General features: G+C 48.5%; 4 protein-coding genes across 5 annotated transcripts in view; 3 read left to right on the forward strand and 1 right to left on the reverse strand.

Annotated features, from left to right (window-relative positions):
- LOC124484502 (WD repeat-containing protein 70) overlaps positions 1-12,265 on the forward strand; it is a 38,691-nt gene extending 26,426 nt beyond the window's left edge. The window contains exons 11-19 of one of the 2 annotated variants that reach the window (XM_047045428.1): positions 1-57; positions 954-1,038; positions 1,361-1,499; positions 6,852-6,952; positions 7,062-7,141; positions 9,237-9,353; positions 10,265-10,427; positions 11,718-11,825; positions 12,038-12,265. The exon at positions 1-57 is cut by the window's left edge and continues 43 nt beyond it. In XM_047045428.1, the coding sequence (XP_046901384.1) occupies positions 1-57; positions 954-1,038; positions 1,361-1,499; positions 6,852-6,952; positions 7,062-7,141; positions 9,237-9,353; positions 10,265-10,427; positions 11,718-11,805 (830 nt within the window). In that variant the 3' untranslated portion in view covers positions 11,806-11,825; positions 12,038-12,265. Of the gene's footprint in view, positions 58-953; positions 1,039-1,360; positions 1,500-6,851; positions 6,953-7,061; positions 7,142-9,236; positions 9,354-10,264; positions 10,428-11,717 lie in introns of both variants that reach the window. The other variant, XM_047045427.1, reaches the window with a different exon arrangement.
- Positions 12,266-14,951: 2,686 nt separating this feature from the next.
- On the reverse strand, positions 14,952-23,147 carry gdnfa (glial cell derived neurotrophic factor a). The gene is made up of 3 exons (XM_047045916.1): positions 22,258-23,147; positions 20,725-20,943; positions 14,952-18,755 (listed from the first exon to the last, which is right to left on the reverse strand). The coding sequence occupies exons 2-3, from the start codon at positions 20,915-20,917 to the stop codon at positions 18,199-18,201; spliced, it is 750 nt and encodes a 249-aa protein (XP_046901872.1). The 5' UTR covers positions 20,918-20,943; positions 22,258-23,147; the 3' UTR covers positions 14,952-18,198.
- A 16,227-nt stretch (positions 23,148-39,374) lies between these two features.
- Positions 39,375-51,278, forward strand: LOC124484294 (pikachurin). The gene is made up of 24 exons (XM_047045163.1): positions 39,375-39,595; positions 39,842-39,951; positions 41,949-42,035; positions 42,150-42,176; positions 42,356-42,473; positions 43,101-43,236; positions 44,316-44,482; positions 44,558-44,673; positions 44,755-45,172; positions 45,453-45,553; positions 45,687-45,932; positions 46,086-46,275; positions 46,389-46,514; positions 46,620-46,863; positions 47,163-47,274; positions 47,759-47,875; positions 48,322-48,502; positions 48,724-48,747; positions 49,028-49,103; positions 49,440-49,583; positions 49,662-49,745; positions 50,038-50,141; positions 50,244-50,433; positions 51,052-51,278. The coding sequence occupies exons 1-23, from the start codon at positions 39,490-39,492 to the stop codon at positions 50,393-50,395; spliced, it is 3,186 nt and encodes a 1,061-aa protein (XP_046901119.1). The 5' UTR covers positions 39,375-39,489; the 3' UTR covers positions 50,396-50,433; positions 51,052-51,278.
- A 9,392-nt stretch (positions 51,279-60,670) lies between these two features.
- The window catches only part of opn4xa (opsin 4xa), a 15,270-nt gene continuing 4,992 nt past the window's right edge, over positions 60,671-70,948 (forward strand). Inside the window, exons 1-2 of the mRNA XM_047045232.1 lie at positions 60,671-60,888; positions 67,360-67,501. Coding sequence (XP_046901188.1) covers positions 67,365-67,501 — 137 coding nt within the window. The 5' untranslated portion in view covers positions 60,671-60,888; positions 67,360-67,364. The remainder of the gene's footprint in view (positions 60,889-67,359; positions 67,502-70,948) is intronic.

Raw genomic sequence — 70,948 nt, forward strand, 5'->3', positions numbered from 1 at the left:
CGGACCCTTCCTGTCTGGCGTTCTCTTACGACGGGACAACGCTGGCTTCTCGTGGAGGTACGAACCACCTGACCCCCTGCTGGAAGCCTTCAGTCCTCTGTGTGTGTGTGTGTGTGTGTGTGTGTGTGTGTGTGTGTGTGTGTGTGTGTGTGTGTGTGTGTGTGTGTGTGTGTGTGTGTGTGTGTGTGTGTGTGTGTGTGTGTGTGTGTGTGTGTGTGTGTGTTGGAGCCGTTCCTCTGCACCCAGTCTGTCGCAGGCCTTCAGGGGACCTGTAACGTCTGAAGAATGATCCAGAACTTCTGTTGTTTCAGCGGGAAAAGAGCTCATCCCAACACACACACTTACACACACACACACACACACTTACTCCGAGCGCAAAGACAGCCACCATCAGCAAAAGCTGTGCAGTAGCATGCAGGCATCCACACTCTGGTTCCCAGAGGTCTCCCTCCCTGGGTGTTCCAGGCTGCCCCCTGAACTACTGGCAGGGTTCCTGTTACTGGCTGGCCCCCTGTTTGGCTTAAAGGCAGTCTTGTGCTCAGATCCTGGTGATGAATCACCCCTCTGGGCTCCACTATCCTCCAGCACGTTATATCTCCTGGACGGTTAATAACATGAAACTGTCTGTCTGAAACAGTCGTATGGAGTGATCTACAGTAGGGGATAACACAGGGGTAGAACATTTTACTGCAGAGGAAGAAGTTACAGGTTCAAATCCCCCCCTCCATACAGCACAGTTTTTTAATTAAAGATGATAACATTATTAAGATAATGGATACATAATGATGCATGTCGCTTGTCAATTGTAGGAGCATTATGTCTAAATGGATAAAATGTCCCCCCAAAAAAGGGCATATTATTGCCACTAAGCATGGGGTGGCAGAATAGGCTTCATGAAACTTGAATGAATCAAGGTTCCGGAACCTTGACCAGCCAACGTTCCTCCTCCACAGGCGATGACACCCTGAAGACCTGGGACATCCGCAGCTTCAAGAAGCCCCTGAACGTGGCCACCGGTCTGACCACCGCCTTCTCCATGTGAGTACCTCAGTTCTGGGCATTCGATCCCCCACGATGCAGGGTCCCTGGATGGCGGTTCAGATGGAGGTTGAAACCATGAAGGAACGTGTTGGTGGGGCACCCGGTAGCTTACTGGGAGAGGCTGTCTTCCGCACCCTCTCTCTCTCTCTCTCTCTCTCTCTCTCTCTCTCTCTCTCTCTCTCTCTCTCCTGCATTCCTGCCTCTTGAACTGACGCATCAATACATAGAGCCCCAAAAAATCACCCCAAAAACTGCCCCTCCCACCCCAAAAAATAGGTATCTCTCACACCAGTGTCGTTGTCTGGCCCCGCCCCCACAGGACAGACTGCTGCTTCAGCCCTGACGACAAGCTGCTGGTGACGGGGACGTCTGTAAGGAAGGATGAGGGCAACGGGATGCTGGTGTTCTTCGACAGGACCTCCTTCCAGAAGGTCTACGAGATCGAGGTGACCAACGCGGTGAGTAGCTCCCGGACGTTCACCTCACAGCAGGCCTCCTGTGCTCGCAGCCGTTGGGTTCAAACGGGTCCGGAATATTCTATCCGGCTGGGCGATCTGGAATATTCTAAACTGCTGAGAATATTTAAACCCCTCAGTTCTTTACGAATGTTACATTTCACCCAGAAGTATGTTCCAGAATATGAATATTCTCCTCAGCTATATGTTCTGGAATATTCTGTCCAGCTGTACGGCCAGGAATATTAATATTCTACCCAGCTGTACGGTCCGGAATATTCCAAACAACAATCTTTCATTCAAACACCTCATGACGCTGTAACCAGTGTGAATATGTCCTGGCCGACTCCATCTAAGTTTCCCTGCAGGAGCGAGGCTTTCTCTGATCTCTCCCGCAGGCAGGAAGTCTTGTCTGGTCAGATTTGACTCTGAGCTTTAGGGTAATTTCTTTAATCTTCAATTTAACCAGAGCTGGATTATCCCAAGGGATTAAAGTCACTATACCACTGTACCGGCAGGGGGGAGGTCGGCCCAAAGAATTTCAGATCTGAACTCAATTAGTAGGGTCTGATGCTGTGTGTACCGAATGCCAAACACAATCAGTGTTTCCTGGAGTCAAGCGGAGCTCAATTAGTCTGGGCTTGTGTAACAAAGGCCCACCACACTCCTCTGTAGTTCATATTTGAACCTGCTCTGTTTTGAAAGACGTTTGCTGACTAAGTGCAAGACCACACCACTCTTACGATAATGTGTGCTTGGAAATCCCACCTGATTACTAGCCCGGCCTAGCCAGGAAAACATGACTTGAGGCTTCACGAATATAATTCAAGCCATGTTTTTGCACTTAGACCCCAGTCGTGAGCCAGTATATGTAGCGTGTGATTTGATAGGGCCTAGTGACAGCCTGGAGGTTCCCGACAGAAGTGTGTGGTGTCTAGTGTGGCCACCTGTGCTGGTAGGGTTGGGTTTCTGAGGGGAGGAACGTAGCCCTGTGGTGCTGAGTAAACGCTGTGGTTTGGTAGCAGCCTGGGTTTGTTTCAGTGTCTGGAGAACCGGTAGACCCAGCCAGGAGGGGAGAAGCACAGAACTGGGGGAGGGACAGACAGACAGACAGATGGAACCAGGGGGAGAAACTCAGAGCTAGATAGAGAGAGAGCTAGAGAGAGAAAGAGAGAGAGAGAGGGAACCAGAGGGAGAGACTCAGAGCGATAGAGAAAGACAGATGGTGGGGGGGAGAGAGTTGGGGGGGGGGGGGGGGGAGAGGTAAAAAGGAAGTGAAAAGAGGGAGCTGGAGATGGAGAGAGAGTGCTGAAGAGAGAGATCTTTCACCAGGAGAGAGACCTCAGCCAAGACAGAGAGGAGAGAGAGACCTCAGTAAGGAGGACTGTACACACACACACACCATACACGTACACAAACACTGAACACACACACACACACATACAGCCGACACGTACACAAACACTGAACACACACACACACACCATACACGTACACAAACACTGAACACACACACACACACACCATACACGTACACAAACACTGAACACACACACACACACACCATACACGTACACAAACACTGAACACACACACACCATACACAAACACTGAACACACACACACACACCATACACGTACACAAACACTGAACACACACACCATACACGTACACAAACACTGAACACACACACACACACCATACACGTACACAAACACTGAACACACACACACACACCATACACGTACACAAACACTGTACACACACACACACACCATACACGTACACAAACACTGAACACACACACACACACACCATACACGTACACAAACACTGTACACACACACACACACCATACACGTACACAAACACTGAACACACACACACCATACACGTACACAAACACTGTACACACACACACACACCATACACGTACACAAACACTGAACACACACACACATACAGCCGACACGTACACAAACACTGAACACACACACACACACACACACCATACACGTACACAAACACTGAACACACACACACATACAGCCGACACGTACACAAACACTGAACACACACACACACATACAGCCGACACGTACACAAACACTGAACACACACACACATGAATGCTGCTCACACACACACGCTGGGCCGTCCTGCTGACTGGGAGACAGCTTAGTCCACCATCACTGGTAGAACATGCCATTAGCAGCTGGGTGCAGGACAGGTTGACCCTCTTCTTACTTTCTCTCTCTCCTTTCATCTTCAGCTCTCTCTCGCTCTCACCCTCTCGCTCTACCTCTCTGCATTTAGAGTGTATCTGTAGTCATAACAGTGAGATCTGACTGAGTTTAATAGCTTCTAACTCAGTCTCTCTCATCCAAGTCTGACAGTTTCTCATGAGAGATCCAGATCACGTGTGTGAGAATTAATGTGTGTATGACTGTGTAGATGTGTGTGTGTGTGTGTGTGTGTATATGTATAAGTGTATATTTGGATGAGGATGTGTGTGTGTGTGTGTGTGTGTGTGCATGTCTGTGTGTGTCGGCCTAGCTGGTGGTGGTGGTGGGGGGGGGGGGGAGGGTAGAGTGTAGGCTGTGTGTACCCCCTCACCCGGCCAGGTGGCTGCTGTCTCCCCATCAGCCTGCCTGCCTGGCACAGCCCGGGAGTCTAGTCTAAGTGCACATCCCTGTACACTCACCCCCCCCCCCCCCTTCCTCATCTGATAAGCCTGACTTTGAGCCGGTTTGTTTTCTATTCCAAGTGCTGGACGTGCACTCAGGAGACCTGACGAATGAGCTATTTACTGTGTTTACCTCTGCCGTCCCCCTTAAAGGTAGAGAATTTTAGTGCCGTCTTTATGAAGTGGTGGACCAGGACGGCTAGGGAAAGGAAGGCCCACTAATCATGTCTGACTAAACAGTCTTGTGTGACCCTGGACCTGGGGTTGAGGGCTGGGCTGGGCTGAGGAGGTGTACTAGCTGGCCCCATGTACTAGCTTGTCTTGTGTACTAGCTTGTCTTGTGTCCTAGCTGGTCTTGTGTACTAGCTTGTCTTGTGTACTAGCTTATCTTGTGTACTAGCTTGGTCTATGTCCTAGCTTGTCTTGTGTACTAGCTTGTCTTGTGTACTAGCTTGTCTTGTGTACTAGCTTGGTCTGTGTCCTAGCTGGCCTTGTGTACTAGCTTGGTCTGTGTCCTAGCTGGCCTTGTGTACTAGCTTGTCTTGTGTACTAGCTTGGTCTGTGTCCTAGCTGGCCTTGTGTACTAGCTTGTCTTGTGTACTAGCTTGTCTTGTGTACTAGCTTGGTCTGTGTACTAGCTTGTCTTGTGTACTAGCTTGGTCTGTGTACTAGCTTGTCTTGTGTACTAGCTTGGTCTGTGTCCTAGCTGGCCTTGTGTACTAGCTTGGTCTGTGTCCTAGCTGGCCTTGTGTACTAGGTTGTCTTGTGTACTAGCTTGGTCTGTGTCCTAGCTGGCCTTGTGTACTAGCCGCAGGCTCTATGTACTAGCTAGGTGGGCTGGAAGGGAACACCTGCATTAGATGGATGTCTTCTGTTGCTCTAGCAACCCGTGTGGGCTGTTTTGACACATTACTCACTGACAGGTTCATGGGCTGGCACGCACACACCACACACGCGTGTGCAGGGAGCACACACACTCTCGCTCCGCCCCACACCCATGTTGCAGAACACGGGACTTATGAAGGAAAGGCTTTTGCATGCTTTTTTGATGTTTGCGCGTTGGTACGTGTTTAAGTGAGATATGAAAAGCTGGATAATCCCCTTATCAGTTGGATAGAGTGATGGACAGTTGTTCCCAGGGCCCAGTCATCTTGTTTGCAGCGTTTTTCTAGATCTCTCTAAATCATCAATTACTCCACCACATGGTCATCAGGACAGATTAACCCTCGGCGGTCCTGTGCACTCAATCACCCTACAGAGCTGTGTGTGTGTGTGTGGTCATCCTCGCATACGCATTAGTGTACACTGTGTGTGTGTGTAGGGGTGTGTTTCCTTGTCTTTATGTGTGTGAGACCCACAGCCATGGGATGCTGAACAGCTGGGAGATAAGCAGCTTTCACCCCGAGTTACGTCCCCTCTCCATTCCAGCCCTGGTGCCCCAACCTCACCCCCCAGCCCTAGCCCCAGCCCCGACCCTAGCCTCAGCCCCTGTGGAGTCCCCGCAGCGCTGACCTGATCCACTTGCAGAGGCAGAGCACGCCATACTCTCTCCCTCTCTCCCTCTTTCTCTCTCTATTTCTCTCCCTCTCTCTCTGTCTCTCTGTCTGTCTCTCTCTCTCACACACACACACACACTTCTCACACTAACATTCATACTGGAGTTTTTGTGTAATCATGTGAAGCATCAATCACTTGTTATCTTGGGATCAGGTTATCCCTTCAGGATAGATGGTCAACTGGACCAGAAAGATCTCCAAATCCCCTCCTAGGTTTCAAACAGGATCACACGCAGACTCTCTCTTTGTCTCACACATACACACACACACAGTGGTGTGGGCCATAAGAGAGTTATGTGTCCTTATCCATTAGGGCTCTTTGTTAGAGAGGGGCCTTATAGAGGGAGAACCGTGTGTGTGTGTGTGTGTGTGCCCCATGCACGACACTTTGGCATCACAGCAGGTCTCTCTCACACACACACACACACACTTCTATATATATAGTGCCGCTCGTCGTACAGTGTCAGGGTATTGGTCACAGCCACACACGCGTGCACTAGTCAGGATGAGTGTGGTCATGTTCGGCCCTGGCAGAGGGCCAACTGTCACACACAGTCTGAGAGAAGCAGGCCACCACCTGACAACCAAATATGGTCAAGCACAGGAGAGAGAGAGAAGGAGAGAGACGTAGATGAATGAGAGAGAGAGAGAGAGAGAGAGAGAGAGAGAGAGAGAGAGAGAGAGAGAGAAAGAGAAAGAGAGAGAAAGAGAGAGAAAGAGAGAGAAAGAGAGAGAAAGAGAAAGAGAAGGGAAAAAAGAGGAGAGAGAGAGAAAGAGAAAGAGAAGGGAAAAAAGAGGAGAGAGAGAGACAGACAGACTTGGACTGTTAAAAACACATCCCAGGTTCTAGTGTCAGACTGAAAGGCAGGACTGACTGACTGACTGAAAGGCAGGACTGACTGACTGACTTACTGAAAGGCAGGACTGACTGACTAAAAGGCAGGACTGACTGACTGACTGAAAGGCAGGACTGACTGACTGACTGACTGAAAGGCAGGACTGACTGACTGACTGACTGAAAGGCAGGACTGACTGACTGACTGACTGACTGAAAGGCAGGACTGACTGACTGACTGAAAGGCAGGACTGACTGACTGTGTGTCTTCCTCCAGAGTGTGGTCCGCTGCCTGTGGCACCCCAAGCTGAACCAGATCATGGTGGGGACAGCAAACGGCCTGGCCAAGGTCTACTACGACCCTGTCAAGAGCCACAGGTGAGAGGTGGGGGGTGAGGAGTGTGAAGAGAGGGTGTGTGTGAGAGGAGTGTGTGTGTGTGTGTGCATGCGTGTGCGAGGAATGTCTAACTTCCTCCTCTGTGTGCAGGGGTGCTAAGCTGTGTGTGGTGAAGAGCCAGAGGAAGGAGAGGATAGCTGAGACACTGACGCAAGACTACATCATCACACGTAAGTGTCCGCACACACACACACACACACACACACACTGTCATCCCCCTGATGGAGGTCATAACTCACTTGGTAGCTGTCCTCCTGGCGAGTGTGTTATGAAGACACTAGATGTTCACCTTCCGAACTCACCTCCTCGTCCTGCTAGACTGACCGTTTCACACTTCCTCCAGTTATGGCAGCGGGCAATTACTGGAGCAATTTAGGTTAAGTGCCTCTCTCAAGAGCTCTCCAGCACTCTGTCCACCTTGAACCAGGAACCATCTGTCCAACGCAGCTACCATACACATGCTCCTGGAAATACACACACAGACTCTTTCACACACATATACTGAGACACTCTCTCTCTCACACACACAGCTTCACACACACACACACACACACACACACACACACACACACACACACACACACACACACACACACTGGACCCAAGCACACCCGAGCACCAGGGCTCTGTGTGATCAGGAGATGGGAGAGTGCCAGGCTATCAGAACTGTCTTTCAAACACACCCAGTTAAGTGGTCCCACACAGAATAAAGTGGTCACACATTCACACACACACACACACGTCAGGCTTTGTTTTGGATCGGGTAGTCACGCCTGCTTACACCCTCACTCTCACTCTCACACACACACACACACAGTGTATTCACTGCTGTCACGAGTCCATTAGCTGATGGTGTGGGATGAGGGGTGAAAAGATGGGCTGCCAGAGGGCAACACGCCACACACACTCTCTGACCCCCCCCCCACCCGACAGACACACACACTCTCTGACCCCCCCCCACCCGACAGACACACACACTCTTACCACAATCACACACTCTCTGACCCGCCACCCGACAGACACACACACTCTTACCGCAATCACACACTCTCTGACCCCCCGCCACCCGACAGACACACACACTCTTACCACACATACTATGTGACACGTCACACACACACAGCTGTCACGCCAGGAACAGCCACCTTTCCCGCCCTGCCGGCGTGCTGGACAGTGAAGACACACGCACACTTAACCCCTGTGTCTTTCTCTCCTCAGTTTATACAAACACACACACACACTTAACCCCCACTGCCCTCCGCACGGTGTTTACACTCACACGCGTGCTCACACACACACACACAGTAAACCCATCCACCTTCCTCACAGCCCACGAGTCCCTGCACAGTGTGCTCACACACACACACACACACGAGGTCCTCACCTCCTCCACGCGTGTCCACAGCACCAGCTTCCCTGGCCACCTGTCCTTGATTGGCCGATTCACACACCTTGGAACAGGACCCATTGTTCAGGGGCACGGCAGGCAATCAACGTGCATTATGGGATGTCATTGCCGTGTGACGCACGCTGGAAAGTCACAGAGGACAGGAAGCGGGGTAACGGGCCAGTAAGAGAGGAGAGGGAAGCTGTTAACAGTAACCTTTTTGCCTAATGCAGTGTGGAGGAGATGAAGGAACGGTGGATAGTGACAACACTGCAGCTGGATGGAAAATCACTCCATCGAGCTCGCCCCGTGCTAAGTGTGTGTGTGTGTGTCTCTTCTCTCGTTCTGTTCTCTCTCTCCTCTCCTGCCGTCTATAGACGTTTTCTCTCCTCTCTTTCTCTCCTTTCCTCCCTCTCCATTCTCTCTCCTTTCTCGTTCTCTCTGTCTGTCTTCTCTCACACGCAGATGCAGGTGTACCCCCCCCCCCCCCACACACACACACCCTTTCTCCCTCCCTTTATTCCTCTCTCTCTCTCTCTCTCTCTCTCTCTCTCTCTCTCTCTCTCTCTTCTCTCTCTCTCTCTCTCTCTCTCTCTCTCTCTCTCTCTCTCTCTCTCTCTCTCTCTCTCTCTCTCTCTCTCTCTCTCTCTCTCTCTCTCTCTCTCTCTCTCTCTCTCCTCTCTCTCTCTCTCTCTCTCTCTCTCTCTCTCTCTCTCGAGTGTGTGAGTGAGCAGGCGTACCTAAAAGGGTTTGTCATTTCAATGCTGTGTGTGTGCATGATTACCTAAAAGTGTCATTTCAATGGTGTGCGTGTGTGACTGTGCATGCATACCTAAACTTACTACAACGGCGTGTGTGTGCATGTGTTCCCCCTCCAGCCCACGCCCTGCCCATGTTCCGCGAGGCTCGCCAGCGCAGCACCAGGAAGCAGCTGGAGAAGGATCGCCTGGACCCCATGAAGTCCCACAAACCTGAGCCCCCTGTGTCTGGACCAGGTAACACACACACTACACACACACACACACCAGGTAACACACACACACACACACCAGGTAACACACACACTACACGCACACACACACCAGGTAACACACACACTACACACACATGCACACACATACATCAGGTAACACACACACTACACACACACACTACACACCAGGTAACACACACACACATCAGGTAACACACACACACTACACACCAGGTAACACACACACACATCAGGTAACACACCTCACATACCTGGTCTACCTGCTCTATTAGCCTTGGGACCAGCCTTGGTCTCGGGGTTCCTTCCATAGGGTTCCTACTGCTCCATGCCAGGCCATGGACGCTGCTGCCTAACAGAGACTGGACTGACCAGTCTGCTAGACTCACCATCTGGCTCCGTCACACACACACACAGTTAATAAGGCAAGGTGCTGGACAACATGTCCTGAAGGAATCCCAGCTGGTCGTTGTTAGACCTGTCTGTGTCTGACTATAACATCACGACTCAGTCACCTCTGCATAGATAACAGCATGATTACGACTATTACCTCCGGACTGTATACACTAGAGAAACAGAGAGAGAAGAAGAGAGATGATGAGAGAGGGCGGGGGAGAGAGAGGAAGAGAGATGAGGGCGGGGGGGAGAGAGCAAGAGAGATGATGAGAGAGGGCAGGAGAGGAAGAGAGATGATGAGAGAGAGAGAGAACTAGATAGGAAGAGACAGAAAGAGTAATAGAGAGTGTATGTCTGTGTGTATGTTTGTGTGAGTGAGAATGTGTGTAAGTGTGTTTAAGCGGAACATCAATACTCTCTCTCTCTACACCCTGTATGATGGTTTCCCTAACGTTCCTGTGTGTGTGTGTGTGTGTGTGTGTGTGTGTGTGTGTGGCTGACCCGTGTTCCCGTGCTCAGGTCGTGGCGGGAGGGTAGCAGCTCATGGAGGAACCCTGTCGTCCTTCATCGTGAAGAACATCGCTCTGGACAAGACGGATGACAGCAACCCCCGCGCCGCCATCCTGCGCCACGCCAAGGAGGCATCTGAGAACCCCTACTGGGTCGCCCCGGCCTACAAGGAGTAAGAACACACACTTATATATGCACACAATATATATATATATATATTACAGCTGTCAAACTATTAAAATATTTAATCGCGATTAATCGCATTAGTGTCATAGTTAACTCGCGATTAATCGCAATTAATCGCACATTTTTATCTATTCTAAATGTCCCTTGATTTCTTTTTCATCCATTATTTTTTCAAATTGTAATGCTCTTATCAACATGGAAAAGTGGTTCGGATTGCTTCGTGCAAATGTTTTTTTTAAATTGATAACAACATTGCAATCGCCTGGCTTTGACGAGCGGGCGGAGCATTTGCATCAGCTGTGTGCTTGGCCATCAAAATTGTATTTTACACTCCACGACATGCTGCGATGATAGCTCAGTTCACAACGACAGAACACACTGATCACTTTCGTATAGTAAATGGAACCATTTGGCAACCTTTTAAAAGTAAACTTTCTATTCAGAATCTTATTGGCATCCATTTCGGCGTCTGGCGCTGGCAATCAACTCAAAACGTAACGTTAGCCTACTACCAGAGAATGTTTAATATCCGTAAACGGGCTCTGCTCTTTAGCCGGCTCGCAAGCCCAAACAAGTGTGTGGCGTGCATGTTGTTTTGTTTCCGGTCTAGCTAGATCCGGTGCGGTATTGTAGTTTTTCTAACGTCCGTGGTTGTCGCAACAGAATGTGAAAAAAACTACAAAGTTTGCTAGGTCAAAAAGAGCGTTAATCGCGCAATAAAAAAATTGACGCCGTTAATTTGGGTTTGCGTTAACGCCGTTAATAACGCATTTAACTGACAGCACTAATATATATATATATATACACACACACACACGTATACATGAATGGACACACACAGTAAGGACACGGACAGTGTGCAGGCAAGTTTGTGGTGTCTCACACGCATGGTGTCATACACTCTGGGCTGGATAGAGAGAGTGTGGGAGAGTGAGAGGGAGGGGGGAGGGGGAGGGGAGAGAGAGAGAGAGTTATGTCCTCTCCTTGACTCACCCTAAGACAGATGTTGCATTGTAATCACTGCTCAGGACCAAGTGATGACAAATGGAGAAATGGTTTAATCTACTCCTTCCCTCTCTGTTTTATGTCTCTTCTATCATCCCTCTCTTTCTCTCTCATTTTCTCTCCCTCGTATTCTCTGTTCCTCTCCTACTTTCTCCCCCCTCTCTCCCCTCTCCCTCTCTCCTTCGTTGTTTTTTCCCTCTTTACTCCTCTGTCTGTCAGTAAAGACTTGAATTATTAAACTGTGTGTGTCTGTGTGTGTGTGTCCTATCAGGACCCAGCCTGAGCCAGTGTTTGCTGAGGAAGAGGAGGAGGATGAAGAGACAGAGAACGAACCAGAGTGGAAGAAACGCAAGATCTGAGAAAGACCGCAGCTAAGCCTGTGTGTGTGTGTGTGCGTGTGTGTTTGTGTATGCATATTTTAATGGCGTTTTCCATTATTATGTGTAAAAAAAAAAAAAACATTGGGGGGGGGGTTATGTTTAGTTTTTTTGTCTTTTCAAAATGATATAGCTTCTATATGAAAGCCCACATGTGACAAAGATTATCTTTGTGTTTTTTACTTTGATCCTTATGTTTTTATCTCTGGGGAAGCTTGTGGAGGTCAGATGATCCAAGCACAGGCTTGGGGCTGCTGGTCAGTGGCTGGTGAGTTGTGTGTCCAGCCAGCGTACTCGTCCCTGGGGGAACATGTTGTCAGACAAACTTCTCCAAGTAAACTACTTCTATTTTACAACGTAGCCTAGATCATTTTACATAAACTGGACAACATCTGTGCTCCTTGTAAATGTGCCCTGAATAAAAGATTTTTTTTGATGAAAATGCATTTTATTTTTATATTTTGTAGTTTCTCTAGTGTCGATTCTTACAACATCGTCCTCCGCTCTGTTAAGAAGCCTGCTGAGTCATGGTGATGAGTAAATATTTATTTAGATGTTTCTGTTTTTGCGCAGTTTCACTTGTAGGACTTTCTAAATATTGATGAGGAATGAGGAGATCTCGTGTGTGGATTTATGATTGTCACTGCTTCCAAACGGCGTATTTGACATTTGAGTCATTTGGTAGACTCTTGTACCATACCAGTGTCCATTGACACTGGTATGGTACAATTGAAGGATGAACAACAGACGCATTTCACAATGCTAAGTGGCAGAACAGAATAGGGCATAGCAAGGTAGAATATTCAAGAACAAAACATGTCATAATAGAATAGAGCATTGGTTAACTATCCACACAGGAAATGTTTTTGCCTTTGAAAGTTTGTTTGAGAGATCCTGCTGGTCTTAAATGTGATCGCAGAGAATCTGGAGGGAGTGATCGGATGTTCTGAGGCATGAACAAAAGTGTCTTGTTTTATGTATTTGAACTTTATCATTACTGTATTCAGGCAATGGTTTATAAAAAGTGAATGAGTTGATGCTATTTACTTCTCTATGATTGGAGGTTGTGTCACTTGGCAGTTCTTCACTCCCCAGTGTTGAAAACATTTGAGGCGTTCCATGAATATCAACCTTTTCCAGAAAACAAGCCTGACTTACATGAGTCAGCAACATTGAGAGAAGTCTCTGGTTTGACTTGTACAGTAGTGTCCTATAACCTTAGCGTGAGAGAGGGAAACGCAGCAGGCAGGTAAACAACATGGATCCTATGTTTATGCTTTTTATAATCCTTTATTATGATCCAACTGTAAATAGTTCAGTGTTGGAGCATTTGACTGCTGATCATCAGGTTCAAATCTCCCCCATATGTTTTGGATAAAAGTGTCAAAAAAATAAGCACATTATTATTATTATCGTAATTTATGCAGATCAAATGTGTCCAGAAATGTGTGGTCTTTGCCAAACCAATTACTGCCATTTTGCAGTTGTTTCAGACCAGGGTTTTCAAAAAGACAAACTCAACACATGTTGCCTTCAGTTGTGTTGTTGTCGTCATGCTAAGATGCCTTAGCATGCTATGTCATGCTAACATTTCTTAGCATGCTATGTCATGCTAACATTTCTTAGCATGCTACTTCGTGCTAAGGCCAGGTCTCTATTCTCAGTCATGTTGACATTGCTAACTCCTTTGTCTTATCCATAACGTACCTTAAAAAACGTTTTTTTAAATATATATATATATATATATATATAATCAACCTTTCAAAACCTAAATATGTTGTAAAACTTTTCTCACACAACCTGCCACTAAAAAAGTTTAGTTTATTAATTTTTTTGTACTTTTTTTTGTAAATGTATTTTACCGTGCAAACTTTTTTTTCTCACACAACCTGACACATTCAAGTTTAAAACAAACTTTCTTTCGTTTTTTTAATTAATTCTTTTAAACCTTTTGAGACTTTTTCAAAATATTTTTTTTTGTTGCCTTCTGCCTTGCTCCATAATAGCTGTGTAGACTGTTTTACATTTGTTGTGCGTGATAACCACAAAATGATAAAAGGCGTACAATAACAAGAAATAATCTGGGTTCTGACCACCAGTTTCAGGACCAAACTTCCAGCGCCCTGAAATCCTCCAATAAGAGGCTGCGTTACCATAGCCAGTCCCAGGCCCCCCCTGCCAAAATATTCCCAGTGGTCATGTCATCAGCCAGGCCAGCATAGTCTGTTTCCCAGACTGGAATGCCGGAATGTTGGAATGCCCGAGTGGGTGATGTCACAGTCCATCCGTGTTCAGAGTAGTCATCATCCTGTCCTGAAGGCGGGGGGGGGGTTGTGGTTTGTGTTGTACAATCCCCCTGTGTGGGGGCGGGGTCAAATATTTCCCAATTCCTTCGCCCACACCTCATCCCCACCCCTCAACCCCCACCCCCATACCACACTTCACCCCTTTCTCCCACCTCTACCCCAATGCCATACCCCTATCCCCCCCCATCCTCAGATACATTTACCCCAAGATCGAGCGCTCGATACCGGGTTCAGACCACGGTAATCTGCCAGCCGTATGGTCCCCTGGTCCAGTCCCCCCGAGATGGCCCTCTGAAATCATAGGGTTCCCCCTGTGTATCCCCTGAGAGAACCAGATCACACATGAACCTGCGTGTGTGTTTAGCAACAGGGCTCCCTACACCCCGATTGACTGACTCACCCTCCGCCCTTTTCTCATCTGCGTTTACATATCTGCTTAGCACGGTGGAAACATTCTGCTTGAGTGCCTGGATTTACAGCTCCGTGTCGCTTTTCATCCAGCTTTTGTTTAGCGTTCAGCCCTGGGCTGCTTTTCAGGAATGTACAACAAGAGGGAGTGGAGTTCTGGATAGACTCCTCTCTAATCCATACCTACCAGCCCTACACAAACCCAATGCATACGTACGCACACTTACACCTAACACACACCTACACACAGTTACTTACACAAAAGCAGACACATATGCACAGCTGCACTCACCTACATTAAGCACACCAACACATACACACCTACGCACATCTACACACTGATGAATACATACGCACACAGCTTACACACACACGTACAACCCTTAACACACACCTGCACGCCCACACACACCTATGTAACACCTACACACCCCTACAACCGCTAACACACACCTGCACACACCCCTGAAATTCCATCACCTGTTTTGTTGTCTGACAAGGTTGAGATCACGGCACAGCCACACGTGTTTAATAGAAACAAGTTTAATTCTGTAAAAAGTTTATAAAATGAATAATTGTACAAAAATAAAGTTTGTCGAGAGCTTTTGGTTCAGTAACACAAAACAAGTGAGACGACATGACAGTTATTTCACGGAGGCGGTGACACAACGCGGGCTGGCGATAAAGCAGCTTGTTCCCAAGAGCAACGTTGTTACAGGGGGCAGAGACAGACTGTGGTACGCGGCACCCTCCGCTTGTTTTCTCTCTCTCGGCGATTGATAAACGAAGACGCTACCCTGACCCTCTGTCTACGCACGGTGAGCTCACCGACACAGGCTGAGGAACGAGCGCGTGGCAGGACGGCTACGCTTCGCTGAGTAAACAGCCCTGTCGCTCTGTACCTCCATTTACATAGTTGGTTTTATTTCGTTTTTTTCAGAATTCCTGTCCCTACGAGAAGTATTTAGTCTCTTGCCAGGCCAATACTGTACTGTAAATGAGAATATGTTCTTAAATGGACTGGCCTGGTTTAATAAAGGTAGAAAAAAATATATATATATATAAATAACTTGATGAAGATAGAGAGGGCTAGTGGTCACATGGGTGTCAGGGGGATGCTGGGAAATCTGTCTGCACTTTCTCATCTGATAGGGACCAGCACACAAATCATAGCTGAAGAAAGAAGTTCCAATTGATAAAGTATGCTGTGATAAGGAGCAGGTGGGGCCCTGCTGTGATTGGCCTAAATTCATCTTGTAGGATTTGTTGTGTGTGAGGTGGATTACCAAGTAAAATGACTTGCTTGCTGCTGGAAGAGCACTATATTCTAGTCCGCAATCCACGCTAACAATCAAGGCCTACCTCAGAGCTCTAAGTTTTCACTTTAGAGCTGCCCTACAAACAACGGATGTCGTAACAACCTTCAGAAAAACATTCACATTCGTGTTCAGGCCACGTTGCTTTCCTCTTAGCTCAGAACGCTGTTACCCCTCCTCGAGCCCTTCTCTCAGTATTGTCACAAACAACGTCTGTCAGCTCTGCTTTGTCTGGTTCTTAAGACATTTACCTCAGCTTGGCTAAAAAGAGCCAGAGCCAGATCTTCCTTAAATGGTCTTAAGCGCTGGGGTGCCTCATCCACAAGGACTAGCTGGTTAAGCCTGCCGTTATGGGATCGCTTTCAACCCCCAGATCAGGGAGACAGACCTGTCTGTCAGGCTGGAGACTGGGGGGCCATCTCAGTAACGCTGGGGGCCCGTGGGGGCCCGCTGGGACAGGAACCACTACAAAGTCAAGGCTCAGAGCTGGTGTGGAGCCAAAGGGGTTGAGCTGCCACGCTATGGAGGCCAGGCATGCCACAGAGTCCTGTGCTGTGCTTGTCAGACGACAATGAGTCCACCACGTACAGTTGGGGCACCTTTCAAGGTTGACACAGGTCGCGAGGTGACCAATTTCCTTTCATACCTGGTCTCTTCATGTAGGAACTTAAGTGGAAAAATATATATTTATAACGTAACTTTTTTGAGAACAGCTGAATTGACTTGAGACGAGGCTCTGAGGCTGAGCCCACGGAGGTTTCTTGGTTCAGCAGCTTGGAAAGCAGATGTTTCCTATCGATTCTGACACAGAGTTGTCAGACAAATACCCACGTAGCAATCTGGAATATTGATTCCATCATGCCTTGACAATAAACAGAAGACAGGATGCATTTGCTTTGTTGTAAACATAGAATGGCACGCCAGACTGTGGCCAGAACACTGTTTACCCAGACTAGGCAGAAGCAGCAGGAGATGATAGCTTCTCCCCCCCCCCCCCAACCCCCCCAGCCCCCAAAACAGAGCCTCCTCCTTTCTGGTTTCTATTAGTTACAACGAGGTGCTCCGTCAAAGACACTCCAACCTGACATCCTTCACGATGATTTAAAGCAAAGATAAGATTTTTCTAGTTTAAAAGGTTATGTTGGTCCACTCCTCTGTCTCTCTGTCCCCCTCTCTCTCTTTCTCTCTCTCTCTCTCTCTTTCTTTCTCCCTGTCTCTCTCTGCCCTCCCTGAACCTTCCTTCTAAATCCTGTGTTTTGAAATGAGCCGTGGACTCGGACCTCAGAGAGGATGACGCGACAGCGTCGGACACGAAGGGATGAATTTGATTATTTATGGCTGCACTTTGATTCAGATTGATTAGTTATGCCTGGCACCTTCATTCCGGTTGTTTCACCACAAACTGACATCCCTTTAAAACGCATGCTCTGTTTTGGCACGGTTCAGGACAAAACATAGCTTCAATAAATTAGAAGAACAAAAACATGTCTTGGTTAAAAATGGACTGCAATAAATAACAATAAGTTAATTCAATCTTAATAAATACATTTCTCATTTATATATATATATTTGTAAATGGTTGGGATTGTACATTGTAATGCGATGCACTGGGGAGTGTCTCTCTAACAGGACGAGTCCACAGGTGGAGAGTTCTCTGTGCTCGTTTCGTCCTCCTTGGTTCTGAATGTAAACGTTACGCTCGGGTTCCTGTCCTGGAACCGGAGCACTCCGGTTCCGCAGCTGGGAACACTCCCGGCGGGAAAGCCGATGTTCCCGGGGAAGAAAACAAAACACCCTGATATGAGTTTCAGGGTGAAGCAGACCATCTTCAAGGAGACGGTGTCTCTCGGTTCAGTCTGGTCTCTCGGGAGCTCAGGAGGAGACGTGGTTGTGGGTGTAGCCGCACGCTCACTGAAAGCTTAAACGCGAGTGTCCATGTGACCCAAACACACACACTCAAGATTCTGTGTGTCAGAATCACTTGTTTGATGGACCGGTCCCGTTTTGGTCTGGATTTTCAGGGAAGTAAATGATGACTTGTGTGAGAATACATCATTTCCCCTTTGATAGATCTGTAACTGTTTCATCCTCTGTGATGAATGTCAGTCAAAGCCAGCCCTTCCATAGCAGAGAGGCCCCCGTCCACCAGCACCGGGGCCTTCCGGGGCTCTGAGTTGGCCCCACCACTAGGGCCTTTGCTGGGGGACTGTGTTCGGCAGCAGCCCCTGTTCTGGAGGTGGGAGAATGGAGTCCAGGGTCGCCCTGGTTCCACCCGTGTCTGTCTCCAGACACGGGGGGCCACTGCCACCCGACGCACGACGCTCGCACCAGCCAATCATCTGCTCTCAGACACAGCCACACCTCCTGGCGGAATGCTTCTTCAGGGTGTGGTACACCACGTTGTCATCCAGGAAGGAGAGGTCATCGTCGAAGGCGATTGGCCGGCAGCAGGTGCGGGCTGGCGTGTCCCTGTCCAGCTTCCTGTTGTGGGTGAGGTTGTTGAGGATCTTGTCGTAGTTGGTCTCGGCGTCGGAGCAAGGCCCGCTGCAGTACCTGAAGATCAGCTCCTCCCTGGTCTGGTAGCCCAGCCCCAGGTCTGTCACGTTCAGGTGGACCTCCTTCAGCAGGCAGCCCCTGCTCTGAACCGCCCGCTCCCTCTCCTTCTCCCTCTCCTTCTCAGCACGCCCTTTCCCCTTGCGTCCCCGCCCCTTCTTCCTCTCCCGGCGCCCTCTTCCTCCTCCCCCGTCCAAGTCCGTGTTTGTCGCCCCTCTCTGCTTCGTCTGCCCTCCTCTGCCTCTAGCGCCACCGTCGGGCTCGGAGGACCGTCGTAGCCGGCCGATGGTAGCCTCGATAAAATCCATTACGTCATCAAACTGCTCCGGGTATGGTCCTGTGATGTCATCTGGAAGAGACGGAATACAGTCAGTGAGGAAGAAAGCCACAACGCACGTGATTACAAACACTTATCAGACATTAGGCTGTAGCAATAGCAAATGTCGGAGGACGATGTCGGTTTGTTTGAATGTTTTTCGTTAATCGGTTTATTCCCTGGCCCCTTCTTTTCTTTCCGTTTTACGCGAGTTTGGGCTTCAAAGTGACTCGCAGGAAATCACACGGGTTGTGACGTTGAGTCGAAGCAGATTTCCTTTATTAGAACACTTATTGTAGCCCAAACTCAAAACATGCACCCTGCTCTCAGCCTGTAACTGAGGGGAAGAAAAGAGAGAGGAGGAAAAGGCCTTTGATCTTCATGTTAAACATACTGGCTCCATTTGAGAGTCATCTCTCGTCTTTTCCCTCTCCACATTACATAAACATCTGACATGTCAACCCGCACATCACACAAAACCAATCATGTTAAACGGGTCAATTTGTGTGACAATAATCATGCTCGCCAGCTGAAATGTCAGGTGCATATTTGTGTGTGAATGTGTGTTTGTATGTGTGAGTGATCGAATGTGTGTGTGCACAGTATGTGTGAGTGATTGAGTGAGTGTGTTTCCCTGAGGGATTTAGTGTGTGTGTGTGTGTGTTCGCTAAATAGGAGAAGGTTTAGAGGAACCGCTGAGAGAAGGCTAGACATGTCTTGTTTGTCTCACTACTAGGTCACGAGTCACATGATCTGGCAGGCGCCACGCCTGATTGGACTGAAAGCAAGCCTGTCACCTACAGCATGAGTCAGCCAAGGACCAATGTGGACACCTAGTGCATGTAAGCTGTGCATAAATAGCCTCTATTCCAACCATTGACATCAACACACACAAACATGCAGACAGACATGCATGTAGAAAGACAGACAGACAGATAAACATGCAGATAGACACATGCAGATTGACAGACAAACATCCAGACAGACATGCTGATAGACAGAAAAGGGGGCCGACATACACGTAAAGGTGATGTCACGTCGGCGCCAAACCAAAATGAGGTGAGGGGAAAAAAAAGTGTTTCTAAATATTTCCATTCCTTATGCAGCTCTCAGCTCGGTTTACTACTGTGTGAAGACAAGCCAGTGTCAAGTTCTTCTAAACAACAGTAATTCCTCGCCCTCGCGGACTCAGCGATGAACATAAACACTTGGAGGGCTTCCTCCCTGCACCCCCCCCCCCAAGCCTCCCTCCCACTTCTGATCCGCATCTGGTTCAGGTTGCTCTAACCGCGTTAGCCGGGCGAACACGCCATGTTTTCCTGCCCCGCTGGATCTCCAGGAGAGGGGCACGGGCTCAGCGGTCGGCGGGAGAGCCAGAGGTGAAGGTAAACAGGCAGCAGCAGGAATGTAGAGACGCCGGGCCCTGTGACCGGGGCGAGAGCGGAAGCTACTCTTGTCCCCCGCTCCATGTTTTGACACACCACTATGGTGTTCCTCACGGCAGGCTGCCCCCACCTTTTAAGGGGGTTCAACATGTCTGGTCCCACCCCCCCTCCCCTCCCCCCAACAGCCCTCCACTACCAGACCTGTGAATGGCTCGGAGGAAGATGAAGACCTTGTTGACCTCGCACGAGACAGGAGTCCGACGTCACTCCTTGGAACCGCCTGGAGGTGTTTGACCCTGAACAGCTGTCACCCCTTCCCTCCCTCACGTCAGCCAGGGCTGCGTTTCCCCAAAGCGTAGTAAGCCTAAGTTGATCGTAGAATCCATCGTAGGACGAATCTTAGTTTTTATGGGCTGTTCCCAAAGACATCGTCTGGCTGACACTAGCTAAAGTGTCTCTTTAAAATTCGTAACTCTTGAAAGCGCATAGATTAGCCTACACCTTACGAGCATGTTTGGGAAACGCACGTAAGAAATATTGATGGTTTCGTTTTTTTGCTCTATAGTTGCTACGATCCATCGATATTGGAAAACGCAGCCCAGGTCGATGATACTTACATTGCTCCTCCATTGAGATCTCCTGCAGACTGAGGGACTCCATCTCTGGTTCCTCCACCGACATGGACAGAGATTCAATGTAGTGGTCCCTGGGGTGAGCTCTCTGGGCGGAGGGAAGGTTCTGGTACAGGGGGCGCGTGGAGACAGAGCTCAGGAGCAACAAACACGTGGCCATAACATCCCATAACTTCATCTTAGACTCAGTTCCTATGGAGGAATCTACACAAGACAGAACACAGTATGAGTTAAGTCTTTCATTGAAAGTGTTGTCCTGTTGGTAAAACATTTTTTAGAAAGAGCTTTTGTCATCTTCTGAAATATGTTGAAACTGGACAATGTAAAATAAATAATATTACAAATGGTCCAAAACAATATTAAGGAAAACAGGACTGTATCTAAGAGAACATTGTTACGATAAAGGATGACGCATTTGGCGATATTTACAAAAGGTCATGACGAATTTTGGCGCCTTTAGAAGCACCGTGAAGTCAGCGAAGGCTCGAACAGACAGTCAAAGATCCATACCGTATTGTTTGTTTTGTTTTGCTGTTTAGTTATCGGTAGACCTATTGCCCCGCTCTAAATGAAACAACTTATAGATATAAAAACCTTTGTCAGTAATGTAGGCCTACACGTTATGCAAACATTACTGGGATGAACAAAATAATGCCTTCTTCCTTCCAGATTAGGTTAATCGTTTTCTCCAACGTTTAAATAACATGTGTCCACTTTATTGATTCGTGTGTGATGTTTCACCATTCCATCAGCGTGTGACGTTACGATTATAACAATAACTAGTTATAGACCTATTTCTGTGATCATTTACGAGAGTGTGTTACTGCGTTTGGTGGCAGCAACTTCAGGCACAGCAAGCGCAAATGTGCGGTTGTGGATTGGATTATAGAGCGTTGGCCATTAAGTACGATATCCCAAATGTGGGTAAGCCTACTTTCGCTCTTTTATTTTTTCGTTTTGATGAACATCGGTGGCACTCCAACCAGGAATAAAGTCAAATCACGTTTCATACAGCATCTCCACCCGCAAACCAATCCAGTGATAGGCAGAGAGAACGAGACGGGTGCAGATCAATCACACCCTAACTGTTTTATTTTATTTTGGAATGACTTGGACATGGCTCTTATTTGCCAGATTGTGATTCCTCATGTTTACGTGATTTTAGTGGCACTGACTGCAGATTAACTGTCGCAATGTAGGCCCATCAGTCACATTCACAAATGTTGAACATTATGAATAGATTAAGGAAATACAGTTTACAATGAATTATTGATGATGAGCAGGAGGCAGAGATTGTATTTATTATTTATTGTCTTTGCATTGGGGAACTTGTTTACTATTTGTTGAAACCAAAATGAAAACGTCTAATGCGTATTAAAACCAATAGTTTGATGACCTACATTCGTCAACCAAGAGAAATAACAACTGCACAACAGCCTGGTTGTATATGAAACGCGTAGATATAAGCCTAACTCCACAGCCACTAAGCACAAATAACTCTTAAAATTGTGTATTTACCTTAAATCTGGCCCATGTAGACCCGTAATAGATATCACTTTCAAAATCCACACACGGCGATGCATTAATGTTCCAATGTTATTTAGAAACAGTTGTATCCAAAGGTTGTACGTACTGTCTATCTCCACGTAAACAACCAGGATGCGAAATGTTCATCCAAAAATAAATTCATGAACAACGTCCGAGGAAAAGTAAGAATGACGCTCAGTGAGAATTGACGCTTGAAGAATGCTTCAGTTGGACTCCGCACAGTGCGCCCAACCACGCGTCTCTCCACAGGTACGCGCTGAAGGGAATAGCCAAAAGTGCTGCCGCGCTCTCCCTGGGCACTCAGTCGAAAAGGAATAAGATGCTACGTTTCCACTTTGGGAATCCTAGAGAGAGCCACCATCTCCAACTGCAAGGGTTCAGATGAAGACATAAGCGTTCCAGGCGCACGAGCGGGTCGCTTAGGCGCAGAGGGGACACGGAATGACACCTCTACGAAGAGCAGTCTAATGTGTTATCAACCCAAAATGAGAGAAAAGACAATCAACAGCTTCTGTTGTTGTATCCTTCAGAGCAAAATACGCGCTCGTGGCACACTTAATGTTTTCATGATCTCCAAACCTTAGTAGGTCTATGACGTTGACATCGTATCCAAAAATACGGACAATTTCTATTCTCCATTTTTCTTATATCCAAGTGGTGTGCCCGAGAGTAGAGTGATAACTGTCCACATGCGGGCTCAGCAGAGCGGACTGACGGCACAGATGTGCAGCTGTCTGGGTGTACACGGGCGCAGAGGGCGGTTTGCAGGGATTTATAGCTCAGAGCGCGCTGACGTTTCGATGTGTCCGCCCTTCTTTTCTCGACCTCTGCAAGACCAAACACCAAGTAGTAACACGAGCCAGTCCACACATCTCCAAACCACCCCTGGCGCTCCATTTGCAGCCTCGCAGTCTTGGGATGTCTCGAGGATTATGTAATTCCTCTGATGTCCACGGGTTAGATTTCAGTAACGCGGAAGGCGATTTGGAGATGTTCTGTCGCGAAGCATGTTTCTAGTAGGCTATACTATCCCCCTCAGCCCCCGACCCCCGTGCGCGCGGGTGTCGGGTTCTGTCGGTTGCTTACATGCAGCTCAAATTAGGATGCTGTCCACCACGCGTATTTACTAGCACACACTTGTAAATACGTGCGGTGGGCATTAGTGGAAAGGGTGAAAACGGTAATGAGATGTTGTTCAGCGTAGACTCAATTCAAATCGTTACGCTCGTTTCATAGTAATCTAATTCGCGCGTAGCCCGAAGCAACTGGTCATTTAATAACTAGTGTCTTGTATCATGGGGCCTGAGGCACCGTATGTGGACCACAATAGAGGGACTACAAGCCCTCTATGATGTGGCATCTGAGAGTCGTACACCATTAGCTCTTGTTATTGACACTCTAGATCTCCTTTCATCTACTGGCAAACTGGATTCCTGATGTCTTTAAAGCCGACTGTTTATGAGTTTTAATGCTAATAAATATAATTGCCCAGGCAGACTCCGAGATGGTATTCTACAGCCATTGTATAAAACGACTCCTTACATGCTTAGGGATTTCGCTTATGCCGTTTGACAGGTAAATTACAGCAGCAACGTTTCTGGCTTTTGACTAAAGCAGAGGAAATCCCACTGTTGAGACTTTAAATCCATACACGGTGACTCGGGCTGGGATTTGGCTTGCCTCAATCCCTCTCTGGCATTAAAGCCAGATATTTGTTAGCTCAAGAAACTGAAACTGCGTGTCAATACATGCGTTCCGTAATTTGTTTTCGGTCTTGGTTTAACCGTTTCTCTGTTTTGTCCGTATCCGTTCAGGGCTGAGTGCAGTCTCCTTGAAGCCTACAGCTGACTTGGCCGTGTCAGGTTCACACACACTGTACTTTTAGCAGGCCACCCATCTCTATTGTGTTCCTCTGACAGTGAGGAACGAGAGAAGCAGGAACCTGTCGGAGAAACACAGCTGCCTTTGACTCATTCCTCTGCTATGTCTTAATCACGCGCGCTTAGGAATTGTTTTCTCTTTTTGCAAATGATCTTTTGTACAATAGAACTAGCGCTGCGTGCGTTTGTATGTAGGCCTACTTACAGAAGCTTGTGAGATGCCCGTCATATCAATGGGTCATGCATGAATGTTAACTAAGCATTTGCTCTGACCTGGTTCTGGTGCATTGTTTAAAGCCATCCATCTAGTATTTCAGGGGATGGGGGAGGGTCAAAGGTCATCTCCTCTTCATAGTCCCACCCTGATCCGGAGAAGCCATGGCCTAAATCTGGTCCTGGATCAGCTGACTTGCAGACCGAAACACCAAGCCAAGCGGCCTCATAGCACAACACATTCTATTCAGTGAAGCTGTCGCCTTTTATGCAGTTATAAATGAAATCTATGTGAACGATCAAGTCTTTTTTTTTTTTACACACAGGCTTTTGTCAATACTGCCAAAGCACACTCAGACTCTTAAAAAAACTGTAATCTTTGTGATTCAACTGTGGAGCTGAGAACGCAGCGTGTGTGTAAGTGAATCAGTTGACATTTGGCGGCTCTCATTCATAGTGAAGTTGTCTCCCTCCCCAGGCTCTGTGTATTGAGTTATGTGAGTGGGGTTATATTTAAGCGCTGCAGTCATAACTGGCGCCTCTCCCAGCTTCCCTCGTTTAAGTCCTGCAGGAAAGAGTCACTTTAACTATCTCTTTCTTCCTGTTCCTTCCACTGTCTCCTCTGGGTCTTCCTGTTCCTTCCACTGTCTCCTCTGGGTCTTCCTGTTCCTTCCACTGTCTCCTCTGGGTCTTCCTGTTCCTTCCATTGTGTCCTCTGGGTCTTCCTGTTCCTTCCATTGTGTCCTCTGGGTCTTCCTGTTCCTTCCACTGTCTCCTCTGGGTCTTCCTGTTCCTTCCACTGTCTCCTCTGGGTCTTCCTGTTACTTCCATTGTGTCCTCTGGGTCTTCCTGTTCCTTCCACTGTCTCTTCTGGGTCTTCCTGTTCCTTCCACTGTCTCCTCTGGGTCTTCTTGTTCCTTCCACTGTCTCCTCTGGGTCTTCACGTCGTCCAGTGTCTACCCGACTACTCGTGACGGCGCTCGGCATCGCCGACTGGTTTCCACGACGACGTCCTGCTCTTGTTCACGTGAATGTTGTTTTTGACAACGACGCGAACACCTGCAGAAATGGCTACCGCCATGCGAACCTGCGAAAAGGCCGATGAAGACAATAGAAAATGAAGACGTTAGTATTCCTGAAGGGGGGCCTGTGTGATGCGTCCTTAAAGGTGATTTGAAGAGCTGGCATTGGCTCTGTTTTTGCATGGGAGGACCTGAGAATTCCTCGGCGGAGTGCTGGTGGGGGGGGGGGGGAGGGGGGGGAAGAGGAGGTGTAGTGGAAGTGGAGGGGCTCTCCCCTGAAAACTAGAGGACAGGACTGACAGCATCTCATGGATTCTTCTCAGGTCCAGTTCCGGACCACTCAAACTGATTTGTAGAACACTTCATGCACAATCCACACCCATCACCATGCTGTGTGAGTGGTGGTCTGAATAATCAGGCTATCCTGAGAGCAAAACTGTTCAAACTGCAACCCGTGGATCTTAATCTCTCGTTCTCAATAAAGACCTGCACTGAGATAGGGTTAGGGTTAGGAATGTTGAGGATAGTGTTAGGAATGTTGAGGATAGGGTTAGCTGTATAGGAGGGAAAAGTTAGGACAATCCCAAGGGCACCTGACTGACAAAAAGTGAAAAAATTCGAGAAATTATAAACTTTTTCTTTTTCACAGGGCTCAAAATTCCCCTGGGGTTAGGGTTAGGGTTAGGAATCTTCTTTGGGATTAATGAAGTGAGTTGAATTAAATCGAAATCTTGCATCTGGTATCGTTTCTTTCCACCAGAGCTTACTCAGAAGTTTGTCACTGACATGTCTCTGATGTCAGAGGGCGGTCGGCCAATACAGAGCCTTCATTGTGGTTGGCGAGCGCGCCGGGTGAATGACACTAAGGACTTCCTCTGTATGGACGGCCTGTGACGCTAACGAGAAAGCAGGAGATGATGGCCGCCTAAAATAGTCTGGTTTTAGAGAGGCTCCTTTGTGAGAGAACACAGCACAGACTGGTGGTGTCACTCACCACTGCCGGCTGAATTCTCAACGGCCCGTTTGAAATATTAATTTGTTTGGACGAGTAACATGAGTAAGCTGAACGAATCACCGCCACATGGGGTGTGAGGAAGAGGCTAGTCACTGAGATGGAAGAGGCGTCTTTCAGCGACCGTGCGACAGGGTTTGAATCCCTCCATATTTAATGGCAACCGTCCGTGTAGACTGGCTGACATTGTGATCTGTTGTCGGTGACGGATATCTGACCTCAGACCCTCAGACCTGGTACAGAACATGCTACATGCCCCTTGGGGGTGCGGGGGGCTTATGTCTGTTACCAGGAAGTGGAATAGCTGTCGCAGACGATGGTTGCTAAGTAGCGGTGTGGTCAGTCAGTAACAACAGGTCATTGGACTGGTTTGCTGGCTACAGGTTATCTGGTAACACTAGACTAGATCGGACAGGACCAGACTGGAGTAGACTAGATTAGACTAGATTGGAAATTGCAAAAAAAATACATAAATAGATCAATAATGATGAATTATTATTATTATTACTAGATGAAACTCGATGAAATAGACCAGACCAGCTTAATAGTATTTAAAACATCTAAAGAGAAACAATCACCCAATAAGCAAAGTTTATTAACGTCCAAATATTTTACTGTATTTGACGTTGACACGGCAAACCTTCAGCTGCCTGGTCAGAGATAGCTCTGTGTGTGTGATGGGATTTCTGCTCCTGGCTCCAGTAATCACCCCGGTCATCTGAACACTTCCTGGAAAGGTCATCATGTTAGCAGGATTATCTGGCTAACACATGGAACTCACACAGATTCTACAGGCTGTACACCGACCGCAGCAGTGGGTATGGCCTCCTATGATCAAATAAAATAAAACAACATTTTATTTAAGACAAGTAATAGACAGATTTACAGATGCCCACAGATCAGCACCTATAAAAGAACCCCTCAAATAAGACACGGGAAAAATCCCAAAGACACGAAAAAAATCCTTCAAAGTATTCTTCCAGTCTGTGACACAGGAAATGATGTAATATCAGAGTCAGCATGCTCTGTTCTCCTCATCGAGGACGTCCATTGCACAGACACAAGGCAGGGAAAGTTCTAGACTCTGTAAATCACCTTCACGTTTTGGATGCCTCACCGGTGTTTCTGAGACTCCCAGTTTGTGAACTCTTTGGTATGAAGAGAAACTACCAGTTAGTGCCAAGAGGGAGAGCAAGCCCACACTGACCGGCCAGAACACCACCTCAGCCCTCCACCACCCCCCTCCACCTCACCCCTCCACCACCCCTCTCCACCTCCCCCCTCCACCTCACCCCTCCACCACCCGCCTCCACCTCACCCCTCCACGACCCCCCTCCACCTCCCCCCTCCACCTCACCCCTCCACCACCCCCCCTCCACCTCACCCCTCCACCACCCCCCTCCACCTCACCCCTCCACCACCCCCCTCCACCTCCCCCCTCCACCTCACCCCTCCACCACCCCCCTCCACCTCCCCCCTCCACCTCACCCCTCCACCACCCCCCTCCACCTCACCCCTCCACCTCACCCCTCCACCTCACCCCTCCACCACCCCCCTCCACCTCCCCCCTCCACCTCACCCCTCCACCACCCCCCTCCACCTCACCCCTCCACCTCACCCCTCCACCACCCCCCTCCACCTCACCCCTCCACCTCACCCCTCCACCACCCCCCTCCACCTCACCCCTCCACCACCCCCCTCCACTCTTTCACACCCAAACCCTCGCATCTACACCCAGCCACCGTGCCCTCACCCCCCTGCCCTCAACCCTACCCCCCCACACCCCCCTTGCCCCCCGACCCTACCCCCCACACCTCCCTCACCCCCCTGCCCCTGACTCTACCCCCCCTCACCCCCTGCACTCAGCAAGTGTTTGATGTGGTTGTGGCTGAGCCACTGAGTCAGATGCCTCACTAAAGCCCCCCCCTCCCCCCCCCCCTCCCTCCTCCATCACCAAAGCCTGCCCGCCAAACCCCCCGGGCCAGGGCATTAGGTCCATGTCTCCTACCCTCTGTGGCTGCCGTCCTGGAGGGTGCGAGGATGGAAGGGTCCATGCCGTGCTCGTACCCAGCTGTCGGGGGTAGCCGGCTGGGCTCAGAGCACCAAGAACAGGTATGGACCCATCACTCACACTACACTGCAGGTAATAACATGTGTTAACTCGACTGTATTCATTTTGGGATTTTATTCCAAATCCACATGCAGTATGAGGAGGGGGAGGGGGGGGGGGGATTAAAACCTGCAACCTCTTAATCTGCAGTCAAATGTTCTCTCTGAGATATGCCTGTCCCACATAGACATTCCATTCAGCTGGGCCCTGTTTGGAAGCGCTGGAGAGCAGAGCAGCCCTGGTTCACAGCCAAGTGCTGAGACTGAGGCCAATCTGGCCTTGATCTCCACTTATCTCTCTCCTTTTTTCAGACGATTTATGAGGAGGCAAATGCACAAGATACCGGTCATACTTTGAGCACTAAAACCACGCTTGGTTAGAGTCCTGTACATCTAGGTACAGCTTACAGTCTGCCCTGCATCGTGAGTTTCCCCATGTTGGATCGAGATCATCTCTACTCCGCTTAGACAGCTGAGGCGTGTGTGGGGGGTTTGAGAGGGGAGTGTGTGGGAGAGTGGGTGTGTGTGTGGCCGTGTGTGTGTGTGTGTGTGTGTGTGTGCGTGTGTGTGTGTTGTCGTGCGTGTCTGTGCGAGTATCAAAGTGCAGGCAGGACTATGACACCATTATAAATAGACCAGAGGAAGTGCAGGTTAAATCTCTCCGACGTCAAACTGGAATGCGCCAAAGAAAAAAGGACACACACGTTTTACAATGTCCTAAAACATCCTTGTGATGCTTCCTCCACACAGTACAGGTACGGGGGGGGGGGGGGGCTGAAGATGTTGCTGGTGTCTTTCTCTCCTCTCAGCAGTGAGCTGGTGGAGGTCAGAGCCCCCCAGGCCCCCCCCCAGGCCCCCCAGGCGGGCCTCCCCCTGAGCCGGGCCCCTCAGCTGTCCTGGAGGCCTCTGGGCGATCGCAGCCGGGAGATAAGACGTGAGTCACCCAGAGCCACTTGGACGGGGATCTGGCCCGATTGGAGCCGACTGGGGCCAGCTGCATGGACGGCTCCTCATTGGTTCAAGGGTGAGTTATCACCTCAGGAGGGGTTAGAGGGAACGGGCGGGTCCTAAGCTTTCCATTAAAGGTTGATGTCTTTATATTGGGTTTGGTTTGAGATGACACACTATGGCCTGTTTGAGTGGGTGGGTTGTGTTCATCGGGTCAGCTTGTTTATCGCACAGTACAAAGTTCAGTGCCGTAACGTCCTCTTGAAGATGAGTCATGGTTTGTTGTTTGTGTGATTGACATCGTGGGAGTCCTGACTCCTTAGTCAGGCAGCTTAGTCAGGCCCTGGGAGAGGCTGGACCTGGGTCTGCCCTGGGTCCTAAAACCCTCCATGTATCTCTGTGATCGTCTGGAATCAGACGAGGCATTCCAGAGTCTAGTTAACGCAGGGGTGTGTGTGTGGGGGGGGGAGGGGGGAGGGAGTGTGGCGTCTGTGGTGTGTGTGAGTTCCGCGGGGTGTGTGTGCGAGGTGGTGTGTGTTGTGGTTTGCAGGGAGTGTGTGGTGTTTTGCGGGCCCTGTGGGCTGCCTCCCCTTCATCTGTCTGACACACACACACACGCAGACACACACACACAGACAGACACACACACACAGACACACACACACACACACACAGACACACACACACACACAGACACACACACACACGCAGACACACACACACAGACAGACACACACACACAGACACAGACACACACACACACACACACACAGACACACACACACACACACACAGACACACACTCACACACAGACACACACACACACAGACACACACACACAGAGCCCAGTGCCTCCTGTGACAGAGCGGTCTCTGGCCCTTGTAAGTGAGTCCTTGGCCAGGTGTGGTCATGCCTGTCATAAGCGTGCCCTTCAGCTGATAAGGTCTGTTCTGTCGTCGTCCCCCCCCCCCACACACACACACACACCCACGTGGCCCTTGTTTGTGTCATGTCTCTGTGGACATGGCTGATGAGCTACCTGTGTTCCTCCCTCCCTCCCCCCTCCCCACCCCCTCCCCTGCCCGCCCCGCCCCATCTTCAACAGCTGTTGGTGAGCCTCCCTATCCTGCCCTCCCCCCCCCCCAGGAGGTCGGTCAACAGCCACACAAAGCTTTGAGGCCCCCACCCGTTCAAAGAGAGCCCGACGCCCTCCCCCACTGTTGTTACTAAACAAACAGAAGTGTCGGGGTATGAAACGACATGCTCAAAGACGGGGAACGATCGTGCCCGCTCGCCCGCCTGATCGTTCGCCCGCCTGCTTGCCCGCTTGCCCATCCGTCCGCTTGCTTGTTACGCTATCGGGTGACGGAGCAGAGCGGCGGCTATTTCGGCGATAACCCCTAGCCTTCAGGCTCGCCGATTCCGTCGAGAGAGAGGGAAGGAGAGAGGGAGAGAGGGAGAGAGGGAGAGAGAGAGAGAGAGGGGGGGGGGAGAGAGGGGCTCAATCCTGACTTTGACAACGTCGCCCTGGTCCCCAACGCAACAAGGTCGCATTAATTGGAGAAGGAAGTGCCGAGGATGCTTAGGGGGGAGGGGTCTGAGGGGGGGGGGGAAGGGGGTTTGGGGGGGGGGGGGGGGATCTGGTTTCTGGACTGCGGTGTTCTGGTTCCCGGTTCTAATCCAGCGTGGTATGTGTGGAGAGGTGTGTGTAGGGGGGGGGATCGTGTTAAGAGAGTCGCTCACTCCATGCTTCGTCTACCGCGGCCCCAACAGGACACGCTCTGGACGTGTGTGTGTGTGTGTCAAACCATGCTTTCATGTTTGGCACATAAGCACGGACACACACACTCCTACACACACACACACACACACACAACCCCATATCATGCTCCCTGTCAGACTATACCCAGAGGATATTATGTCTCTCTCAGCAGAGTTTGGAACAGCTGTCTCAAACCAGCATGACACTTACTTTGATGTCAATCAGGTGATTTCCCTACCATAAACACTGTCCAATATTCATTCCTCGTATCCGCAGAACGGCAAACAGACTCCACACTGAATAAACAGATTCCACTTAATGGATCCAGCGAGCCACGTACTGCACGTTTATATTTTCCCACTCTTTGGTGTGTCGGGTCTATCTGAGATCGCTCCCAACAGTGGTACAATTACTTTGCGCGTCTGTACATCATCAGTCTAACCCGCTTGTGGTGTTATCTACTGCAGGGGTGTGCATGTAGCTGGTGTGTCTATGCAAGGGTTATGAATACATCTGCTATTATCCATGCAGGGATTTCACACATAGCAGGCTCTATCTATGGCTCCATAACACAGCAAGGTGACTGGGCGATGGGAACTGACATACCTCCAGAGAGGGTCACCAGAGCCCCATAAATCACAGACCAGGAACAACAGTAGCAGGTCACCCAGGAGGACCTGTTAGAGACCAGCCCAGAGAGGCGGGGGGGGGGGGGGGATCGTGGAGCTAAACAGGGAAGGTTCGCTCACTGTGTGAACCCGGCCAGAGAAGCACTCTGTAATCCTCTGACGCCAGTATTGTTACAGCTGGATATCCTTTTCTAGCTACTATATATATACCCTGGCGCGGGCTGGAGCGGAGATATTGCTCTGCTGATTCACATTCCACGAGTTGTGATTGCGCCGAATTGCCATTACGCAACGTGCCACAGCAGCGGAACCATGTCTGTGCGGACTGAGAACGATCTGGTGTTTACCGATAGGTAGGGGTGCTCTGAAAGAAGCAGGGCTCCGGGAGATGTTGAGCTGGTGATCTGCGCGCAGGGACAGTGAGTGCTGCTCCACCCAGGATCCTCCTCGGGGGTTGTCTCTGTTCTCAGATGAAACAAACCCCCAGGATCATGAGAGGACGCAACCTTGAACTTTGCTTTATGAACGACACACCGCAGCATGTGCATGTAAATAAACATCCACACTGGACTGAGCTGGCTATGAAGGAGACCAGTGAAAAAGAAATATGGCGATAACCTAATCTCTTACCTTGACACTTCCAGTAGAGGGAAAGCAGTTTGCCGTGCTAATTAAATTTCAAGGACAGGAGATTTAGTGATTGACTTCTGGTTTGACGGGTGAACGTCGTTCAGAGCAGAGGCAGGTCTTCAGGTTGACGAGAAGCACCCTAGTAAATCAACTGAAGAGGTGGGTCCAGTGTTGGTCTAATTAGGCCGTGTAACAGGAGCTGGATGGCAGCCAAGCCGTCCGGGCGATGAGCTAGGTAATTGAGTAACAGAGAGCTAGCGTGTGGCGCCGCTCCTACACCTACTCTCCCCAGACAAACAATACACGGCGAAACACAAAACCCCTTTAATGGAATGTCACAGGGCTAATATTTAGACGTGGAGTTAAACCGCTGTAGTCGCAGGATTAAAGAGATCAGGCGTCGGCGTTGTTGAATACTACTACACATACGGTACTACAAAATACTTCAAATATACTACGTATATAACTAACATACGAAACATCCAGTAGGAGCAAATGTAGGATCTTGTTGGCTGGTTTGGTGGCTTTCTCATCCAAGGAGAATCCATCCACTCCAGCTATGTTTGTCCACAAGGTCAAAGGTGACTAGCTCTCCCACTGACCTGTGATAGTGGATCCACTGGCGTGTTAGGAGAACGAGGTCAGGTTCCACGCTGTGTGTGTGTCGGTTGGTGTGTGTGCGTGTGTGTGTGTGTGTGTGTGTGTGTGGGTGTGTGTGGGTGTGTGTGGGTGTGTGTGCGTGTGTGTGTGTGTGTGTGTGTGTGGGTGTGTGTGTGTGTGTGTGGGTGTGTGTGTGTGTGTGTGTGTGTGTGTGTGTGTGTGTGTGTGTGTGTGTGGGTGTGCATGTGTGTGTGTGTGTGTGCATGTGTGTGAGTGTGTGTGTGTGTGTGTGAGCTCCAGCCTGAAGCCAGCCCTGACCCAGCAGAGGAGTATCGGTAGCAAAGGGCCCAGCTGTCATGGAGAGCGTGACAGCAGCTGAACACACTGAGGTAGAGAGGAGCCGTGACCTGCCCTTACCCCTACCTGCCCTTACCCCTACCTGCCCTTACCCCTACCTGCCCTTACCCCTACCTGCCCTTACCCCGCAGCCTGTGCAGGGACACATGGATGGATGGACAGGTGGATGGATGGACAGTTAGACTGATGGATGATGGATGGACAGTTAGACTGATGGGTGATGGATGGACAGGTGGCTGGATGGACAGTTAGACTGATGGATGATGGATGGACAGGTGGATGGGTGGATGGATGATCGGTTAGACTTATGGGTGGATGGATGGACAGTTAGACTGATGGATGATGGATGGACAGTTAGACTGATGGATGATGGATGGACAGTTAGGCTGATGGATGATGGATGGACAGTTAGACTGATGGATGATGGATGGACAGTTAGACTGATGGATGATGGATGGACAGTTAGACTGATGGATGATGGATGGACAGTTAGGCTGATGGATGATGGATGGACAGTTAGACTGATGGATGATGGATGGACAGTTAGACTGATGGATGATGGATGGACAGTTAGACTGATGGATGATGGATGGACAGTTAGACTGATGGTTGATGGATGGACAGTTAGACTGATGGTTGATGGAGGCAAGGCCGTACACATCCCCCCCCAATATTCAAATCTGGTCAAAATGTTCCCCCTATTATATTGATATAATAATATAAATGTGCTACGCTACGACACGCAACCACGCACACTGTCCAAAATTATCATTAAAAAAAGGAATTCGCCCCCCCAATGTTGACTCCATGGCTACGGCCTTGGATGGATGGATCGAAGAATGGACGGAAGGATGAAGGGATGGATGGATGGAGAGGTAGATGGGTCGATGGATATTTGGACTGGATGGTAGATGGGTGAATGGATGGATGGACGGGTTGGATGGCTGGATAGCTGGAACTGACCACCAGAATGTTACCTTGGAACCCTCAAAGGATGTTCTGTGAACATTCTAGAAATTTTTGAGAGGTATGAGGGGGGGGGGGGGGGGACCTTCATTCTTGAGAGAGATAACTGGCAGACCCATTCTCTGTCTTGTACCTAGGTCAGCCAGAAGGGTCCACCCTGCAGCTCTCTGTTTAAACACATTCCTTTCTTCTGCACGTCAATGTTGTGCTTTCACCAGGGCACCGGTGTCACTACCACTCAGGCCCAGGGGTCGGGGACCAGGGGTCCGGGGCCCAGGGGTCCGGGGGCCAGGAGTCCGGGGCCAGGAGTCCGGGGCCAGAGACCAGGGACCAGGGACAGGCCTCTCTGGAGCAGTCCGCGTAATAAACCACACGAGGAGGGCGACCATTCTCCGTGCAATTTCTCTCCCAACTGAAGAAGCAACCTATTGCCCCCCGCGAAAAAAAAAGAAAAAAGAAGAAACTGTTTCAAAAGAGAAACGTGATCCGTGCCCACGACAAAAGGAATCTGCTTCAAGGGAATCATTACGGAGAGAGAGAGGCCTGCTTCTTCAGAGCAGGTGGGTTTTTTTTATCGTTATGGCCGGGGGGCTATAGACACCAAACTAGGGGGAGGCTAGGGGGCGTGGGAGGAGGGGACACCACAAGAAAGAGGTGCTGGACTTTGACACATGTTCCCACGCGTGCGTAGGGGGCTACGTCCCACCTGCTCTTTGGTCCGTGCTCAGGTTACCTGCCTGTCTGACGGGCCGCCCTCCCCTGCCCCTGCATTGTGCCATAACGCACACGGACGGGAGAAGAAAAGAGAGGAGAGAGGATGGTGAGAGGATGGTGGAGAGAGGATGGTGGAGAGAGGATGGTGGAGAGAGGATGATGGAAAGAGAATGGTGGAGAGAGGATGGTGGAGAGAGGATGATGGAGAGAGGATGATGGAGAGAGGATGGTGGAGAGAGGATGGTGGAGAGAGGATGGTGGAGAGAGGATGATGGAGAGAGGATGATGGAGAGAGGATGGTGGAGAGAGGATGATGGAGAGAGGATGGAGGAGAGAGGATGGAGGAGAGAGGATGGTGGAGAGAGGATGGTGGAGAGAGGATGGTGGAGAGAGGATGATGGAGAAAGGATGATGGAGAGAGGATGGTGGAAAGAGGATGGTGGAGAGAGGATGATGGAGAGAGGATGGTGGAGAGAGGATGGTGGAGAGAGGATGGTGAAGAGAGCATGGTGGAAAGAGGATGATGGAGAGGATGGTGGAGAGAGGATGATGGAGAGAGGATGGTGGAGACAGGATGATGGAGAGAGATGGAGGAGAGAGGATGGTGGAGAGAGGATGATGGAGAGAGGATGATGGAGAGAGGATGGTGGAGAGAGGATGGTGGAGAGAGGATGGAGGAGAGAGGATGGTGGAGAGAGGATGGTGGAGAGAGGATGATGGAGAGAGGATGGTGCAGAGAGGATGATGGAGAGAGGATGGTGGAGAGAGGATGATGGAGAGAGGATGATGGAGAGAGGATGGTGGAGAGAGGATGGTGGAGAGAGGATGGTTGAGAGAGGATGATGGAGAGAGGATGATGGAGAGAGGGTGGTGGAGAGAGGATGGTGGAGAGAGGATGGTGGAGAGAGGATGGTGGAGAGAGGATGGTGGAGAGAGGATGGTAGAGAGAGAGCGCGGGCCAGACAGTGGGAGCGAGGGTCTTGGAGGCCCATTGTTAGCGACGTGTCTTTTCTTATTTTAAAGCAGCGCTCAAGCGGGAGATAAAGACGATTGTATGGCCGCGCACCCCCCCAGGCCCCCACCCCACACATGCCTCCCATCGCGTTCCCCCGCACACGCCCCTGCTGCGAAGCCGAGACTGTCAGTGGGAGGGGGGAGGGAGGATGGGGGGGACAGGGGGGGGGATAACTTGATGATAGATGACTGAAACTCCCTTTATCCTTTTATGGCTCAGACAGAGAATTGGAGAGAAAGAATCACACACACACACACAATCACTCTCTCACACACACACACACACACACACACAATCACTCTCTCACACACACACACGGAACAATCAGAGATGAGTGATCCATGAACACACCACCTGTCCTCCTGTCTACTTCTCCTCTTCTCATCGTTTGTGTTTTCATCCCAGAGAAACTGTAACCCAGATTAGTGTACGTCAAAGTGATTCGATTTCAGGACGGCGCCTTTTTCTGCACAAAGCACACCACTTCTGCCGAGCCCATTGAACCTGCTGCTGTCACACCTGTGAGGCTGTCCATGTAAGTCATACCTCCAGGCTGAGTCAAGAGGGTACTGTTTCTGTCTGTGGGATATTAACCAATCAGCACCAACACTCACCCCAAGCCACCTGTAGGGAGGGACAGGAACGATTGGAGACCTGTTTACATGTAGCTTTTGTAGTAGTTGTAGAATCTGTTTATCATGAGTGAGAATCATCAGTCTGTTGAGCTAAGATGCTAAGAGGGTGTGCTTAGCGGTAATTCATTCCAAATGAGCAACAGCATCGATCGATGGTGATTGTTTGTCCCTGCTCGCGCTGTGCTTGTTATCAACACATGGGTTTGGAGATGTCCCAGTCCCCTCAGCAGGGTCCTGGTGGCTCACCAGGCTGGGCCCTGGTGGCCCTGGTGGCTCAGTCCCCTCACCAGGCTGGGCCCTGGTGGCCCTGGTGGCTCAGTCCCCTCACCAGGCTGGGCCCTGGTGGCCCTGGTGGCCCTGGTGGCTCACCAGGCTGGGCATGTGCTGTGTGGGCTGAGGCCTCGCCCTTAGAGGCCTGGGTTTGATTCCACCCTGGGTCATTTCTGCACATCTTTCCCTCTTTTTTGCTGCTGTCTGTCTTGAAAAAAGTTTGTTCTCATTTTTTGGTTGTTGATATTTTCCTATTGTTAATCTTTGTGTGTGCAAATTGGGCATTAATATCCACAAAAAAAATATTAACAATAGGAAAAGATCCCCCCCAAAAAATGGGAACAAACTTTTTGGAAGGCTATTTCAAAACAAAACACTTAAACTGAAATAGTGACGGAGAAAGAACGTGAGCCTGCACTGTAACATCACAAACATACTCTGGACCTACATGGGATCATGTTTGACGTGTAATTGATTGTGACAAGTGTATTACTTGAAACTAGAGCCCCCTGTATGGTGAGGTTAGGCGGTACGTGGAACGTATGCACAACAAGCTGAGAAACACTTTGAAATTTGATCTCATCACAGGTCAGAAAGGAAACACTCGACCCAACAACGCATGTCCCTTTACCCAGAGTGGTCTTGTAAATATATTAAGCTGTTTTTCAAAAGGATGTGTGTGTGTGTGTGTGTGTGTGAACGTAGTGTGTCTGTGTGTGTTTGCGGGTCTGTGTGTGTGTTTGTGTGTGTCTAAGTGTAAATGTGTGTTTGTGACGTGCATGTGGTGCCTGTGTTTAAAAATATGTGTCTGACTGGTGTTTAAGACTACATGTGAGCACAGGTACGTGTGCGTGTGCGTCTTTACAGCGACCACAACACTGGGGCCGTAACTCCTTCCAGAGCGCCAGGCTGAGCGAGCTGTCTGCCAGGCCCTCGGAGGTGACATGGGATCAAGAGCAGGCCAGGTGGGAGAGCTGAGCTGTCACGGGTCAAAGGTCAGAGACGCTGGAGCGGTCTCACACGTGTCGGGGCGTTATTTACAGCTGGAGAGGCCGCACACGGACCACCTACAAGCAGGGGGCAACAAGCTCTGCTTGCCTCCGAGCGCCACTAGGTGGGAGTAAACTATTTGTTCACGAGGTGGGAGTTATCATTTCTCCCACAGAGGGGAGACTGACTGGTTTGAGGGTGTGTGTGTGAGGTTGTGTGTGTGTCATGTATCAAAGCATGTGTATGCATAACTAGGCCTGTATTTGAAAAGGGTCCATAACCTTTTGGTTCCTGTTCAAGGCTGGTGGGGGGGGGGGGGGGGGGGGGGGCGGGGAGGGGGGGTCAAGGGTCAAAGTACGGCTAACAGAGATGGAATGTGTTTGAGTTGCCCAGAGCTATGAGTTCCAGATCCTAAATTTGTCACTCAAATACCTAAAATAGAACAAAACTCAATGTGCAATATGAGAATGCCATCTCCTGTTCCGGCTCCATGACTATCTTTAAGTGCTTGATATGCACCCAAGGCCAAAATTGTCTTACACAAATGTACTCCTAAAAAGTGGATCGTTTCTATATTTAGAGGGTACCTGGTCGGTGCTGAGTGTGATTACATATCACGACCACTAAGTGGCGCCCTCCTATAACGGAATGACACGGGATGGCACATTCCACACAAGCTGAAAGTATTGATGTAATTATTTTATTATATAGGCCATAATAAATACATACTGGTCGGTTGTACGTGTCACAGCAATTTATGAAAATCCTTATGTTCTCAGAAATAGGGCTTATGTATTTATTTATTTTTTTAGCTAACCTTGATGATAAATGTATTGTAACAGTAACTCGCTTGTCTGCTGGATTTAAATAGATAATTACCTTCAACCTCAGTTCCGCCCCCCCAAAACGTTTTGATTAGAGTAATTACGAAAAATTATTCGGACTAGTTTTATCATCACAACATTTTGACTCCAAGGTACCAAGTCAATGTATCAAAAGATGCTATAGATAGTTAACAAAACTCAATGATTGAAACGTTGAAAACCACCAGCAGGGCATCAAAAGCTGGCATCCGTTAAATATTCGGTTGACTATCACCCTTCACGTAAACAAAACGAGCCAACTGGACACTTGTTGAACGTTCCGAGGTTGCTGTTCCGTAATTAGGCCAATTATAGAGAATTTGACAAGGCAGTCTCCCACACTTGGTCTGTTGATCACCGTGACGCTTTAAAGATTAAGATTTAAGAGACACGCCCACGCAGACAACTCCCGCCGATTAGCTTCCCCCGGTCCCGGGACACGGGCGTGCCGAGGAGTCTTCTGCTGCTCAAACGCCCGTGCTCCTGCCTGATTGACAGCCGGCTCTTCCCTGGTTGTTAACCCGTACCTGCCTAATCTGGGTGGGATGTCCATTTAATCGTTGTGTGGTTCTGATATGTGCAAGAAATGGATGTGATCTTTAAACGAAAAACACGCCTGCCTTTTATTTTGTTGGTTTTCACATGCGCGTGGGCGATGACTTCTGCGATTAAACAGAGGACTTATGTCAGAGGTGGGTTTAATGTACGTTTAGGATGAAAATAAACTCTGATTACATGGGAAAGGCTTGAGCGATTTAAATGACAAAATGGGACGCGTGATTGTAGATTTCAACATGATAAAAAGGGGCAAAAGTATACAGAATTCTTTCCCTTCGGCTTGTGACTCATCTAGCTAGTGAGTTTGGCCCAAACTTTGCTGGGGGGTTGTAAACAAACAGAGAGCGGCCGGACGTTAACCCGTTGTTACGGTTCTCCAGAGCGACTCAGTCCGCCCCTGGACATCGAGCTGCAGACCATCAACTGCAGCGCGGTCCAGGTCCGGTGGCGGATACCGTGGAGGCACGTCAGCACGGTTACCGGCTACAAGGTAAGACTGACCAGCTCGTGTCACCGCGGTGTCACAGACGCTATAGGCATAATGCAAACCGATTTTAACATCTACGTTTTACGTGTTATTTATTTATCAAACGAGTTTATCCACAACTACAGTTTATATAGGCTGAGTAGACTACAGCAAATAACGAAGGATCAGAAGTGCAAAGTTCTAGTCAAGGAATGGCCTATACAATATCTACCAGCACAGAGCAAAATAACCACATCTCGGCAAGCAGGCAGACCAGGTAACTAACAGTCACAGGTGCTGTTATAACTGTTTACCACTACTCTTTCTGATAAGGCACCATGCCACGTCTGAATATGGAGACTATGTAACTCCACAACCATAGATGGAGAGAGAGAGAAAGATAGAGATAAAGAGAGATAGAGAGAATGTTCTCAAGGAGATTCTTGTCTTTTTCTGGCACCTGTGTTTCCAGTAGAATTGGGCTTCAGTCTTATTCCTCCTCCTCTCCCGTCGCATTTTAGTTTAGGAGATAACCTCATTGTCGACCCACCTGTAACTGACCTGTGAACCTTGAGATTTCCTGTACCTGACCCTACAGAGGCAGAGGTCATCTGTACCTGACCTATGAACCCAAAGGCTATGATATGATATGAGGGGGTGGGGGTGGGGGCAGGAGAAGGGTGTCTCAGTCTGGTGGGGGGGTAACTAACACTGGAGCAGTGCTAAAACAGACCATCAGAGAGTATCTCAGAAGTACAGGAGGCAGACTGGAGGAGTACCATCCAATCAGACAGGAAGCTCTCTCTGGAGAGAGGTGGACTGGAGGGTGAGAGGGGGGGGGGGAGGGTGAGGGGGGGTGAGGAAGAGGGGGAAAGAGAAGGTGTGAGAGTGACAGAGATAGAGAGATTTAGGAAGAGGGGGAGAGAGGGGGGAGGAAGAAAGGGGGATAGTGCGAAAGAAAAGAGAAAAACAGGGAGAAAGAGGTGGCAGTGACGGAAAGGGCGAGAGGATGAGACAAAAAGAGAGAGAGGGAGAGAGAGAGGGAGAGAGGGAGAGAGAGGGAGAGAGAGAGAGAGGGGGAGAGAGAGGGAGAGAGAGAGGGAGAGAGAAAGGGAGAGAGAGAGAGGGGGAAATGATACAGCCATCTTGCAAGTACTAGCAGCACCATGACGGTAATTCCTGTGGACAGGCGGGAGGTCTGGAGGTATTCTATGATAACAGCTGTTTGGTGTAATTATTCATGGCCTTTGTCTCATGTCCAGATCCTTCGTCCGTGTAATTCTGCCTTTCAAAGAGTAAGTGACAGTGGTATTGTTCGCTGTGACGTGGAAAGCAGCGTTTCTTACGACGGTTCGTTAAGCCGTCGTCATTCGTCCTCCATGGAAAAACAGGAACGCTTGTTTTGACACTGAGCTCGGCCCCTTCGCATCAGGGCTCGCGTCACATTGCTGAAGGATGAGCTAAGGGGAAACAAAACAGAGGCATCTGGGGCGTCCCGGGAGCTCACCCGATAAGTGTGTGTACTATGTAGGCTGAGGTAAATAGGCTGAGGCCTTACCTCAGTGGCCTGGGTTAGAGTCCGGCCTTGCCCCTGTGATTCATGTGTTTCCCTTCCTCTCTCTCTCTCTCTCTCTCTCTCTCTCTCTCTCTCTCTCTCTCTCTCTCTCTCTCTCTCTCTCTCTCTCTCTCTCTCTCTCTCTCTCTCTCTCTCTCTCTCTCTCTCTCTCTCTTCTCTCTCTCTCCACTTGAAAAATACAGTCCAATGAGGCATGAAACATTGTTCTCTCTGCTTGGGTCTCTTATACTGTGTTCATTTAGCAAAAGTGCTGTCATCCTAATCAACGTACATGGAAGTTTTGGAACCTGGTTGCTAATGCTTCACCTCTGAGCTAACCACCCATATCTTTACTTCCTAGCCTGCTTCCAGCCCTGGCGTAACCTTGACTATTGCTCCTCCAACGTTGGTCCCTAGTAAACGAACATGACACCATGAATGTTCTTCTTCCTTTATGGTTCCGCAGGTGTTCTACGCGGTCATGAAAAACGGGCGCCCTGCAGGTTCTGCCCTGGCCGTGAACGTTCCCCTGAGTTTGGACGTGTTGGCTGCGGTGAGTTCTAGAAGCACTGTCTTCTCTCTCTGCTTCGTGACGCGAGGCAACACAAAAAATATTGTTCGCTTTGTTTGGGGATGTACTTGCGCTGTAATGGTTTTCCGTTCACAGGTAAAGTTCGATGGACAAACAGCTGTTGTAAGTTTCAAGCTTCACTCTAACAGCTTTGGACTTCCAATTTTTGTTGACTTTCATTCATTATAATTAACGGATATCACTCTTGTGTGTGCTTTGTGGTTGTGGGTGCTGTGTTGTGTTGTGTTGCGGTGTGTGTATGCTGTATGTTGTGTGTGTGTGTGTCCTTCTGCCCGTGTCAGGATGTGGAGGTGGGTGGTCTGAGGCCGGGTACCCAGCATGTGTTCAGCGTGGGGGCGTACGGCTGGGCAGGGGAGGGGCGTGCCAGTGTGCCCCGCAGGATCAGAACCCTCAACCCAGGTCAGACACACCCCAATGTTCACCTCGTATGACTGTAAATATGTTACATACAGTTATACACATCATATGGAGTGTCAGCACCTTCACCCCCAGTTTTTCTTCTATTCTAATCTGTCCTGAATATCCATGATACAGTATATATACTGTATATATATATTATGAATGAAAATGTCATGTATCGTATTCTGTTCTATACTATTATTGATAAGAACTTGAGCTGTTCAGAAAAGCGGTTTCATCTCGATAAGGGAATGCGGTAATTCCCTATTGTAGTTGTGTGTTGGTGTTGCTGTGTTGTTGGTCTTCATGCCTTGCTACCCTGTGCAGCCATGCTGGTTCACTGCTGAAAGAAACGCACATTGAACTGGGAATAATAACCCCTGTCCTCCTGCCCCCTCCATCTCCCACCCCCCATCCCTCTCCCTCACCCCACCCTCTGACCCCCTCCTCCCCACCCCCCGTCCCTTCTATCTCTCCCTGGTCTTCTCCTCCTAACTCTCCCCCCCCCCCTCGCACCCCCTCTCCTCCGACCCCCCCCCCCCTCATCTCCCCTTGTCTCCTTTATTCCTTCCCTCATTTCCCTTGTCTCCTTTATCTCTCCCCCCCCTCCTCCCTCCCCCCAAACAGAGATCTGCATGCCCCCTGTTGCGCCCTCCCAGCCAAGGGTGGTCTCTGTGTCAGACACTGAGATTAAGTTGTCCTGGCAACCTGCCGAGAGGGAGGGCGGCCTGGCAGCCCTTCGCTTTCTCGTGTCTTACATCAGGTACGATCCACACGCTCCTGTGTCTGTGATGCAGCAGTGTGTCTGTGATCCAGCAGTGTGTCTGTGATGCAGCAGTGTGTCTGTGATCCAGCAGTGTGTCTTTGATGCAGCAGTGTGTCTGCGATCCAACAGTGTGTCTGCAGCGAGATATGTCTGGAGTTCTTGGTGCCAGTTACATGACCACACATCGGCTACCACTTCAGGTGTGCGTGTGTATGAGGTGGTTAGGGAGCCGGTATTCTAAATTTGTATGGATGTACTGGTCCCAGTGTGTAGAGAAGGGTTAAAAGATTCTTCCACACAGAGCTCAGGACTGAGGATATCTCCATGTCCCCTGTCGGCCACACACCAGGATCAAGGAGGGAAACCAGGATGTGCGTTTGTCCTTCAAACTGAAGTTCCCTCTGGGGCTTTCCCAGAATGTGCTTCTGCTCCAAAGCACCAAGAATGAATCCCACATGAATAAACTGCTTTCCTGTCTTGAATAGGAGGGGGGGGGGGGTTACAAGTGTGTTTCTGAATACCTAGAGAGAAAGAGAGGGTGAGTGAGGGAGGGGAGAGAGAGAGTTGGAGAGAGAGAATGAGTGAGAGAAAGAAAGAAATAGAGCAAGGGAGTGTGGGAGAGAGGGAATGAGTGAGAGAAAGAGAGGGTGTGAGGGGAGAGAGAAAGAGGGAGAGTGGGAGAGAGTGAATACGTGAGAGATAGAGAGGCATAGAGTGAAGGATATAAGGGGGTAAGGACAAAAAGAGTGAGTGAAAGAGAGGAAATGAGTGAAAGTGATTAAAAAGCGACCTACACAGCTTCAAGGCGTAAATGTTGCACCTTTATGCCGCCTCCCAGTTCTGTACAATATATATGAACACGGAACGGGGAGTCATTGTGGTACCGGCAGTAGCCCGACAGCAGAATCAGTCCCAGAGCCTTAAACGACATCTCTGTAAAAAGGGAGAGCCGACCTGAAAGGAACAACACACACTAGACACCGTCGCTCATAAATGACCTCTGAATCCAGATCGCCGGCCTACTCCCCCAGAGTGTGGCACCAAGCTGTGTGTGTGTTTGTCTTCATGTTCTTCAGACCAGGAGTGGACTCAGACTGGACCTCTGTTGAAGATTCAGTGGGCAGCAGCTCTGTGGTTGTGCCTGGTCTGGACCCAGACACCCAGTACCAGTTTGCTGTCCAGGCGGTCAACAGCTACGGCACTAGTCCTCTCAGCACCATCAGCCACCCAGCATGGACCCTCAGTAAGCATTCAGAGGGTTTTCCCTGTTACCTTTTGCCTAGTTAACGGCCGCATCATCCAGAATGTTCTTTCCTAGGGTCTCAGTATGAAGGCAGTGGCATTGTGGCTCTGGGTTACCCCGGCAACCACAACTTGTCTGAGGAGGAAGCGCGCGACTTTCACGGACTACGTCATAATGTTCCTCTTCGAGAGGTACAATAGTTCTTCACCTCACAATAGTTTTTTTTTCCCTACGATAAATATATATAAATGTGACATATTAATGTCTTCCAGACTGTTATCTACTCAAAAGAGACCAGCATAAGATCTCAACTCAGCTCCAAGACTCTCATCTCGGACGCCGGAGGAGAAGAAGAAAAAATCTCCCGGGATGTCAGAAAAACTACAACTCCCAGCAGGACTACAGTCACCGGCCCGATCCTCCTAGCCTCCTCGCCACATCCTGAAAGAGTCTCCCTAGTTTCCACCCCACCATCCAACTCCACCACCAGCCCTTCCTCACCTCCCTCCCCCCTGCTCCCCCATCCTCCCCCGCCCCCCGCCAGCGCTGGGGGCTGGAGGAGGGGACTCCACGACCTGACCTGCGAGGACACCGTGTGTCCGGCCCACAGCGTGTGTGTCGACGACTTCCAGAGCGGGGGGTCACGCTGCTACTGCGCCCTGGGTCTGGGGGGAAAGGCCTGTTCTGAGGGTGAGACTCTGCTGTCTATCTATCTGTCTATCTGCTATCTATCTCACCTGGTATAGCCTGGTGATCTATCTCAACTGGGATAGCCTGGTGATCTACCTCACCTGGTATAGCCTGATGATCTATCTCACCTGGTATAGCCTGGTCCAGGTGTATGGGCAGCCATAGGAATTGGTATAGCTGACTTATAGAGCATTTGATTGCAAGTCAAGATATAAATACCCCCTTTGGAGAAAAGCATCTGTTAAAATACATTATTATTGTTCCATTCTTGGTCCTCCAGTGGTGATGGCGAGCTATCCCAAGTTCCACGGCTTCTCCCACATAGCATTTGAACCTCTGAAGAAGTCCTACCACACGTTACAGATCACCCTGGACTTCAAGGTAGAACGAGCTGCCTGCTAAAGATGTGTTCTTCTACAGAGCTACTAGAAGGATCCTGAGGATACTGTGTGTGCGCGTGTGTGTGTGTGTGTGTGTGTGTGTGTGCGTGCGTGCGTGTGTGTGTGTCCTGCAGGCGGACTCTGACAGCGGGCTGCTACTGTTCTGTGGGGAGAGTGACCAGGGCGAGGGTGACTACGCCTCCCTGGCGCTCATCCATGGCAGGCTCCACTTCCGGTTCAACTGTGGCACCGGCAGCGGGCACATGGTGAGCGGGCGGCGTGTGACGCCGGGCCGGTGGCACACGGTGTCCATCGCCAGGGTGGGCGTCACGGGCTGGCTGAGGATGGACAATGACACGCCCGTCACAGGACGCTCACAGGTGAGGAGTCAGACGTGCAGGGGAGGAGTCAAACTCATAAGTGAGGAGTCAGACGTGCAGGGTCGGAATCAAGCAAGGAGTCAAACTCACAGGTGAGGAGTCAAACCCACAGGTGAGGATTCAAACTAATTTACTCATCTCTGACTCCTCCAGGGAGACTACACCAAGATCACCTTCCGAACCCCTCTCTATGTGGGTGGATCCCCCAATGTCTATTGGCTGATCAGGACCACGGGGACCAATCGTGGCTTCCAGGGGTGTATCCAGATGCTGAGCATCAACAACAGGATGATGGACATGAGGCCCTGGCCAATAGGATTGGCTCTGAGTGGAGCGGACGTGGGTGAGTTGGTTTTAGGTGTGTCCCACACATACACACACACACCCCCCCACACACACACACATACACACCATGCTACGTTGACTGGCGTGTGTGTGTGTGTGTGTACCTTGCAGGTGTGTGTAGTGCCAGTGTTTGTGCTGACGTCAGCTGTGCCAATGGAGGAACCTGCGTCACCAGCAGCACAGACGGCTATCTGTGTCTGTGCCCGCTCGGCTACAGGGGGCGGAGGTGCCAGGATAGTGTGTACCACACACACACACACACACTGTACATGACACACACACACAGAGTGACACACCCAGTCACACCCACACCGACCCTCTCTCTGGGCTTGGTCCCCTCAGGCTTCCTCCTGGTGGTCCCTCTCTTCAGAGCAGCCGTGCGCTCGTACGCTAGCGCCCCCTGGCCCCGGGGCCCCCGCTATTACCTGTCCTTCCAGGAGCTGGAGGTGGTGTTCCTGCCGACGGCCTCCGACGGCACGCTGCTCTACAGCCAGGACTCAGACACCAGGGACTTCCTGTCCGTCACTCTGGCGGGAGGCCACCCGGAGCTACGCTTCGACTGTGGCTCTGGGACTGCTGTGATCAGGTTAGCTCCGCCCTGGAGAGCCGCAACAGGTGCACGAAAGAGGTGCACACCCGAGACTAACGGTCCTCACGGTCAATTTTTGTGAACTCCTCTGCATTGTATTGACGTGTTACATTTTATTAATTTAGCAGATGATTTCATGTGACGCAAAAAAAAGTGCAGAAAAGTAAAGAAAGTAAAGCGGAAAATCAAGGTTCACATAGCTCTGACAGTATTTTGGTGTTTCCGTTATTAAACACTAGTTCAGTATGTGTATGGCAGAGCCTGACGATAGTAAACTGCTGTTTCTGGGCGTGTAGAAGTGAGGCGCCCGTCTCCCTGAACGAGTGGCACGAGCTGCGGGTGTGGAGGACTGGCAGAGCAGGCATCCTCCAGGTGGACAACCAGAGGCCTGCCCACGGCCTGGCAGAGGTAGGGACCTGATGACCACGGCATGGAACACACACACATGGAATACACACACATGGAACACACACACATGGAACACACACACATGGAACACACACACATGGAACACACACACATGGAATACACACACATGGAATACACAGACATGGAACACACACACATGGAACACAAACACACATGGAACACACACATGCAACACACACATGGAATACACACAGACATGGAACACACATGGAACACACACACATGGAATACACACACTCCTAGTGTGTAGTGGTTACTGTTAGCCTGCTTGACATAGTCCTACTCTGTACGGCTACCTGCCAGCCAGCTGTACAAACAGTGTAAACATATTGCTAACCAGCTGTACTAACTCCTAATGCATGATGAAGGGTACTGCCAGTGGGAGCCAACTGTGGCCACAACACCTTATATGTCATCGTGTGTGTGTGTGCGTGCCTATGCGTGTGTGTGTGTTGTCCTGCAGGGGGCGTTCACCCAAATCAGATGTGGGGGTCCGCTGTTCATTGGGGGGGTCCCTGACCACAGCAGCACTAAGATCCAGGCTGGACTCACTCAACCCTTCACTGGCAGCATTCAGAAGGTACAGCATAGCACATCATAGCATTGCATTGCATAGCACAGCACAGCACAGCACAGCACAGCATAGCATAGCATAGCATAGCATAGCATAGCATAGCATAGCATAGCATAGCATAGCATTGCATTGCATTGCACATCATAGCATCAGCATAGCATAGCATAGCATAGCACATCATAGCATAGCATTGCACATCATAGCATCAGCATAGCATGGCATAGCACAGTATATAATGAACACAAGATACAGGAGGCTACATACCGCATAGCAAAGTACAGCATCTTGTCGACAGGACAGTACAGGCCAGAGCAATACCTTGTCCGTATGACCTCTGGAGGTCACAGCAACTTACAGTAAAAATGACATCACCGTCGGTGTGCGAGCACATTCAGGCCAGAGGCCCGGCGCCCCGTGGTGTGTGTGTGTGTGACTCCTGCTGTCTCCGTCAGATCAGGGTGAACGGCCAGCGGCTGCGCCTGCCCCAGGACCTCTCAGCCGGGGTCAACCTGGACAACTCCCTGCACCCCTGCGTAGGAAACCCCTGTGTGAACGCAGGCTGGTGCCGGCCCCGAGGCCCTGGGTACGAGTGTGATTGCCCTCTGGGGCGGGCTGGGAAACACTGCCAGCAAGGTGACACGGCTGCCTTCCAATAAGCTCTACATTTCATTATAGATATACTGGTTCTACATGTATCTGTCGCTTACATCTTCCTCTTCTCTATCACGTCTCCTGTCTCTCCTCTCCCTCTCTTCTCCTCCTCTCTATCTCCTCTCCCTCCCTCTCTTCTCCTCCTCTCTATCTCCTCTCCCTCTCTCCTCCTTCCTCTCCCCTTTCCTGACCCTGCTCTGCAGAATGTGGGACATACTGCATGAACTGTGAGTTTGACTGCGCCTGTAGTAGTTAGTTGTCTAGTTAGTAGTACACTCTAACGCAGTGGTTCTCAACCCTGTCCTCAGGGACCCCCTGTCCTGCATGTTCAGGAATCTGAATCAGGTGTGTTGGAGCAGGGAACCATCTAAAACAAGCAGGACAGGGGGTCCCTGAGGACAGGGTTGAGAACCACTCCTCTAACGTATTTATAGTGTCTGAATGCTTTGGAGGATCTCTTCCTCCATCTAGTGACCAGTGTGAGTAAGTGCAGGTCTCACTCTCCAGTCACAGAGCCCACGGCATTGCCCCGGTTTATTGGCCGAAGCTACCTCACTTACGACAAGAAAGACATTTTAAGAAGGTGCTGTTTCTTTTGTTAATATACTTTGATAAACACCCCTAGATGCTTATTGATAATTTGACAGTGTCTTCCACTCTCACCCCCTCCCTCCCTCCGTCCCTCCCTCCCTCCTCTCCTCTCCCTCTCTCCTTCCCTCTCTCCTCTCCCTCCTTCTCTCCCTCCCTCTCTCCCTCCCTCCCTCTCTCCCTCTCTCCCTCCCTCTCTCCTCTCCCTCCTTCTCTCCCTCCCTCTCTCCCTCCCTCCCTCCTCTCCCTCTCTCCCTCTCTCCCTCCCTCCCTCTCTCCCTCCCTCCCTCTCCTCTCTCCCTCTCTCTCTCTCCCTCCCTCCCTCCCTCAGGGTGTCAGGCTACAGCACCAGTGTGTTCCTCCGCTTCAGGAGCTCCTCTCAGCATGGACTGTTGCTATGGCGAGGGCACATGCCTCTTAGGGTCAACACTGACTTCATGTCTCTGAGCTTGACGAGCGGGGCTCTCCTCTTCAGGTAGCCATGAGTGTGTGTCTTTGCATGTAATGTTTGTGTGTGTGTGTGTGTAACCGGGGTCTCTTCAACCTCCTATAGCTACAACCTGGGAAGTGGTGTTGCCACACTGATGGTGAATGGATCCTTCAGCGATGGCCAATGGCATTGGGTCAAAGCAGTCAGGTGACTTTTGTTACACTAATTACATTTCTGAGAGTTTGACCTTCGAGTCACTCGGTAATGAGAATTATCTATTCATGTACGCCACCAATTGTCAGTTAACAAAGATGATTTAACAAAGGGACTTCAGATGAAAACTGTATGGTAACCTGGGTAACCGTGCTAGGTCCATGACTGTGACAGTGAGTGAGGGGGATGGCTGATGTGTCCTAGTGAGCAGGGGTGGAACTGCTCTCTCCTGGTCCAGCTGACCAGTCTGATTGGAATTTGCTTTTATGACCCTCATCTCCCCCAGAGAAGGCCAGGTTGGGATGCTGACTGTGGACCAATCAGAGAGCAGCACTGGAAGGTCACCTGGCAACATGAGACAGCTCAACACCAACACCGATCTCTTCCTGGGTCAGTGTAGGGTGATGATGATGATGGTGGTGATGATGGTGGTGATGATGATGATGTTAATAAAGACGATGATTATGCTCCTGGTGTTTGGGCTTGTTCCAGGGGGAGTGAAGGAGCGAGGCGTGGATGCCCAGGGCGTGTACATGTGGGGGCTTATGGGCTGTGTGTCTCACCTCAGCCTCTCCCCAAACCACCACCTCTCCCTGCTGGAGGACTCAGCTAGAGGCCGGAACATCCACACCTGCGGAACCTGACTCCCCTGCCTCTCGTTTTCCCAGGGACTCTTTTACAGGTGGGACTGGACTGGAGGATGGGAATGTATTACAGAGAATCTCTCATAGTATTTATTTATTTTTAGACAGAACGACAAGCTTTCTTTTGTATGCAGACAAAGAAGTGGGAACTGGAGCGTGGAGCTCTTGGTCTTGGAGTGTGGTTTTGTAAGATATGTTTTTAGCTTTATGTTCATAGCTACAGTGCTCATCACAGTGTTGTTCACATTACATCACATATAGTATATGCTAGCTCATATTTATCTTAGTTTACAAACATGGTTTAACTTAGTTTACAAGTCACATTAACCCACTTATACCTTGTGTTATGTAAATTCACATTTCAATAGTGGACATACCCATTGATATATTGTTATGAATGAATATTAGTGTGATGCGTTGTGGATTGTGTGCATGGCTGTCAACGTGAACAGTACAACGTCGCAAGATGTGCCTTTCAATCGCTAAAATATTAATCTTTCATACCATATCGTACATATCTTTCCAGTCCCAATATTTCCAACTTCTAGGAATGCCAACTCATTTGTCATGGGTTGGGTTTTGGCTATTTCTTGGTTTATCTGTATCCCTCAAATGTGGGTGAGTTGTGCAGACCTGTCAAATTGTCTTCACCGCAGGGGGTCTGGTTGGCTACAAAGCCGCACTGAGACTGAAAGGTGCAGCATCTGTGACCGTGCTTGTGGCTGACAGACGGGCTCCCTACAGGGCAACTGTAGAACTGACTGACCCATCATGTGAAATGACCACTCACCACCTTCAAAAGAAAGGCGCTTTATAGCAGGGCAGATGCCATTGAAACATTGTAAGAAAAACTTGATTGCTGTCTGGAAATCATAAAGGTGATTGTCACTGCCATGTGTGTTCATTTTGTCTCTCCTACGCCCCCTGAAAGGCACCTATTCTTTGTTGTGTCAATAGATGGACTACAGGAGGTTATTTTGAGACCCTCCTGTCCTCTTTCTACCTCCTCGCAGAACTGCGTTGCTGGCTTAGTTACCTCAGATCTCAAATGAACAATTCAAGACGAAGGTGATGACAGATGAAGACAGTTGGAGAATTAGCTGTGCTGTCAGAAGGGGGCGCCGTCCTTTTCCGGGCCAATCAGAGAAGAGCTCAACGTTCGTATTTCGCTGAGATGGCTCACCCTCGTCAAGGTGTGTGAGATCTGTCATCTGGTCTCCTGAAGCTACAGGAAGGAGTCTCTCCAGATAATCCTCTGATGTAAATCAGCTAGCTAAGAGTTCGTCTTCATACCACATGTAGTGTCCTCTAATAAGTCACTTCCATCTGACGCCGTAGGAGTTTCCAATGATGAGTACAGTTTTGAGTGCTGACGACGGCGAGAAATCCTCTTTCAGGAATGCACAGTGTAGAAGACAACTTGTCACATGCCATGGGTGAAATACTTTAAATTCCAGTCAAAAAAAAGTCCCATTGATTTTTGTATTGGGAAGGCGTGTGACAGTAGGGAGGGAGGGAGGGAGGGAGGGAGGGAGGGAGGGAGGGAGGGAGGGAGGGAGGGAGGGAGGGAGGGAGGGAGGGAGGGAGGGAGGGAGGGATCACCAGGAAGAGGATAAGCTCCAGAGGATAAAAACATCCTGTAGGATGCTGGAACTTGGTGGACTCATTGATTGACTGGCTGACTAAATAATTGACTTACTGACTAAATAACTGGCTGACTGACTAAATAACTGACTAATTTAGCGTCTGACTGTCTGAGTAAATGACTGACTGACTGACTGACTGAGATGATCGCCATCTAAAACCACCCCATGAAACAGAGTTTTAGTCACCTTTTATTGTCACCTTTTGGTATCACCTTTTAGTATCACCTTTTAGTATCACCTTTTAGTGTCACCTTTTAGTATCACCTTTTAGTATCACCTTTTAGTGTCACCTTTTAGTATCACCTTTTAGTATCACCTTTTAGTATCACCTTTTAGTGTCACCTTTTAGTATCACCTTTTAGTATCACCTTTTATTGTCACCTTTTAGTATCACCTTTTATTGTCACCTTTTATTGCTCCTCCCAAGGTTTCTTCCATTTTTTCTCCCGGTGGGAGTTTTTCTGGGAGTTTTTCCTTGTCTTCCTTGAGGGTTTAGGTTGGTTGAGGGGCAGTTCTATGGGCGCATGTGAAGCCCTCTGTGACAAGCCCTCTGTGACAAAAATGTCACCTTTTAGTGTCACCTTTTAGTATCACCTTTTATTGTCACCTTTTAGTATCACCTTTTATTGTTATTTATTGTCCTCCTTAGGGGAAATTAGTTCTACAGCATGGCTGTTTAACACCACATACAGCAACAACGTCAATAATACATTAAAATACAAACTTAAAAACAGTAAAAACCACCCTTTCCTATTTTCATTTTGTAAATGTATAGCACATAGAACAAATGAAAATGTGAATCTATTTGACAAACAAACAGAGGGAACAGTCAACCTTGATGGCTGTTGAAGTTGTGAACAGCGCAGTCAGTCAAACTAGCCTTCAGCTCTGTGAGCTATGACCCACAGAAGCAGCTAGCCACTAAAACAGAACTGTCTCTACAACAAGGATAACATAAATACTCAGGCCTCGCAGCAGAATTGTTTTGGAAAACATCATAAATATGACAGCCTACAGTGTTGCATTTCCTACACAAGGCTCACTGAGTGTGTTTGTTCATCAGTGCACGGTATCAAAGCTGTGTCATGTTTCGTATCACGTGGTTTGCCTTTCTGTGGTGTCGGCAATGGGGCTATTTGGCTGGGCCCATTATCGAGGGAGGCAGTTTTGAAAGAATACCATCCGACTCTCTTTTTTTAAGCTCTTACTCATTTCCCAACCCTTGTTTCCCAATCCCTGTCTTTCTAAGTAGAGTCTTTGTTCTCCAGGATAATCCAACCTTGGTTTACCCCTTTTTCCCCTCACATTCGAGAAGGTCGTTTTCAATCGACTTAAGCCCACAAAACTCCAGATGTTGCCTATGTAACCGATGTGAATCGGTGAAACTCACTCTTCAGGTATGTAATGGGCCACCCTCGTCAATGAACAGCTAGCTTTTGTTTGGCGTAGCTGGTAGTGGTTGCGCTTGGCAGTCCAGAGGTGGCAGGTTCGACTCCCGTTGGCAGCGAACGACGGCCCTGGCGGAGCAAGAATACGTCCGTTGCATACCCGTTACACCTACGATCCCAAGGCTTGATTTAGCATGTACAGAACTCGTCCACAGTCACCTGCTTGGATCCTGACACATTTACCTAATGTCTCTTGGAGAGGAATCGTCTCTTACATTACAATTGTATTCATTTAGAAGACACTCTCATCCAAAGGAACTTACAATTAGTGCGTATGTAACAAATGTGAATCGGTAAAACTCACTCAAGTAAATAACCTGACCCGCGTCAATAAATAACTCGTTTTTTGTCGGCTTTGCTGATAGTGGTCGCACATGGCAAGTTAAGGGTGGCGTGTTCGACCCCAGCGAGTGGCAAACATCGCCTCTTAGACCTTGTGACAGAGCGTGGCCACGTCTGTTACACATGTAGAAAGCACGGCTGAAGATCAATGCTCAGAATTGTATAGTTCTATCTGCATTTTGCTGGTCGAGTCAAGAAACGGGCTGTATTTACCAGACACATCGCAAAGGAACCACATCTGAACCAATGAAGCCCACTTGTAGCGGAATCTCCACTGCGGACATCATTAGATAAAACAGGTGTGTTATAAAATGTAATTGGAGAGATGTTACATACTTAGTGTGACGTTCGTTTCTGTATGAGCTATTTACAAAGAAAGGAGCGAAGAGCGATGAATTGAGGTGTGAGACTTCAGAGGCTCCGTATACAGAGCAGCGATGTGTACTGAAGTGGGAACCTGGAATAGAGCACTGGATCTTGAATCTGTCCTTGGGGCACATGCACCTTTCACATCGCAGAGATGCTTACATTGCTGTTTTCTGTCCATCATCTGTTTACTCCACCACCAGGAACAGTGCGGTTTGTAGGCCTACGGGCAAGCAATCGAACTGATTACACTGCTGTCTCCTTACACAGTTGACTGTTGAAATATTTAAGGCATAAATTCGACATGCTTGCATAATGTCACAGCTTTAAAAAGCCATAAGATCTTTGTGGAAATAACCCACACAAGAAAAGATGTGCTAAAGGAGCTATGGATTACTAATGTTCCAGTTAGCATCGCCTTAACTATGTTCCAACATCCCTTTTCCCATTGATAATTTTTTTCAGGACAGTAGCTAATCCACACTAATCCAATGCGGCAGTCCTTAATAGAAATGACTGCTTTAGCCCCAGTGCTATTAGATAATATGTTTGCTCCTAATGAGCGACCTAGATTCAACTGGTGTGTGGTGTGTGTGTGTGTGTGTGCTAGACTGGGGGTTGGAAGCAAGGCTAGCTTCACTATATTGAACCAAGTCAGTAGGCTATAGATTGAGACAACAACGTCATTACAATGTAGGAACATAGCCTAGGGAGGTTACGACATTGAATTGCCATGGCCTTTACGTGTTTACGGGAGAAGGCTACATTTACATGTATCCATTTAGCAGACGATGGGGAAGGGTATTCATTTGGACCACCCCAATGTCTAAACCATGGTTACGCCCTTGGGGCAACCAAAACATAAAGCATACTGTACATTATGAAAAAACAAATAAGTGCCAAAGGGAAGAACCATAAGAGGCATGTAGTTAAACAAGTTACAATTAAACAACATTTCTTGTCAACACTGACAGTCGACCATCTTTTACATCATAATGCAACTGAGTGCATTATGGTGATTGGCACGATTAGCCAAATTTGGCCTCTTCAGTAGATTTACGTCAGAACAATGCCTTTATAGCTTTTAGCAGAGCCATAGAAAAAAATGTTTTTAAATGTATTTATATTTTTTTATATATGTTTCTATGTTTTTCTTTGGCTCAGGCTTTTAGCTCACAGGGTTCTGTTGCTATAGGTGACGAGTTACCGCTCGTCCCCTGAAATCTGAATTTCCGCGTTGTGATGACACTGTTGGCTCAACTTTGACATCTTCAATTCCGATTATACTGAGGATGTTGTCAAACCTTTGTACCTAAATCACAATTTAGGGTTGACATATGACCACTGGTTCCATGAAATCCAAACGTCCACGTTGTAATCTAAGTTCAAAGGTTTTACCACCACTTTTCAAATCCACTATTTGTACTGTTGGCCTACGCTACTATAGCCTGGTCCCACCAGACTCTCTACATTGAATTTGTACAGAGAGTCTGGGATCGCTCCATTGACAATCGTTAACTTCCTTGAAGGCGGGTACTCTGTTGAAGTTTAAAACTATTGGATCTGACCAGAGCCATTCTGATCTGCCATAACCAATCGCTAGCGTTCGCCTTAGCCAACTCCTTCACCACGAGCTAGCTGAAAAATCAAACTTTTCCCAAACCGAATGGCTTCGGTTGCATCTTTCTCCGCTGCCTTTTCTGAACTACAACTCAAATTAGCGAACGACATCAACGTCAACGTTCTCAGCCACTCCCTCTGTTCGCTGATTGGACTTACAAAAATGTTGTTTCCAAAAAATGACTAATACACCGAAATCCCAGACCTTGTATAGAAGCAAAATGAAAATTGGGCGGAAGTATGTAGGAGGGCAGAGCCAGGCTAACGTCGCTATGAATAAAAGCGTCTGCTAAATGATTAACATGTAAAATGTAAATGTTAATTGGGGTTAGTGTTGGGGCTAAGCATACACATTACCCAGTCCACAGTACAGTAGGCTAAGCTATATTTCTAGTTACTAATTAGTGAAGCCGATGTCCAATTGGTAAACTCACTCCTCAGGTAGCCGTATGTTAAGTTAAGGAGTCGCGCTTGCAAGTCTAAGATTGGAAAAGATCGGGAGGATTGACCTGCAGCGCGACTTCCCCTGTTACATTAGCATAGAGATGTTTACCACCCCTTACCACAGCACCAGAGAGGGTGGTTCTGCATTTGATTGTATGTTTGGATTCCTCTCATGTTTGAAATGAGAGTTGTGCATTTCAATAGCTGTGTGCTGTATTCTCACAAATCAATCTTCTCTCCTTTTTCTTTCATCCCCCCCTTCCCCCCCCCCCCCCCCCCCCCCCCCCCCCCCCCCCCCCCCCCCCCCATCCCAAAGGCAATTCAGAGTTGATCAATTCCCTGGATAATTAAAAGTGTGATCATTAAAGCACTGATCAATAACCTTTGTTCCCCCTATTTTTTGTCCGTGGGACAGATGGGCCACACCATACACACAGGCACTAAACACACACTAAACACACACACACACTAAACACACACAGAATTGTAGACATTTGGGAGTAAGTGAGTGATGACAGTGTAGTGATAAATAATGATGCTGGTTGCCTTGAACCAGTCACCAGTCATGTATCATCCTGCGTCCCACCTTGAAACATTTCAAGTAAAGAGAAATAAAGAAAAACATTTTACATTTTACAACACCTTTTTCATCTGTACGTGGACTCGAGTATTCTCGACCTTCTGTGTTCTGTGAAAGAATTTGTCTTTCATTAGGCACATCTGTGTTCCGGCCGTCCGACCTCTACAGGTGGATGGCAGGAGAGGAGAGAGAGGATGGCAGCTGGGGCTCCGTTCTATTGAAAAGCCTTGTGACAATGTGATAAAAGATTCCTCTGCTCTGCCTTCACAGCAACACGCTACCTCTCTGGCTGACACACACACAGACACACACACACACACAGGTACGGTAGGTACACAAACACACATCACACAACCAGTATACGGTATACATAATCTTTCTTTGTTGTTGGTTACTTGTTGTCTGAGTGGACTGTGTTGGTGTGTGTAGGTTGTGTTGGTGTTTGTAGGTTGTGTTGATGTGTGTGGGTTGTGTTGGTGTGTGTACTGTGTACTCAGCTGGTGTGCATGATGGATTTGTTGGTGTGTGTGGGTTGTGTTGATGTGTGTAGCTTGTGTTGGTGTGGAGATTTTCAGCCACGCAACAGGAGATGAAAAAAACATTACAAAAATTATGAACCATTATCTTTGAATTTTGGATGATTTTTCACATGAATCAATATTTCATGGTTTTGTAACAGTTTTGGAAACTGTATGTCACCATTCGTTAAAAGTGCTGCAAATACAGAATGTTTTGGTGGTGGTGGATTATAGGAGAAAAGAGTATGGATTTTCGAGAATGTGTTCATTGAATGCATTTTGTGTGAAAGCAGTGAACATACACTTCTGTTTCATTGACTGTGTGAAGAGTTTGGACAATGGGACCTAAGTTTTGACCAAGATTTGTTTGCAATTGTAAACATTGAAAAATTGTAAAACTCTTCACAGGTGAGTCAGCCAGACTCAGATGCTGATCTCTGATCTAGGAGGGCTTCCATCATAGGACGTGCGTGTGTTGTGTTTTTGTGTGTGTGTGGGTGGGGATGTGTGTGTGTGTTTTTGTGTGTGTGTAATGTCTGGAGATCCCTCATGTCTTCCTGAGACACTGAGACAGCCTGTCTGTGAGACACTGCTCCCTGTGTACACCCCACACCGGGAAAACAAGCCAGCTTTGTTACCGCAGCGATATGACGTTGCCACGGGGATCAGCTGGTGATCACAACCATGGACCAGCTTTGACCTGCTCTGTGGTGACCCACACACACACACACACACACACACACACACACACCCTGCCCGACAACACAACCACAGTGTTTGACTCCTTTTTTGGTATGGGGGGGAGGGGGTGAAAGGGGGGGTGATTATGGTACTTGAGTCTCTTTTTTAGAAAAAGATTGCCAGATTAAAGTCTCTAAAAAACAGTCATGTTCTGTTCTCCAGTGAAAGTGCATCAGGTAGATGACAGTTGGTTTAGCTAGACTGAAGTCAGGGAGATGACAGTTGGTTTAGCTAGACTGAAGTCAGGGAGATGACAGTTGGTTTAGCTAGACTGAAGTCAGGGAGATGACAGTTGGTTTAGCTAGACTGAAGTCAGGGAGATGACAGTTGGTTTAGCTAGACTGAAGTCAGGCTAGACTGGAGTCATGCTAGGAGTCACTCCTAATTAAAATGTGGTAAACGAGAGCTTATATTTTCATTGCATTAATCCTTTTTCTACACAATTGGAAGTCGACTTAAAATTGACAGATTTGGTATATTCACTTACTTAATGACAACCAGTATGTTCGTATTTCTACTTTGCAAACATACTTTATTATATTTTTCCCTGTCTTCCATTACAGTCTTCCATTACATTACATTTAGTCATTTAGCAGACGCTCTTATCCAGAGCGACTTACAGTCAGTACAGGGACATTCCCCCGAGGCAAGTAGGATTGCCTTGCCCAAGGACACAACTTAATTTTTCCCGGCCGGGAATCAAACCGGCAACCTTCTGATTAATAGCCTGATTCCCTAACTGCTCAGCCATCTGACTTCCCCGTATTAAATCCAGACTAAACAAGGCAGGGTTCTGTCAGAAGGGTGTCGGGAAGAGGAAGCCATTGTGTGTGTGTGTGTATGTGTGTGTGTGTGTGTGTGTATGTGTGTGTGTGTGTGTGTGTATGGGTGTGTGTGTGTGTGTGTGTATGGGGGGGGGGGTGGAGGGCAGCTGTCTGCTCAGCTGTGCGTGTGATGAGAAACATGGGAGGCTTTTATCCGCCCCCTCCTAGGACCGCCCTCACACATGGCTGGGCTGTGAACAAGAAGGATGCTGCTGCTTTAAAAGGTCTGATCCTCCAGGGCCCTGGATCTCTAACCAACGCGGGGGCCTCAGGGAAGCGGACCGATAGACTCACACCTCACCCCCCTGCTCTACTCCCAGCCCTCCAGACTTTCATTACCGCTTTTCCATGCTCACATGGCTGCCTGGATCAAGTTGGACAATCGCTCTGGGGGATTGGGGGGTAATTGATTACTAACGATATACATACACTCTGGTGGAGCGGTAGTGATCAATTGCCCCTCGTTAAACTGATTGAAGCTGTTTTCGGCAAGGGGTCAGCAGGGGTTGTGACCACTGCGCTCATGTGGAGTTGTCCGTCGTCGTTTGTTCTCACAACAACCTGAGTCTGATTCTCCTGAATCTCAACCTGAGTCGGAGACTCCCGAATCTCAACCTGAGTCGGAGACTCCCGAATTTCAACCTGAGTCGGATACTCCCGAATCTCAACCTGAGTCGGATACTCCCGAATCTCAACCTGAGTCTGATCCTCCTGAATCTCAACCTGAGTCGGATACTCCCGAATCTCAACCTGAGTCTGATCCTCCTGAATCTCAACCTGAGTCGGATACTCCCGAATCTCAATCTGCCCGGCTTGTCTCGCTCTGTCTGACTCACTACGTGTTGTAAGGCATAATCCCCGTTGAAGTCTGTAATCCCATGTCATGCTTTAGGTGTGACACGTTCCCACACTGTAGACTGAATATCGGTCTCTCTTCTGTTATCAACCTGAACTTCTCCCTCGAGGTTTCAGTGGGGTGTCACTTATAAAAGGTTTAGGGCTGGATTTACATGAGTATGTCATGTTGTACACATTCGCAAATCCACAGACATTTATTACAACACACACACACAAGTGCACACTTACTGTCTACACACACACAATACACGTGCACATTAATGCATGGCATTCACATGCACGCTCACACACATAAAGCTATGGATACATACTTCTGTCAGTTAATTTCCAGACTTCCTACCATTACAGATTTCAAATTAACAGATTGCAGGGGAGGAGAGGGGTAGAAGAGAGGAGAGGAGGGGTCGGGAGTAAAGGGAGGAGAGGAGTGTAGGTAGAAGGGGAGGGGAGGCAGGGGGGAGGAGCCAGGGGGGAAGAGGCAGGGGGGAGGAGGCAGGGAGCTGGGTCAATGAGCCCCTGCCTTTCTCTGCTCTGTTGTTGCCTGAGAAGAGAGCAGCAGGGAGAGGATAAACACAGAGAGAGAGAAGAGATACAGATAGAGAGATACAGAGAGAGAGAGGGAGAGAGAGGGAGGGGGGATTCATAGAAAGTGAGAGACAGTGAGGAAAAGAGAGAAGGGGGGGGGGTCCACAGAAAGTGAGAGACGGCGAGGGAACAAGGGACAGAGAGACAGCGAGGGAGAGGGAGAGGGAGAGAGAGACAGCGAGGGAGAGGGAGAGAGACAGCGAGTGAGAGGGAGAGAGACAGCGAGGGAGAGAGAGAGAGACAGCGAGGGAGAGGGAGAGAGACAGCGAGGGAGAGAGACAGCGAGGGAGAGTGAGAGAGAGAGCGAGGGACAGAGACAGCGAGGGAGAGTGAGAGAGAGAGCGATCGAGGCTCCTCCAGCACTAATCGTCTCTCTTCCAGAGCATCTTCTTACCAGCCCTGGATTAGTGAAGCTGTGGGTCATCTCCGCCTGGTCCACCAGCACCACAGTTGTGGTCCACTCCACACACACACACACACACACACACACACACGACAGAAGGACTCGGACTCTGAAGCAGGTACAGTGCAGATTTCTTTAACTCAGCTTGACTGAAAGATGTGTCCATTTTTTCCTTGTCATGCTTCTGGTGGATCAGATGAGGCACAACTGCTCTTGCCGTTTTGTGTCCTAAGAAGAACTGTTTAGAGAACCTAGAGCAGGTGACCCTAAACCAAGACCACAGCTCTGGAAGAGGTGCTATGGAGGTTTCCCACCTGCTCCTCTGTTTACAGTTGCACTACTTTGCTTGTGCTGCTGTTTAGCTATCTTGGATTAGTGTGTTTATGCTCATTCATAACGTATTGCCCTATAGGTTTTCAATGAGTGTTTTGTAGCGGTTGGGACAGTTTAGGACAGTTTAGTACGTACACGTGCCAGGTGGAGTATAGGGAAGATGTTTTGATGTTTTCCCTCAGTTTTGCCGTTTATAGTGTATAGTGTGTTTTGAGAGCATCGTGGATGTATGACAAGCTGCAGAGCTCTGATTCTTTGACCTGCTGGCCAATCAAATAGAGTCATGTTCTTTTACTGTAAAATCATGAGAGAGAATCCATTAGACGTTTATATCTGTGTTTGTCTGTTCATGTCCATGCATGTTTTTGATACAGAACATCATACATATCTATTCAGTACATTTAGCATGAGTTTAGAGTTTATGTTTCATAAGAAAAACATGTTATCCTGAGGTTGTCCATCAAACTCAGCACAAAGTGACGAAAGGAAGTCATTGAGGGAGCTGTCAGAAAGCTTTCACAGTTCAAACTTTTGGTTCTGTGTAAACGAACAGATGGATATCCTTCCACTGGCTGACAGGCTGCGGTGAAGTCATTAGTCAGTTGGTCACTGGAATGTTGCAAACAACTCCTAATTTCTCCAAAATGAATTCTCGTAAAATTCAAGCTCATGTGAGTTTAACACTTTTGGCTGGGGTGAGGAAGGAAGGTGAGAGGTGGTGATTGTCTCTGACGCAGTCATGACAGTGAGAGAGGGTGAGAACAAGGGGGAAGGAAAAGAAAGAGGGAGAGAGAATGAGGGAGAGGGAAAGAGATACAGAGAGAAGGAGTTAGGAGTTGGAGGCAGAAGGAGAGAGAGGAGGAGGGAGGGAGAGGGAGAGGGAGAGGGAGAGGGAGGGAGACAGAGGGAGGGAGAGGGAGACAGAGGGAGGGAGAGGGAGGGAGAGGGAGACAGAGGGAGGGAGAGGAAGGGAGAGGGAGACAGAGGGAGGGAGAGGGAGACAGAGGGAGGGAGAGGGAAGGAGGGAGGGAGGGAGAAGAGGATGGAGGGAGGGAGGGAGTAATAAGGATAGGAGAGACGAGAGATGGAGAAAGATAAGAAAAGAGAGAAGGAAGCAGAAACAACAATGAACACAGCAGTGTATCCTTGTTTTGATGTGACATACTGCAATTTAAGACTTAATTGATGTGTCGGAAGATAAATGATATAATCCTCAATTTTAGGGTCACTAAGTATTGGAAATGTTTGGGGCTATCTTGTTGTTATGATCAGTGACCTATGCACTTTTGTAAAACTCTCTCTTGGATGTCGATTTAGATAAAAGCGTCTGCTAAATGTGTAAATGTAATGTAACGGAAAGAAATGATCAAACACAAGAGTTCAGAAGACCTAGTTGTTTGGTTTGGCCTCCCGTCCCGGAACAGTATGGTTGTTCAGAATACATTCCGATTCAAGTGATGCTTTACAATAATGATGAATTGGCTGTGACCAAAGAAACTCATGAATATTAGCATATTCGTCTGATGTATAGCGCTTCTTTTTCTCCGAGGGATTCGTGGCACTTGAACCGCCCATGAGAGAGAGAAGTCAAAAGGAAAATAAAAGAATAGTTTTTGAATAGTTGGAGAGGATGGATAGTTGGAGAGGATTACGACCTCATCAGGAATACGTGACACACACGCAAGGCGAGAGAGAGATGCTTCATAGCATCTTTTCATCTCCGTGTTAGAACAGGGCTGACGTTAAGTTTCCATTATCTACCATGTGACTGCAGTTTAGCCAAAAATTTAGCAAATCTGCATTTTCTGTAAATTCAGCACACTCTTGTGGTGACAGACATAGCCTCAAGGAATGGCTTGTTGCCAATCAGGTATGCAAACACTGATGTATTGTCTGCTTATATGTGTGTTTGTCGTGTTGATGTGTGTTATGTGCCTCAGTGCCATATGTGCGCTTGTACTGCAAGTACTCTTTTCTGTTGCTTATATGTGAACTGGGTGTGTCTACGTTACTGTGTGTTTATTGACTTATTTTAACCTTAGTATGTTATTTGATATTTTGTAATTTTAGGCTGCCTTTAAACATCTGGCTGTGGACAGCAGATGAAAATTAGCCTCTCTGGCTAACTCTGGCGCACTTACAGTTTTGCTGTTGATTAGTGTGCATTGTCCCTGAAATAAATGAGAAATAAATGAGTGCGTAACATTAACTATAGGTAGGTAAATAGGAATGCCTATGTGGTTAATGGGATAAGTTGTTGGGGGTCACAAAGGTGGGGGAGGGGAGGGGGGGAGGATTGAGAGGGGAGAGGGGTGGGGGGGGGAAGGGGTGAGAGGGGGGAGGGGATGTCGTGAAGGTGCAGTTGAATGTTGAGTTACCAAAACAAGATCAACAATAACATCCACTGACCCAGTAGGTTTCACCTGTGTTTAAACTGTGTAGAAAAGCCTAATGAAGTGTCACTATAAACTTCTATATTACAGCAATTCCTAAGTAACCACAATGTTACCTGAGCTTATTGCCAAGCAGTTAAATGGCAGTTGATGGAAGCTTAAACTGATGTGTTGCTAACAACAGTCATTCTAAATGTGAAATCCAGCTTTAGATGCCCAGTTTTTTATGCAGCTCCTTTAGAACATCTAAAGTCCTACACAGCTCCCAATCCACTTCCTGAACTTGAAGTAGGTCACCATGGCGATGAAAACCCAACAGCTTCCTGCGAGGAGAGCATGGCGTGACACTATGGGCTCTCCTGATTCGATCACATTAATCTAAAGAAATAAATCCTCTTACAGCCAGCACCTCAGTGACACAGTGGGCCCCTGACAGGAGAAATCGGGCCCCTACAGCCATTTTCATAATCAAAAACCAGCCCAAGGTTAATCACCCTGTCTAGTTATGGAAAATTGTTTCATGTTTCAGAGGGATTAATAAGTGTGGTTGAATTACTTTTGGACAAGATGTGCCCTTTTCTGTCACTTTGTCGTTAGAACCGAACTGACGTTGTACAATGAAGCGATCCCTGAGTTTCTTCTGCTAATTTAATGAAATGTATTTGAAAAAAATGAATGTCAGCCAGGAGAATGTGGCCTCTGACAAATCAATTCAGTCATAGATTCAGTCATAGATTCAGTCATAGATTCAGTCATAGATTCAGTCATAGATTCAGCCATAGATTCAGTCATAGATTCAGTCATAGATTCAGTCATAGATTCAGCCATAGATTCGTAACTTATTTTTCCATTCCTTATTATGCCCTGGAAACCAGCGGTTGCCTAGAAACATGTTCTCTTCTGCCAGATACATTCTATTCTATATGTAGGATAAGATTTATTGGTTTTCTTTCATTTTTGTGTCATGCACACAAAGTGTTCACCCTCGTAGGTTTGCAAGACACAAAAATTATAGTTGCCGCTCTATAGTTGTCTTTACATATTATTACATTACAAAATTACTTAAAGGGGCAATTGACTGGGTTTTTGGGGTATTTCACACTGTTCCTTAAGGTCTCCGAATAGGGTATGTAACATTGGTTGGGTTGAAAATGGCCCGGGTGCTGTTCTATGCCCTCTGACAGATCCTCTGAAATGTTCCCGGGAAAAAACACTAGCTTTTCTCCTTTTATGGTATGCTCATTAATATTTAGATAAGCTGCGCGCTGATTGGTTGGTTATCAACGAGTGAAGCTGGGAGCAAAAACGCAACACGGCCAACAGCAGCACTAGCTGAAACACCGAAGTTGGAGACTTTAAATAAAAACGTGCAAATAAATCTATTGTGTCTACACAACACTGTTTTCAACAGATTGACTATATATCATTTGAAATGATAACATTACTTGTTTCCACTTCTGTTGTTGAAGCAAACTGGATTGACTTAGGTGGGTAGAACGTTAGACTACAGCTTAGCAACCAAACCATATCGTGATTCTACTCGGCTTCAGTTAGCTAGCTAGGCTAGCTCTAGATATCTTGTTGTAAAATAACATGACAAAGATCTGGACAAACATGCATCGTGAATTGTAGATTTTCATTACACAGGTTATTTATTTGAATGAAACACAGTCAGGAACATGAATCAACGTTAGCCCCATTGCCAATAAACTAGGCTAAATTATCACACATTCTACCTATGCTCTTGCGTTAACTAGCAAGCTAAACTTGTTTACATCATGCCTACAGTCTAGGTGTTACTAGTAACAGTTACTAGCAATGCTAACGTATCCTGTATCTAGAACCTGCCTTTCTCCAGTTCAAATAGATTATCTAGACAGGCGTTAGCAATAAGCCAGACTGCAGTTCGTTTTCTGGCTATTTTTCGGAAGCTTCCCTTCTAATGCCGACTACAGCTAGTCTAGCTAGAGTCATTTGATGTGTGTAGAAACGTATTTAGCATTCTACCTGGTATGCTATATACAGGAAACGTTAGCATTGCTAATAACTGTTAGCACAACATCATACTGTCCTTATAGCTTGCGGTTGCAATGAGCATACGGTTGGAACAGCACCTCTTTCCAGGTTCAGCTTCCTAGCATATCCTGCTTGAAATTGTCCAAGGTTGTCAAAACTGTCTTGGGTGAAATGTTCAGAGCAAATGAATGTTTGAGTGTCGAACTTCGCCGGGATCTTCTCATAGACAACAGCAGCCATGCCTGTTGAATGTTTGGCTCCTTGGGAAGACTGTGAGTGTTAGCCTTCCCTGTACAGCCTGGAACACAGCATTTACGATCGTGGTCCATTTTCAATATCCTTGTTATAATTCAAAACGTTCTTTGTAATTCCTTATAAGTAGCCTACACAGAGCAGCGCGCAGCTAAACTAGTATCGGAGATAGACGCTACCTCGGGCTGGTCTGGATGTAAATTCTGGGGCGTGACAAAGATACAGACCAGAGCCAATAAGAGGGCGATCACCGGTCCTACGTAGGACCGGTGGCTTTGTTGAAAAGCTAGCGTTTTACAGCAAAAAAAATTATTTTTGAGATTTGAATAGGAAAGAGGTGTCAATGGACTTTGATATTCACGGTATGTTCAGTTAACCCTCCGAACTGTCGTTTTTCAACAATGACAAGGTAAAATCGGTTTTGCAGTCAATTGCCCCTTTAATAGCTCGGTCTTCAACAAAATATTCTGCCTTTTCTCCTCTTACCTCACGTACTTTTCAGTATCCTAAAGAGAAAACAAAAGTACATCCCTTATGACCGCACAAGAAAAAATGTACCTCTTTCTCAATTTCTACCAAGTTCACTTATCATAGAAAGCCTTTCATTCTCTGGAGAGGCTGAAACTGAAGAAAATGTCCGGACTAAGCGTACTACATGAAAAAGTCTAATAGCTCTTGTTATACAGAGGCTTATATCTTCACAGAAACCGCAAACACCAGCCGAGAAGAGCGAAGTGTAACATCATATTCCATACTGTCACCCAGGCAACAGAGGTGTGAAATAACCATGAACCCAGGTTAACTATATTTTCTATTGATAAATTATGAAAAACTGAGAAAGACAAATAATATTTAGTTATGAGATAAACATGAGCTAAAGGTTTAAAAGTGTTGAGAACAGAAGGATAAAATCTTGGATGAATCAAAATGAACATAAATACAACATTAATTAACCAAACAACACCAGATAAGAGTTCACCAACACAACAAACTCTGTTACAATTAAAATATCTATTTGAGGTCACAGATTCCTTTCCTCATTCAGTACAACCAGCTCTCCTTCCTTCCGGCTTGGGGAAATGTTGGGCCCCATGAAAATATCGCCCTCCTTTCATGCACATTTTGGTTGTCAGTTTTTCGTTCAACAAATGTTCAGCTTTTCTAGCAAGATAGAGAGACAGACAAAGAGAGAGAGAGAGGGAGAGAGATAAGCTGAAACTCTGTATTTTCTAAAACAGTCCATACATCCATTCAGACTTGATGTAAAGGTTGGCCATAATGCTTAGAAACCTGACAGATGACAGTTTGTGTTTAGAGGGGTGGAGGACGTGAGTGAGATGTTGGAGTGGAAAGCTGAATGTCAGAAGGCCTTGGGTTGCTAATTCCTGAATTCGGATTGGGTGCTTCCCTTTCTGTGCAGTCTTATATAATTCTATAGCTCACAGGATGGTTTTCTATGTCTAAACCAAGTGGTTTCTGTATGTTGTCCTATATAATTCTATAGCTGAGAGGGCTTGTATCACTCTATAGTTGGCAGGCTGGTATAATTATGTAGTTGACAGGCTGGTTTCTGTGTGTTGTTGCCATGACCACAGCTGACATGGACACCATGGATCGAGGATTCTTCCGGAAGGTGGACGTTCCGGACCAGGCCCACTACATCGTTGCCTTTTTCGTTCTGGTGATCGGAGCGCTGGGCGTCGGTGGCAACGTCCTGGTCATGTACGCCTTCTTCTGGTAGGTCGGAGGGAGGGAGTGGGGGGATTGGGGGAGCGAGAGAGAGGGGGGATTGGGGGAGGGAGAGAGAGGGGGGATGGGAGGGCCAGGGATGGAGGAAAGGAAGGGGGTGGGTGTGGGGGAAGGGAGGGAAGAGAGGAGGGATGAGGGAGGGGGTGGGTGTGAGTAGGGAGGAGGAGCAGAGGGAAGAGAGAAAAGGGATGAGGGAGGGAGGTAGGGAGGGGGGGAGGTAGGGAGGGAGGTAGGGAGGGTGGGGGGGGAGGTAGGGAGGGGGGGGAGGGGAGGAACACCCATGGGGTCTAACAGTACAAGTTTCCCCCGAGGCCTTCGCAAGTCCTCCTCCATAAACCGCGGCTCTCCTCCTCCGTCAGCACCAGCCGGCCGAGGGAACAGGAACCTCGCCCGCTCGCCGGGGGACCACGCTCTGCTTCCTCGCGTCCGATTGGGCCACGTAAAGACTGCTGGTGTGCCGTTGACGTTTATCCGCCATGACACGGCGCTGCTCCTGACACTCAAGTCTTATTTTCGTAGCCGCTGCGAGCGACACAGCTAGCTGCTAACGCTGGCTGACAGGACAGAAGGCTCGCTGCTCGGTCAGGGAGATGGGACGTGCTTGACCAAGCAGTGCTGTGGCACTTTTCACAGCCCCACTGTTCTGCATGGGAATGTAACTGAATGTTGACAGGGCTCCCCTCCCCTCCCCCCATCTCCCCTCCCCCCACCCCCCTCCCCTCCTCTCCTCTCCTCTCCTCTCCTCTCCTCTCCTCTCCTCTCCTCTCCTCTCTCCTCTCCTCTCCCCTCCCCTCCCCTCCCCTCCCCTCCCATCCCCTCCCCCCATCTCCCCTCCCCTCCTCTGTGAGCAGAAGGTGACACGGTTCTAGGGAGGAGTTGAAGGGGGAGGAGGGGGGGCTGGGGAGGGGTGGTGGGGGGCTCCGGATGGGGGCGGGGGGGGGGGGGGGGGGGGCAGGCGGTGGTGTTAGTTCTTGAGTGCCACTCAAGGTTATGGGGCTCATCTCTGTCTGGGTTTTTTTTTCACATCTGTACTGAACCCGTGTGTGTGTCTTGGATGGCCAGTGATCTGATTCAACCCACATGCAGCACTTTAGAGCTGAGCCATGAGGCGTCGCTCAGGGACGTGTTCGGCCTGCCATGTCCTGAGAGGAGGGTGTGCCTGTGTGTCCATGCCCGGGGACTCAGCAGGGGGGGTGGGAGGGATGGGGGGGGGATGAGTGGAAGGTTGCCAGGTTTGCCAGAGTCAGTCCAGCAATGGGAAGAGATTCCTCTGGGTCCATGACATGCTTTGTACATTAGGAGGAATTTGGAGTGATGTTGCTGCTACATGACTCTTGTTGCTCTCCTCGCCTCAACTCCTTCTCCTTTCCTCTCCACGTTCTCCTCTATTAGCCTATCTTCCCTTCTCCTCTCTTCCCTCTCCTCTAATCTCCTTCTTCTCCTCTCCTCCATTCCCCTCCTTCTCCTCTCCTCCCTGTCCTCTAATCTCCTTCCTCTCCTCCCTCCTGTTCTCTTCTCCCTCCACCTGCCCTCTACTCATCCCTCCCCAGAACACAGAGGCAACAGGAACATCTGAATGTTTTAGCTCAGAGTAGGGAACAACACACAGAACAGCGTGAGCTGCTGTATCGTTTTTTCTTGACTGAACAGTTCATGTAATGTATGAGCTCGGCCCGTCAGAAATATTGATCATAACGGCGGCGCAGCTATGCCGCGCGCCATATAGCACGCAGTGATTCATAATATATCTTCAGGGATGTATGATTTTTAAATGTTTTCTTGTTCTTTTTTTCCAACGAATTGTCTATTTTACCGCGAAGCAATATAAAACATTAATTTTCCTCCGAGGAAGCTGTACCATGTAGCACTGTCTATCTAAGCTAATTACATCATTGTATTACTGTTTATGTCACTGGCAACACAGGTGTTACGTAATGGTATAAAGTCATTGAGTCTTTGAAATTAATTGGAACGTGCACTAAATGTACCCTGAGAGAGTACCAAGTGGAATGGGCCTGCACTGTGCCTGTGCGCGTGAGTGTGTACAGTATGTGTGAGCGTGTGCCTATATAGCGCGTGTGTGAGTGCCTGCTTTCACAGTCTCTGTGCGAGTGTGTGCGTTCACAGTCTGTGTGTGCGAGTGTGTGCGTTTACTGTATGCTCGTGTGCACCTGCGTGTGAAACACATTCTATGTGTGTTTGGGATTTGTCCGTTTTGCGGAGTTAAAAATGTTTGGGGTTTTAGATCAAAGTGTCTGGCGAACGTCAGCGAGCGTGCAATGCTCACTGACACAGTGCGGAAACCTTACACATGAGCAACATCAAAGGACGCTGTGGACCGCTAGAGTGTAACATTCCGCGCTGTACTATCAAGTTCAGAATTACAAGGCCTGCATTTAAACCTGTCATTATTTAAGAAGCCTTGAGGGAAATGCTTTATCCCGAGAAGGAGTTAACCAGTGGCAAGGCCTTGATTTATCAGCGAAGGATTTAGTCAGCTGAGCTGCAGGCGTGTACTGGTCGTGATGGAAGGATTTCAGCGCGCGACTTGAGGCGCTGAGAGATACAACCATGACAGCGTTGTACGGTGTGAGTTCACTTTCTCTCGTACGAGTTTCAATCCTGGTTTCCGAGAAACGTTCCTAGTCGGGCTTCTCTAGGAACGTCATCGAGGTTTGTTTCGTGACTCATGTGGATGCCCCTGCGGGCCAAATGGGAACATATGGCACCACGATCTGCAAACCGCCCATCGACTGTCTCACGCTGGGCCCGAATACATTATCAACATTGATTGGTTGAGAATCTCATGTGACCTTCATGCAGGATGTCGGGTCAGCGAGCAGTGGAGGGACATGTGAGACCGAGTGAGAACGGGACTGTACAAACTGTCTACCACCCCTTCTCAACACAGACACACGCACACACACACACACACAAACTCACTCACTCACTCCCCCCCACCTCCTCTCCTTCCCATAGTGATGTGCAGTGAAGACCTTGGAATGATGCTTGGAATAACCATTGCATCGTTAAACAGGACATAATGTATTCTTTTGATTATTTTCGTTAATTTGTTATAATTGCAACATCTCACTACTTGTGAGACACAACAGTTGGTTTCATATGTGACATGTGTCCCTAATGATGGATCTATAAGGGCGCTGCTCTGCTCACAGCTTCTGACAACCATGTCAACAACACTCTGGAATTACAATTACAAGGGCAGAGAACCAGGCCATGCAGTAACATGACCACAGAACCAGGCCATGCAGTAACATGACCACAGAACCAGGCCATGCAGTAACATGACCACAGAACCAGGCCATGCAGTAACATGACCACAGAACCAGGCCATGCAGTCTCTGTGTCTACACTGCACTAGAAGAAGAGACCCTCGAAACCTTCCACAACATTATGTGGAATAGACTTTCCTGC

This window comes from Hypomesus transpacificus, chromosome 22, assembly GCF_021917145.1.
Source record: "Hypomesus transpacificus isolate Combined female chromosome 22, fHypTra1, whole genome shotgun sequence".
Lineage (NCBI taxonomy): Eukaryota > Metazoa > Chordata > Actinopteri > Osmeriformes > Osmeridae > Hypomesus > Hypomesus transpacificus.

Coding starts and splice junctions, on each gene's coding strand:
- gdnfa (XM_047045916.1), bottom strand. CDS start 20,917: ATGAAGTTATGGGATGTTATGGCCACGTGTTTGTTGCTCCTGAGCTCT. Junction 18,756..20,724: donor GATCTCAATGGAGGAGCAAT/GTAAGTATCATC, acceptor CGTCTCTTCCAG/ATGACATCACAGGACCATAC.
- LOC124484294 (XM_047045163.1), top strand. CDS start 39,490: ATGGATGTGATCTTTAAACGAAAAACACGCCTGCCTTTTATTTTGTTG. Junction 46,276..46,388: donor TCTGAGTGGAGCGGACGTGG/GTGAGTTGGTTT, acceptor TGTACCTTGCAG/GTGTGTGTAGTGCCAGTGTT. Junction 48,503..48,723: donor TGGGAAACACTGCCAGCAAG/GTGACACGGCTG, acceptor CCTGCTCTGCAG/AATGTGGGACATACTGCATG.